Source organism: the organism of the source record quoted next, unplaced genomic scaffold, assembly GCF_019419815.1.
Source record: "Pyrus x bretschneideri cultivar Hongxiangsu unplaced genomic scaffold, Pyrus_bretschneideri_v1 Contig43, whole genome shotgun sequence".
In the NCBI taxonomy this organism is placed as follows: Eukaryota; Viridiplantae; Streptophyta; class Magnoliopsida; order Rosales; family Rosaceae; genus Pyrus; species Pyrus x bretschneideri.
This window is the reverse complement of record NW_025999757.1, coordinates 509,240-581,328: the sequence shown is the minus strand read 5'-3', so window position 1 is coordinate 581,328 and position 72,089 is coordinate 509,240. Positions and strand designations below refer to the sequence as shown.

The 72,089-nt window shown below is 37.7% G+C and overlaps 1 protein-coding gene and 1 pseudogene across 1 annotated transcript; both read left to right on the top strand.

The window, feature by feature from the left end:
- Positions 1–44,774: 44,774 nt before the first annotated feature.
- Positions 44,775–53,564, top strand: LOC103932848 (brefeldin A-inhibited guanine nucleotide-exchange protein 2). Its single transcript, XM_048566837.1, has 11 exons — positions 44,775–46,018; positions 47,025–47,342; positions 47,524–47,869; positions 47,950–48,372; positions 48,470–48,759; positions 49,058–49,331; positions 50,049–50,548; positions 50,637–50,958; positions 51,085–51,466; positions 51,587–52,272; positions 52,662–53,564. Exons 1-11 carry the CDS (start codon positions 44,850–44,852, stop codon positions 53,271–53,273), a joined length of 5,322 nt encoding a protein of 1,773 aa, XP_048422794.1. The 5' UTR covers positions 44,775–44,849; the 3' UTR covers positions 53,274–53,564.
- Positions 53,565–53,703: 139 nt separating this feature from the next.
- LOC103932847 lies at positions 53,704–55,488 on the top strand (annotated as a pseudogene).
- Positions 55,489–72,089: the final 16,601 nt, after the last annotated feature.

Below are 72,089 nucleotides of genomic sequence, written 5' to 3'. Positions count from 1 at the left end.
ACAATCATCTTGTAATACATTTGGTTATCAGTAATACAGTTTCCCTTTCTTCCATTTCTCAATTATGCAATTCTTTGATTCTTAAGCTTTATCTTTAGTAGTTAATATGGTATCGTCGCCAATGCTGGCTTGTCGCCATCTTTGATCCTGAAGAGGTTTTTCGCTATTGTGTTTGGAGCTTGGATACAGAAATTCGAGTTGGGTAATTTCGAAGCTCTGGAATCTCGAAGTTGATCTGGAATCTTGAAGGTGATTTGCATCATGAATCAGGTGAATTTGTCTCTGTGTTGTGATTATGTGATTCAGTATGTTGTTTGTTTTCTGCAGCTGTGATTTCTTGATTTGGTGTGTTAAAGATTTGTTTCATATGAATTAGGCCTGTCAATTCTTGACATGACCCGATAACCTGACATGAAATTAATAGGTGTTCGGGTCGACACGATAACGAATCGGATCATTATCGGATAACCCGATAAGCACCTGTTAAGATAACGGGTTGATTTGAGTATACATGTGGGTAACACGATACATGATAAGTAAAATATTAATTTTATAATCCTAAAAAAATACTATAATTATATATATATATATATATATATATATTAATTTAGCAATTTTATACCCCTAAAAACTATAATAATTATATATATATATATATTAAATTAAATTTAAAAAATTGGTGACCATTGGATCGGCTGAGATTTAATCTTAGCCGTCCATTGTGCATTAGGTTGGAGGCTAATATATTTTTATATGGTATAGTACTATTGTTTTATTTATTTTCATAATTATTTTGGTAAACTTCTCATAATTTGTATGGTTTTTAATGTTTGGTTTTTCTTGATGTGAAAATTAACTTGACACACAAATTAAACCCTATTGTTGACAATTGTAGTATATATGCAGGTAGGGATTGTTCTAGACCGGGGATTAACTAGGGACGCTAATCTACTTAAAACTGACTCAAAAACACAAAATTAGTCTTAAAAACACTTAACTAGACTCAAAGAACTCAAAAAAAGCTAAATAGACTCAAAACACACAAACCATGTTAAATTGACTCAAAACAGGTCCTAGAAAGTGATTTGGACGAAAATTGAACTAAAAAGACTCAAAAGACTCAATATGGACAGATTATGACAAATTAGAACTAAATTAACACAAATAAGAACTAAGGGGTTATTTGGACGAATTTTAACCATAACTTGACTCAAAACACTAATAGAACAAAACTTAAACATATTCTAACTAAGTTAAAACACTAAATATTAAAGGGGAATTGGTTTTAATGAAATTAAGACTTAAACAAACAGATTGCAAGAATAAACTAAAAGGTTACAAATTAAGGTGAATTGAAGGGTGAAAGGCTAGTTAGAGGGTCCTTCTCCACACATGATATATGCATACGAACCAATTTCCAGTTATTATTTCTTTAGACTATGAATGACAACGCTCCAAGTTAATTGCATCGCACAACCAACCATCAGATTTTCCTTATTTCATTGAATTGAATGAATACGCATTACAATCAAATTATCTTTCTCAAGTTCTCTATATGAAACGCATGATAGAGATACATATCAAAAGTCATTAAGTTTTATGAAAATCATAAGTATTGACAAGGCATTCATCACTATGAAATGCTTAAGATTCCTGCCAAGGATTCACTTAACACAATCATGACTAGCGACTTCCACTACTTGTGAATATAAGTGAATAACTATTACATGAAACTCCCTTATATTCTAGCATCAAATTCATGCATGCAAACGAAGTATCGATCCTCAATCAACATACATAAACAAGTTTTAATTACTTAGATAAGCAAATCACATTCAAGACTCAAGAAACACTAACTGGACGTAATCAATTCATACAAAACATATAAGCATGGCTTTGAATTCACCTCCAACTAAAAAGAATTAGTTCCACATGTCTCTTAAAACTGAAAACAATATTAAAACCAACATTGAAACAAATCTAAAGATAGAAAGAACCAAGCACGTCCTAGCAACTCCAATGGCAGATTTCGAACCTCCCTTGGAATGCAAAACACGGCCAAGAATCCTTTTTCTTCTTCCTTCCTTGCAAGCATGCACAAATTTCCAAGACTTCTCCAAGGTACCTGCGGCACTCACTCTCAATTTCTCTGAATATATGGTGTGTAACTTTGAAATTGGCGCATAAGGAGTATATATATAGGTTAGCACGACAAGGAAAGGGAGTAGGGAAAGGATTCTTCAAACAAAACCCAAGTGGAATGGGTTAAAACAATCGGAAACTAAAGGGAATTAAAATAGAAAGGTGTGGCCAGAAATCAAGCTTCTAGAAAGAATGTAAAGAATGTGTTTAGACAGATTTCTGAACCTAAAGGGACAACGACACACAACAAAGGAGTAGGACTGGTATTACAACTCCTAAACCACCAAGGGAAAGGCATATATGCGGCACATAAGGGATAAGGTCTTCTAGAAGGGAAAACATGCAGCACCCTTTTAGGAGAGGGATTAGGACTTCTGGAACCAGATATTTATGTATTTAAATGCTTAATTATCTTTTCTAAATAGCTGAAATTAAGGCACAAACTGATTTGGATAAGATAAAATAGGATAAGATAAGGTTTGTTTGGACAATGTTTTGGATAAGATATGATAAGGTTCCTTCTTTGTAGCTGATTCCTTATCTTCAATACTTCCAATTTTGCTTCTCCAACTCTTTAGCACATTCCTAGACACCTTTGGTCTTCAATTTTGTCCATCCATCTTGCTCCACTCATAAGCTATCCAATTAATGCCCAAAACTGCTCTAAAAGGCTCAAAATTGCCTTTTCTTGCCAACTTTATCATTAGGACTTACAAACACACGAAAATAACTTAAAACACTATAATAAGTAGTAATTAGCTAACTAAATGTAAGGAAACAACATAGCTAAGTAGCATAAATATGCTCCTATCAAATTCCCCCACACTTAGCTGTTGCTAGTCCTCAAGCAAAACAAAATAAACAAAACAAACAAAACACAACCTAAACCTTCCAACAATTGCCTCAGGGATTTCCAATGCAACACGACATATTAAAGATCACCACTCACATAGATTTTAGTCATCCTTACCCTCAAGCACATACTTAATCATAGTCACCACTCACTAGCTCACATTTAATCGATTAAAATATGATTTTGAATGTAGTAACATGTCTTAGAGAATTCCCTCAATTCCTCACCGGATACACTCTATTTTCACACAGATTTTCTGACTACACTCCCTGCACTAGGTATATGTGATAAGATTGATGTAAATATGTAGACTAGCACTCACATATGTATAATCAAAGAAGGCACTTTCTGAAATTATTAACATGTTTATGATCTCATGAATGGAATGCCACTACTTAGACGTAAGAACCAGGGATACCATATGCTCAAACCAACTTTAAACTCCACATATTGAAACACATAACAATCAAGATAGAAGTCAAAGGGTTGTAACGGGGCTAAGGTATTGACTAACAAAGAAAGGTTAAGGATAAACAAAAGTTCTTAAAGCAATAGTAAGCAAAGTAACGAAATAAACACTTAGAATTCCCTTTTGAATGCAGAAATCAACTTTGAACACAAAGGGAAACTTCACACAACACTTAGGGCCATATTCGAACTTTTGGACCCTTTTTTCAACAACCAATACTTGTGAGTTCATTCTCACTTATTTTCAACTATTTTTCTTTCTTTTCTTCAACTTTTTCTTCTTTTCTCTTTCTTTTTCACGGTTTTTTTTTTCTCTCTCTCGTGCCCTTTCTTTCTTTTGGCACACTAAACACAACTTCATAGATTTCAAAACGAAAAACCCTTTCCCCCACACTTGTTCTTCTGCATATTGTAGATCAAAAGGAATTCCCACTAAGTCATGCTCCACTATACTTTAAGAACAAGGGTATGGATAGTCCTAATCTAGGCTAGGTAAGCATAATGTGGCTAACAAAGAAAATAGGCTAAATAAGGCTCAAAGGGGTTAATCCTACAATACATATGCAAAGGGTAAGGCTTTTTGGCTCTGGGCTTAAACTAAACAACTTCATCTTGTTATTTGTTATGCTAATCAATTTCATGCTTTGAATGAAATGGGTATGAGTTCTAGTATTTGGAACTATAATGATGAAATGCATTTTAAGTAGCAACCAAGCAAAGAATAATGAGATCATGCTACGACTTTGGAAAGCAAGAATTCACAGATTAATAACTCTCCAAAGAACGTTTAGGCTCAAATCTCTTAGGGTTGTAGCGTTAGTTTGAGTTCCTTCCTTCAAGCATGTTACAAAAACTGATTTTTTTTCTTTTGTGATTACATGTGAATTCGTAAACGACAACTACAACTAAGCATAAACCAAAGAGCATATCAAACTTCCATCCATGTTTGTAACTTTCTTTAACAGTCATGCAATTAAAAACCAAATCCTCATCATTGTGTTGTAAGGTATCCTAAAACACAAACAAACAATAAAACAAAAATGACTCTAAAAACAACTCTTTTTGGGTTTTTCAAACAATCTTTTTCGAATTTTTTTTCTTTCAAATTTTCGGATTTTCTGTTTAAGACAAATAAAAACACCTCAAAACACATTAAAAACACTTAAAAACAATGAGAAACAACATTAGAAATGCTAGGTGAATAAATCCCACGAAAATCATGCAAAAACACCTTGTTTACCCCCCACACTTAAACCAAACATTGCCCTCAACGTTTCAAATATAGACTCACAGAAAAACAAGCAAACAAGACAACTAATAAACATGACAATCATGGCAAAGTAAAAGTAATAAAGAGTAGGGTTTAGGAACGCAAATCTGGTTATGATGCTGGAGCTTCCTAGTTCTTTTTTATTTGAATGCATGGGTTACCTCCCAAGAAGCGCTTGCTTTAACGTCTTCCAGCCGGATGATACTTTCACTTAAGCTTCATTGGAGCCCACGGCATGGAAGGTTGCACCATCCACGACATGCTCCTCAAAGTTCTCATAGTATGGCTTCAAACGATGTTCGTTCACTTTGAACTCTTGCCCGGTCTTTAAACTTTGAATTTGGACTGCACCATAAGGAAATACATTAGTAACAACAAACGGGCCAATCCATTTAGAACATAACTTACCTGGAAACAAGCGAAGGTGGGAATTGAAGAGTAGCACTTTATGCCCTAGAACAAACGTCTTGCTACGAATCATCTTGTCATGAACTGCCTTTGACTTCTCCTTGTAAATCAAAGCGTTTTCGTAAGCCTCGCTCCTAATCTCCTCAAGTTCATTCAATTGAAGCTTTCTATAAATCCAGAGGTATCAAGGTCTATATTGAGCGTTTTGACTGCCCAATGTGCTTTGTGCTTTAATTCAACCGGGAGATGGCATGGTTTCCCATAGATGAGCCGAAATGGGGACATCCCAATTGGTGTTTTGTAGGCCGTATGATATACCCACAATGCATCATTCAAACGCAAGTTCCAATCCTTCCGGTTTGGCCAATGGTCTTCTCCAAAATCTGTTTGATTTCCCAATTAGAAACCTCGGCTTGCCCATTTGTTTGAGGATGATAAGGTGTTGCCACCTTATGCATGACGTTATATTTCTTGAGCAACGCCTCAATGGTTCGATTGCAAAAATCGGAACCTCCATCACTTATTAGAACTCTTGGCATTCTAAATCTGGCAAATATGTTAGTTTTGACAAAATCTGTAACCACTTTGGAATCATTAGTACGGGTGGCTTTTGCTGCCACCCATTTCGAGACATAATCAACCGCAAGTAAAATATAAAGGAAACCATGAGATGAAGGAAAATGACCCATAAAATCAATGCCCCAAACATCAAAAATTTCGACACCATAGATAGGTTTCTGCGGCATTTGGTATTTTGGACCTATATTTCCGGTTCTTTGACAACGATCACATGTTATGCAAAAAGTTCTAGCATCCTTAAAGATAGTAGGTCAATAAAAACTACATTCAAATACTTTACGTGCAGTCCTTTGAGTGCCAAAGTGACCTCCACATCCATAAGTGTGACAAAAAGTTAAAATTGAATTAAACTCCGATTCATGCACACACCTATGAATGATTTGATCAGTGCAGTATTTCCACAAATAAGGATCATCCCACACATAAAAACGAGCCTCTTTTTTAAGTTTATCACGTTGGTTCTTATTTAGGTTACTTGGAACTTGTTTAGACACCAAATAATTCACTAAATCGGTATACCATGGCTCACTTACCTCAATGGACAACAGTTGCTCATCTGGGAATGTCTCTGGGATAGGCACGGCATCCTCTTCATGCACCATACGGTTCAAGTGGTCAGCCACCACATTTTCACTTCCTTTCTTATCCTGGATTTCGATATCGAACTTTTGAAGGAGAAGCATCCAGTAAATAAGCCTTGGTTTGGCCTCCTTCTTTGTGAGTAAGTACTTCAATACTGCATGATCAGTGTAAATTATAACTTTAGTGCCAAGTAAATAAGAACGAAACTTATCTAAAGCAAATACAACATCAAGAAGTTCTTTTTTAGTGGTAGAATAGTTCAATTGAGTATCATTCAAGGTCCGGGATGCATAATAGATGACATGTGGCTGCTTGTTCTTCCTTTGGCCTAAAACAGCTCCTAATGCATAATCTGAGGCATCGCACATAAGCTTAAAAGGAAGGCTCCAATCTGGTGGAACAATGATGGGGGCCGAAGTTAGCATATCTTTAAGGTGTTTGAAGGCCTTCTCACATTCCTCGTTGAACTTGAATGGGACATCTTTCTGAAGGAGACGGCAAAGGGGGTTGGAAATCTTTGAAAAGTCCTTGATGAATCGCCTATAGAATCCTGCATGTCCAAGAAAAGAGTGAACCTCTCTAACCGAAGTGGGAAAGGGTAAGTAGCGTACAAGATCTATTTTTGATTTATCAACCTCAATTCCCTTGGCCGAAACTATGTGGCCTAAAACTATGCTTTGTTTTACCATAAAATGACATTTTTCCCAATTTAAAAAAAGGTTAGTTTCAATGCTTCGTTTCAAGATTAATGTGAGATTATCTAAACAATCATCAAACGAATCACCAAATACGCTAAAATCATCCATGAAAACTTCAATAATCTTCACTACAAAATCTGAAAAGATACTTACCATGCATCTTTGAAAGGTGGCTGGTGGATTACATAAACCAAATGGCATTCGACAATAAACAAAAGTACCAAATGGACAAGTAAAAGTAGTCTTTTCTTGATCATCTAAAGTTATAACAATTTGATTATATCCCGAATAACCATCAAGAAAATAATAAAAAGAATGATCGGCTAACCTTTCAAGCATTTGATCAATAAATGGCAAGGGGAAGTGATCCTTCCTTGTGGTGGCGTTGAGCTTCCTATAATCAATGCAAACTTTCGAACCTATTTGGATATGGATTGGCACAAGCTCATTCTCGGCATTCTTCACCACAGTCACTCTGGATTTCTTTGGCACAACTTGAATCGGTGAAACCCAACGGCTATCTGAGATAGGATAAATCACTCCACAATCAAGTAACTTGATAATCTCTTTCTTCACAACTTCCATCATTGGAGGGTTGAGTTGGCGTTGAGCCTTTTGAGTTGGTTTAGCCCCCTCCTCTAGAAGTATGCGATGCATGCATGTTATGGGGCTAATTCCCTTAATGTCGGCCAAGGTCCATCCTATAACTGTTTTGTGCTTTTTCAATACCTGAATCAGTTTCTCCTCCTCTAGGGCCGTGAGAAGTGAAGAGACTATGACGAGCAACGTCTCTTTATCTCCCAAAAAGACGTACTTCAAATGACTCGGCAACGGTTTAAGTTCAAGAGTAAGGGCCTGAATCACTGAAGGTAACAACTTATTAGTAGAAACAGGAATTGAAATTTTGATTGGGGGCTTACCTTGATGTTGTGGCAATGCCTCAAGGGCAGCCACCATCTCGCCAACTTCATCATTAGGCACGGCCAGATTGGGTTTTAAGCCTAATCCTTCGACAATTGTTATTTCAAGGGGGTCTTTGTCCAATGAATCTAGATAATCTTGTGCCAAAGAATCAAATACATCAATAGAAAAACAAGAATGATCATCTTGAGGATATTTAACAACTTCAGAAATATTAAAATCAATAATCTCACAATCAAATTTCATCATTAAAGTCCCTTTGAACACATTGATCTTGGTGCGGGCTGTTTTCATGAAAGGTCTCCCAAGGAGGATCGGCAATGGGGTGGAATGGGCTGAATCTTCCATGTCTAGCACGTAAAAGTCCACTAGAAATATCAAGTTATTCACCTGCACCAAAACATCTTCCAAAACTCATTTCAGATATGCATTAAAACGATCGGCCAATTGAATAATCACACCATCGTTTTTAAGCTCTCCTAAGTTCATTGATGCATAAATTGAATAAGGAATGACATTAATTGAAGCTCCCAAGTCCAACATAGCATGTTCAAACTTAGTATTGCCAATAACATAAGGAATTGTAAAACTACCTGGATCTTTGCATTTAGGTGGCAGTTTTCTTTGCAAAACCGAAGAGACGTTCTCACTTACCTGGACCACTTCCTTGTTTGACATCCTTCTCTTTGTTGTACAAAGCTCTTTCAAAAAATTTGCATACTTAGGAACTTGTTTGATTGCATCTAGGAGCGGAATATTGACTTGTACCTTCCTAAATGTCTCTAGAATGTCTTTTTCAGTTTCTTCTTTCCTAGATTGTATAAACCTGCGAGGGAAGGGTAAATTTGCTGGAATAGGGTTAGAAATACTTGAAATTGGACCACCTTTACCTGATTTGCACGACATAGAGGCACTAGGGGGCTGCGACATGGGTGGTTGTACCCTTGCCGTGGCTTTTGAACTTTCCTCTTCCTCGAGCAGCAACTTGTCGTCCTCCTTTTGGCTTGGTTTGGACGGTTTTGGGGTGGCTCCAACCTCCTTACCACTTCTCAACATGATTGCCTTAGCGTTTTCAAAATCTCTCTTCGAATTGACAATTGTTGAACTAGGCAATTTACCTTCCTCTTTGAATTGACCCATGAATTCTGCCATTTGCCCCACTTGCTTCTTCAATTCTCCCATCTCTTTGGCTTGATTTTGAAAGCCCTGCGACAAAGTAGTTAGTAATTGAAGAACATTATCATTATTCATTGACAAACCTAAATTTGGTTAGGTAGGTTGTGGATTAGGTTGTATTGGTGTAAATGGCTTTGGAAACATCCTCGGGGGTGGCTGTCAAAATCCTCCTTGTTGATTTTGTTGAGGCTCCCTTCATTTAAAGTTTGGATGATCTCTCCAGCTCGGATTATATGTGTTTGAGTAGGTGTCATTCCTCAGTTGATTTCGGCCTTGAAAACCTATTGCATTGGCACTTTCCCATCCTCTATTCTCTATCAATTGCGGGCAGTGATCAGAAATGTGCCCTTGCATAGAGCACACGCCACAAACCTTTGGTCTTTACACCTTGTTTCCTTCAACAACCTGTGACACAAAGAGAGTAAGATTAGCCAATTGTGACTGAATTTCGGACATGGAACTTACCTCATTCACTTCGTGTTGCCGTGGAGGGTCCCTTTGTCCAACCCCTTCGTAGTGTTGTGCATTTAAGGCTCAATTTGCAATTAAAATCTCTGCAGCAACCGAGGTTTTGTCCACCAAAACTCCACCTGCTGAGGCATCTAGCATTTGTCTTTCAATTAGAAGTAGCCATTCGTAAAATTATTGAATTAGAAACTCTTCCTTCATTTGGTGTTGTGGGCAGGATGTAACAAGGGCTTTGAAATGCTCATAATATGCTGGAAAGGATTCTCCTTGGTTTTGTTGAATTCCGCTAATCTTCTTCCTCAAAAGAATTACTCTTGAAGTTGGGAAGAATTTCTCCAAGAACGTTCATTTCATATTTTCCCAAGACGTAACAGTTCCGGGCGCCAATTCGCAGAGCCAATCCTTAGCCTTTTCCAAAAGAGAGAATGGAAAGGCTTTCATCTTCAGACTATTACCATCTATATTGATGGGTTTCATACTCGAACAAACCACTTCGAATTTTTTAAGATACTTGTTTGGATCTTCCATGGACAGCCCATGGTATTTCGGAATGTGGTGCAACAAGCTAGACTTTAACTTGAATTCATCGATCTTTCCGTTAGCTGCCCTAGGATATTGAATGCATAAGGGCGCGACATTGTCTAATCCCAAGGTTGAAAGTTCTTTGATTGTTCGGACTCTGAACTTGAACTAGGTGAATTAGGCTCTGGTTGCTTCCTCTTTCTTCTCAAAGTTCGTTTAAATCATTGTCAAACTACAAGATGTTTGCACGAATAGGTTGAGAACTACGAGTCATAAACTAGTACCTGAAACAAAGAAACAAAATAAATCAGCAACCACTCTTAAAGGGCACGGCAAACACAAATAGAAAGACACAAAGAAACACACGACACACTTGACCTTAAGACACACCTTAACACGACACAAACAAAAGGGATTAGCAAGTTTGCTAATCCCCAGCAACGGCGCCAAAATTTGATGTGAAAGTTAACTTGACTCCCAAATTCAACCCTAGTGTTGACAATTGTAGTATATATGCAAGTAGGGATCGTTCTAAACCGGGGATTAACTAGGGATGCTAATCTACTTAAAACTGGCTCAAAAACACAAAACTAGTCTTAAAAACACTTAACTAGACTCAAAGAACTCAAGAAAAGCTAAATAGACTCAAAACACACAAACCAAGTTAAATTGACTCAAAACAGGTCCTAGAAATTGATTTGGATGAAAACTGAACTAAAAAGACTCAATATGGACAGATTATGACGAATTAGAACTAAACTAACACAAATAAGAACTAAGGGGTTATTTGGACGAATTTTAACCATAACTTGACTCAAAACACTAATAGAACCAAACTTAAACAGATTCTAACTAAGTTAAAACACTAAATATTAAAGGGGAATTGGTTTTGATGAAATTAAGACTTAAACAAACAGATTGCAAGAATAAACTAAAAGGTTACAAATTAAGGTAAATTGAAGGGTGAAAGGCTAGTTAGAGGGTCCTTCTCCACACATGATATATGCATACGAACCAATTTCCAGTTATTATTTCTTTAGACTATGAATGACAACGCTCCAAGTTAATTGCATTGCACAACCAACGATCAAATTTTCCTTATTTCATTGAATTGAATGAATACGCATTACAATCAAATTATCTTTCTCAAGTTCTCTATATGAAACGCATGATAGAGATACATATCAAAAGTCATTAAGTTTTATGAAAATCATAAACATTGACAAGGCATTCATCACTATGAAACGCATGAGATTCCTGCCAAGGATTCACTTAACACAATCATGACTAGTGACTTCCACTACTTGTGAATATAAGTGAATAACTATTACATGAAACTCCCTTATATTCTTGCATCAAATTCATGCATGCAAACCAAGTATTGATCCTCAATCAACATACATAAACAAGTTTTAATTACTTAGATAAGCAAATCAAAGAAACACTAACTGGACGTAATCAATTCATATAAAACATATAACCATGGCTTTGAATTCACCTCTAACTAAAAAGAATTAGTTCCACATGTCTCTTAAAACTGAAAACAATATTAACACCAACATTGAAACAAATCTAAAGATAGAAAGAACCAGGCATGTCCCAGCAACTCCAATGGCAGATTTCGAACCTCCCTTGGAATGCAAAACATGGCCAAGGATCCTTCTTCTTTCTCTTCCTTCCTTGCAAGCACACACAAATTTCCAAGACTTCTCCAAGGTACCCGCGGCACTCACTCTCAATTTCTCTGAATATATGGTGTGTAACTCTAAAATTGGTGCATAAGGAGTATATATATATAGGTTAGCATGGCAAGGAAAGGGAGTAAGGAAAGGATTCTTCAACCAAAACCTAAGTGGAATGGGATAAAACAATTAGAAACCAAAGGGAATTAAAATAGAAATGTGTGGCCAGAAATCAAGCTTCTAGAAAGAATGTGTTTAGATAGATTTCTGAACCTAAAGGGACAAGGACACACGGCAAAGGTGTAGGACTGGAATTACAACTCCTAAACCACCAAGGGAAAGGCATATATGCGGCACATAAGGGATAAGGTCTTCTAGAAGGGAAAACATGTGGCACCCTTTTAGGAGGGGGATTAGGACTTCTGGAACTAGATATTTATGTATTTAAATGCTTAATTATCCCTTCTAAATAGTTGAAATTAAGGCACAAACTGATTTGGATAAGATAAGGTGTGTTTGGATAATGTTTTGGATAAGATAAGATAAGGTTCCTTCTTTGTAGTTGATTCCTTATCTTCAATACTTCCAATTTTGCTTCTCCAACTCTTTAGCACATTCCTAGACACCTTTGGTCTTCAATTTCGTCCATCCATCTTGCTCCACTCATAAGCTATCCAATTAATGCCCAAAACTGATCTAAAAGGCTCAAAATTGCCTTTTCTTGCCAACTTTGTCATTAGGACTAACAAACACACAAAAATAGCTTAAAACACTACAATAAGTAGTAATTAGCTAACTAAATGCAGGGAAACGACATAACTAAGTAGCATAAATATGCTCCTATCATTTCTATACTTAGTTTATGTGGAAAAGAGTTCTGATGTGGAAAACTGTATTGAAAACATCATCAACATAACTCTTGAAGGCAATAAATCAAGCCAAAGTTCCAATACAATTTCCATTGGCATGGTTTAAACTTTTGAGAAAGGTTTCACAACCTTGAAAACAAAAACTCTTTCATTTTGCATATCCTTGCGCATTTAATATTTTGTAATAGACTAGTAGTGTATGGATGTTTTTTTATTAGGCTATTATTTTCGAGTGTAGATATAGTACTTAAACGACAAATGTGAGTAATATTTATGTGGCAATGTGTGGAATGTACAAATTTAAGAAATAAATATATTTTTCTTAATGGGTTGGTTCACTTTACCCGTAGGACTTAAGATAACAGTTGTGACAAGACAGGACCTGTTAAGATAGCAAGCGTTACACAAAAATGACACAAACACGACAGACACGACCCGTTTGCCAGGCCTAATATGAATTGAAGATTTGGGATTTTTGTTAGAATTTTGATGTCTTGTTCCAAGAAAGTGTCATTCTTCCTAAATTTATCTTGGAGTATCATTCTCTAGGATTTGTGATTCTGCTGAGATGAAGTTTCTACTTTGGAAAAAGAAAGTATCATTCTTTCTGTGAACCTTGGAGTGTTATTCTCTCAAGATTGTGAGTTGCAACTTAAAAGTGGAAAGTGTCGGTCTTTCTTTGAAGTAATATTGTCTCTTGGAGTATCAGTCTCCTTGATTATGTGTATTTTGCTGTGATCTGTATTGATTGAATTCAAATGGCATCTTCATCATTCAAAGTGGTGAATTTGTTGGGTATGCTTACTATAAAACTCAGAGATGATAATATTTTCAAATGGGCATTTCAATTCCAATCAGTTCTTAAATGGTACAAACTCTTTGGTCATTGTGATGGCACAATTGTGTGTCCACCAAAATTTGTAGTAAGCACAGAAGTTGGAATAACAAAGGAGGTTACTACAACTTTGCCTGAATGGGAGTCTACTGATATGGCCCTTATCAATCTGTTACTTGCTACATTAATAGATGAAGCAAAGTAATATGTTCTTGGTTGTAGGACTACTTTTGAAGTATGGTCAAATTTTATTGAAAGATATGCTTCTATTTCTCAATCTAGGGTCAATCATTTGAAGACTGAACTACATACAGTTCAAAAAGTCACATATTGATAAGTATTTGTTGAGATTGAAAAACATTAGAGAATAGCTAACTGCTGTAAGGGAAACAGTTTCTGAAAATGATGTTATGATTGCTGGCTTGGCTGGTCTACCGAAGGAATATGCTGTTATTCAAACTGTAATCTTGGAAAGCTAGTCCTTAATTACTCTGAGAGAGTTTTGAGCACAATTGCTTGGTGCCTAAAAGGAAATTGAAGGAGAAATGAATTTGTTATCTCAGAATATGTCAACTCTTTTTGTTCAAGGTTCTAATTCTGGTCAAAGTTATAGTTCTGGTCCTACAATGTATGGTCAAGGGTTTAGCTCTTCAAATGGTGCATCTTCCTCTAATCCTCAGGGCCATAATCACATTCCTGCTACCACATGGGGTACTATCATTCAACAACCACATGGTTCATCTACTCATCCTCCTCATGACTCTTTTGATTCTTAGCCATTCTATCCAAATACATCATTATCTTATCCGCCAGTCTGTCTCGAAATACATCATTAGCTTCTCCTCTAAGACATCTTGATGATCAATCTTATGGCTATGGTTTTGTGGGTCAATCTAATTTTGGAAATCAGCAAGCGTTCAGATCTTAGTTTTCCAATACAATTTACCGGTCATACAATGGTAATCAATATAAGAACAATAACAAAAATTATAGAAATAACAATGGCTTTAAAGGAAGAGGGTACAACAATGGTAACAATTACTACTCAAGAGGGTCAAGACAAGCACAAAATGGAATTGGATCATGGTCAGGCAACACTGAAACAAGAACAAATGTGGTAATTGAGTGCCAAATTTGTAATAAGAGAGGTCATACAGCTGCAATTTTCTTTCATAGGAACACAAATACATCTTTTGTTAGTTTTGTTATTGAATGCCAAATCTATGGCAAAAGAGGATACTCTGCACTCAATTGTTTCCATAGGGGAAATTATGCCTTTCAAGGTCAACGACCGCCATCATCCTTATCTGCTATGAATGCACAACAAACAACTCAGTCTATTCCTCAAAATTCATGGATTGTGGATTTAGGTGCTTCACACCATAGGACTGCGCAAATATTACTTCATTAAATCAAGTTGCTTCTTTTCAAGGTTATGAGAACATAACCATTGGTAATGGCTCAAGTTTACCAATTCAAAATATTGGTTCTGCTACAATTAAAACTAATGATCATTGATCATTCACTTATTCTCAGTAAAGTTCTTCATGCTCCAAATATTGCCAGAAGTTTTCTTTCAGTTAAGCAATTATGTGCTGATAATAAAAGTTGGTTTATGTGATGAATCTGAATTTTTTGTGCATGACAAGAAGACAATAGAGTAATGTATCACGGAAAGAGTAAACCAGATGGGCTATTTCAAATCCCTGTGTTTGACAATTCAAGAGGGTTACAAAGGATCTAGATGCTTACTTGGGAAAAATGGTGAAGTCAAGTGTTTGGCATCAAAGGTTGAGGCATCCAGCTCATGATACTATATTTGCTATGTTGAAACAGTTTCAGATTATACACAATTTAGATGATAAACATAGTACTTGTATTTCTTGTATTCAAGGGAAGATGTCTCGGATTCTATTTCCTATTAGAAAAGACAGATGTTTGGTTCCTTTTGAGAGAGTTCATACTGCCATTTGGGGTCCATCTCTTGTAAAATCCTTAGAAGGATATAGATATTAGAAGGATATAGATACTATGTACTTTTTGTAGATATATATATATATATATTCAAGATTTGTTTGAATATTTCCTATGTGTAATAAGTCAGATGTGTAAGCAATTTTTGTTAAATTCTACAACTTTATTCACACTCAATTTGGGATATCAATTAAGGGATTACAAACAGATGGTGGAGGTGAATACACTAGCAAGAGTTTTACTTATTTCTTGGCTGAAAAATGTATTATGCAGTTCATTTCTTGTCCTTACACTCCTCAACAGAGTGAAGTCTCTGAAAGGAAGCATAGACACATACTTGATACTGCACTCACTCTTTTAAATGCTACTGGCTTAGCAACTGAGTTTTGGTATTTTTCCTGTGCTCATGCAGGTTCTTTATCAACAAGATGCCATGTAAAACTTTGTCCTTTAGTTCTCCTAATCTACTGTTATACAACAAGGTACTGAGCTGCAATTTTTGAAAATTTTTGGGTCAACTGTATTTCCCTGGATAAGACCCTATAATGCAAACAAGTTACAATCTAGGTCAAAAATGTGTATTTTCTTAGGCTATGCAATGGGGTATAAGGGTGTTATATGCTATGATACACAGACTAAGAAATGTATTATATCAACGCATGTTGTGTTTGAAGAGTCAATATTTCTTGCAAAATTGGGTTTCTCTCAGACAAGTAGTCAATTTATGAGTACACCAGGTAATTCTCCATATGTGATTGTGCCATTTCCAATACCAATAAGACATTCAAGTATTCAATCTGGGAATGGTCATAATATAGTCTCACATACAAATGCAGCTCCTTTTGTTCCGTCTGGTACATCATGATGCGAAAATTAACTTAACACACAAATTAACCCTCTTTTGACAATTTAGCATATAAATAAGTAGGGATCGTGTTGGAAATGTGCCCTAAAACCAATCATATGATGATACTTTATGGACATTTCACATGTTAAACTAATCTAGTTTAATATTAAAGGCAAACATTATTGTTTGAGCCGTCTCATATAAATGTTATATGCTTAAACGATAAGTCCAAGGAATATGTGATTGGAAGAATGCGATCTAAAGAAGTTAGATTCATGAGACCATTCTTTCGTTGACACATCCTAAACGTTCCTGATCATAGGATTGTCAATTGGGCATTGACAGTCCGTTAAGATCAGTACGTGCTATGTCTTCTCTCAGGGAGAGTGACTAGTCTCGAGTCATTGGTGTGTGTGACATCAAGACAAGTACGTAGATGCTCAATAGAGAATGAGTTCACTGAACACGATCAACGAAGAGTTCTCATATTCATGTCACATGAGAACTCATGGTTGGGATAATGCAAATTAGTCTTTTGACCTGAGGCATCACAGTTGTCTTGTGGTTAGGTCCTTAATCTTTGATTATGTCAAAGTCACTCCATCAGGAGGGTGTCCATGGCATCGTTGGGGTTAAGCCACTTAGCCATGGAGGCAAGTGAATGCGCAACAAGGGATCTTTAACCTTCAAACTGTTTGAGGGAGAATACTCTATGATATGATTAAGAATCTTTGGCCAAAGTATGAATGAGATTTAGGAATGTGTTCCAAATCACATTCAAGGTAATCATATAAGCACAAGACTCACATTGGATAGTAGACATGAATAAACTATTAAACCAAACAATGTGGTCAAGAGTATTGTATTAGAGAAAGACCGTATTGCATTTGTAATCCTAAAACTGAATAGGTTCTCCACCTCTTCTGATTAGCTTGGGTAACCATGACATGCTGCTAGGCGTCAACCATGGTTTGTGGAAGCCCTAAAAGTGTATTATCACTAACGGGAGAATTGAAAGTAAGTTTCAATTCACAATCAATTAGAAAGAGTTTTAATCGCCCACTACCTCGCTAAAAGGAACCTAATGGATCGTTCACCGAGTAAGGTAGAGTTTGAAGAAACAACGGAGATGAGTAAGAATAATTAAATGGTTTAATTATTTATCTAAGGCTAGGATTAATTAATATGTTAATTAATCAAACGAATAAGTTCGTTAAAGACCTCGGGTTAGTTTTGGGCCGCAAGGCCCAATGGGATTTGAATGTCAAGCCCATTAACTCAAGTTGTATGACAACTTGAATAAACAAAGGGCTTGAAAGCCCAATAAACCTATAGGCCGGCCATGTGTAAAAGAATAGGGCTTTTGGTCCATTAGGTCACTTATTTGAAGGGACTATATAAAGGACTTTATAGCCTAAAATTTACTAAGGGTTGTTTTTGGGGAAAGGATAAGAACACAAGCTCTCCTTTCTCTCTAAAAATTTCGGCCACCTTGGAGGGATCATCTAGCAATCAAACTCCTCCAAGGTCACTCATTTCTTCTTCATTATGCCTTGGTGATGAATCATTAGAGGTTCTCAATTTTGGGAACTTGGAGAAACCTTTTCATCCATCCAAATCCATGGATCTAAGATGCAAGGAATGAAGGCCCTCTCTTTGGGTGATTAGCCTTTGCTTATACAAAGAGGAATCTACAAAGGTATTGATTTCTCAACTCACTTAAGTTTGAGTTGAGTCTTGGTTCACCTATCTACTAGGCTTTGAATTTCATGGGTAAACGTTTTGTTTTAAGTGCATACAAGCATGATTCCGCCTTTAATTGTTAATTGCATGCTATTGATGTTGCTTAAATGAACATGTTTTTCACAAATCTTCCTTCAGATCGTTCTTAAACCGGGGATTAGGAGGGATTGCTAACACCTTAAACTGACTCAAATAACTAAAATTAACCTTTAAAACACTTAACTCAACTTGAAAAGACTCAAACCAAGTTCACAAGACTCAAAATAGACTAAAAACACTCAAAACTGCCTAAAAAACACAAACTGGGCAAATTTGACTCTAAACACAAAATTGGACGAAATTTGGTTCTAACTTGACTCAAAACTCTTGGAAACACAATCTAAAACATATTCTAACTATTTAGACACTCTAACATAAAGGGGGATTAGGGTTTGGACGAAAATCAAACAAACAAATCAAGAAATTAACATATGCAGATTTGGACGAAATTGGTGGAATTAAGTGGATGGTGGGATAGCTAGGAGGTTTTTCTCCACACATGGCATACTTGCATACAAAACAATTTCCAGTTGCTTATTCAATGAATCATGAACCTCAACACCCTAAGTTAATTAGGTACGCTTAAATTAACTCTCAGATTTCCCTTAGGTCATTGAATTGAATGGAATTAGCGCATTGCAATCAAATTATTCCTCAAAAGTTCTCTATATGAAAGCGCATAATAGAAAAACAATCAAAGATCATTAGATTGTATGGAAATCATAAGTGTTGACGAGGCATTCGTAACTATGAAAGCGCATGATACTTATGCCAAGAATTTACTTAACATGATTGTGACCAACAATCTTAACTACTCATGAATATAAGTTCCCAACGATTAGGTGAAGTTTCCTTATACCCTAGCATCATATTTATGCATGCAAATTAAGTGTGCACTCTCAATTCATATACATAAACAAGGTTTAATTAAAACAGATAAGTAAATTGAATTCACCATTCATGAAATCACAACTGAAAGTAATCAAATCATAATGCAAATATAGCCATGGTTTCGAAATTCCCCCTAGTCAAAAAGGGGATTAGTTCCTCATACTCGCAAAACAAAGATTATTAAATTTAAACATTGAAATCATAAGAAAGATTACACCTAAAACGTCCAGCAACTCCAAGTCAAATGGCATGCACGTCTAAGGGCTTTCCTCCTTCTTCCTTGCTACGGCACTTGGTGTGGATGGTGGTTTTGGGGGTTGTGAATGGTGTGTTCTTGTTTAGAGGGATGAAGGATGGATGATTATGGTGGTAGGGTGCGGCAGGTGGTGTATGGAGGTGTATGAAGTGGATGGAGGATGAGAATGGAGGCTAGGGTGTTACGGCAAGGTGTTTTCTGTATAGTATGAGGGGTCATGCAAATTTGTGGCTGAAAATATGTTTATATAGTCCTAGGGTTAATTAGATTAGGGTTACACTTAGCAGATTTTATGGATTAGGGCCCTAGGGTTCAACATAAGCAAGTTAAATCCACTTAGGAGAGGGTTTGGCCCAATTCGTTTCAATAAAGGATTTATATAACCCAAATCCACAATGAATAAGGCCTAATAAATTAGAATCCAAAAGGAAAAAGGTTTAGGAAATTCGTCCAAAATTGGGCCTTCTAGAAACTAGGTGTTTTGTGGCTGATTTTGGGTTTTCTAGAAGAGATAAAAGGGGGAAGGGTGTGGCACCCTTTTAGGGTCAGATAAGGCTTATAGAAATTAGGTTTTTAGGTCCACTTGCAGCTAGGATTAAGGTGGAACAAGATTAGGTTAGGATAAGATAGGATAAGGTTGGATAAGGTTAGATAAGGTTTTGGATAATGTTTCCTCTTTTGAGCTGATTCCTTATCCACTTTGTCTTGAGTTTAATTTCTTCATCTTCTTATCATATTTCTAGCCTCTTGAACTCCAAATTCGTCCATCCATGTTGGCCCATATGCAAGTTATCCACATAGTGCCCAAAACTGCTCCAAAATGCATCAAAATGCACTTTCTTGGTACTTTAACCCTTTGGACCTACAAACACACGAAAATGAGTTATAATACGACATTAACTAGGAAATAATAGCACAAATGCATAAGAATAAGCTAGCTAAGTCGCCAAAATATGCTCTTATCACATCAGTGATTAGTACACCATCTTTCAATTCTAGGACTCATGTTAGTAATACGTCACAGTCTCAGAGTTTTGAATCTTCATCAACATCAGCAAATGATCTTACTCTTTCCACTCCCATTGATACACCTCATTTGCTTCTTGTCCTCAATCCAGCATAACTCCAAGTAAAACTACCTTTCTCTGAAACATCTCTTGGTACTAATTCATCTGTAACTCATGTTCAACAACATGGATTACATGGCATTCAAACAAGATTGCAAAAGGTGCAATTTCAAGAAAGTATTATGCAACTTATCTTGCTGCATTTCTTGAATTACGTTCATTATAACTCTTGGACTCTTGTTCTAGTGATTCTTATTCTGGTGAATTCTCTAGTGCATACTTTGGTGGATTTTCCTTTCTGGCTGATATAACAAAAGCTGAGGAACCAAAGATTTTCAAAGCTGCATGAAACAAAAGTGAGTGGCAATTAGCCATGCAAGAAGATTAAAATGCATTGAAGACACAAGGCATATGGATTTTGGTTCCACCTCTAATAGAACCATTATAGGAAACAAATGGGTATACAAAGTCAAGAAAAATCCTGATGGCACAATATGGATGGAACCTGAGACAATTGGATATTAAAAACGCATTCTTACATGGTGATCTTGAGGAGGAAACGTATATGAAGCAGCCTCAAGGATTTGTAGATCCCTCTTCTCTAGACTATGTGTGTAAACTCATAAAGTCTCTTTATGGGTTGAAACAAGCTCGAAGAGCTTGGAACTTAAAGTTTACAAGTTACCTTCCATCTTTGGGATTTAAAACTTCATTATCTGATAACAGTTTATTTGTCAAAGTGGATGAAGGTGATATCCTTCTCTTCTTACTCGATGTAGATGATATAATACTCATTGGTTCTAATCCCACAAAGATTCAAGCAATTATACATGATCTTGCAGAAGTCTTTGACCTCAAAGATATGGGAAAACTGTCATTCTTTTTGGGTTTGCACATTCAATACAAAAAAGATGGTTCATTGTTCATAAGTCAGTCAAAATACGCAAAAGAATTACTGAAAAAGGTCGCAATGGAGACATGTAATCAACTTCCACACCATCAAAGCCTTATACATAATTGCTTGAAAAAGAAGTCATTCATTTTCCTGATCCTAGCCATGACATAAGCTTAGTAGGGGCTCTCCAGTATCGAACCTTCACTAGGCCAGATATTACCTATGTTGTGAACATGATTCGCCAATTTATTACATCTCCAATTGATCTCTATATGCATCTTGTCAAAAGAATCTTAAGATACTTGAAAGGTACCTTAGACTGTGGTTTACACTACAAAAAGATTTCAATCTTATAGCCTACTCCGATTTAGATTGGGCTGTAGATATTAACACTCGAAGATCAATTACTGGTTTTGTGATTTACTTAGGAGTTAATCCTATCTCATGGCAGTCTAAAAAGCAACCTATAGTGTCTCAAAGTTCCACAAAAGCTGAGTACAAAGCACTAGCACATTGTGTAGCTGACTTGTTTTTGGTTCGATCTTTTTTTCTTTGTTTTCTGCCAATAATCCCTTCATCACAATTGGAAAGAAGGTATCTGTTTCTTTTATAGCCCCTGAAATCTCCTTCTTGTTACTAGTTAAAGTGAGGAAATTACCAATCTATACCTTCGGTGAATCGGAAGGCGAAACAAACGCCATTGCACTCTTTCGTTTGTTCCAAGTGAATAAAACCATGTTATCTCGACCTTTCAATGTTGAATCCACATCAAACTGCCTCAGCCTCCCTAACAATATATGGCAGGCATCCATATCAATAACATCAAAAACTACTTCATGTCAACAGTGTTTACCGATGGAAAGTAAGACACGACAAGTTTCTGTGACATGAACAGAAGGTCATTTCTTCACCCATCCAAGGGAATATAGGGGTGACATGAGGCTCCATTGGTAGGCAACAAAATTCTCACAACTTCCATTGTTTATAATCACTTTGCAAACTTTGCCGTTGATGGAGCAAAGAGAATGAAAAATGTAGTGTCGTTGCCCAGCCTCTTTTGGTGCTAAACTCGCTGCAACACCAAAGTGAGGCGATCAATTCCTTCCTCAATTGCAAACTCAACGTTTGCGTAGTCATCATCACCAATTTCTCCTCCCTCATACTCTTCTTCATTGTTTCTGACAACTTCTAGCAGATTCTCTTGTCTCCATTCAAGACAAATATTAGACTGATGCCCAGTTTTGTTGCACCCATAGAGGTTGGTTTCTATTATGCCCCTTGTTAAAAATTCTAAGACTATCTCTCCATTTGATGCTCGAGAAGGAAAACTTGAAGGTTTCAACCTTCCCGAACTTTGTGGCACGAATTTCCCTTTGTCCATAAATGAGACAATAGGGTTTTCAAAGTGTTGTACCATGTTCTTCCGGAAAGAGGCTTGTCGCCTCTCTTTCTTCATCATCTCTGCCTTCAAAGCCATGTTAATGGCCTCTTGCAAACTCCACATATTCTGCAGCCTAATCTTTTCTTGAGTGAAGGGCTTCAATCCATTCACGAACCTCGTTACCTTCTGATTTTCTATCTTCGTTAGATTGCTTCGCTTTGCAAGTCTCATGAAATCATCTATAAAATCAATCACATTTCCATTGCTTTGGATGCAATACGGTACAAAAGATGTTCATAATCCGCGGGTAAGAAACGATCCATAAAAGTTGCTTCATTTTTCTCCAAGTACGAATTCGATTCTTTCCTTGCCTCTGCTGGGTATTCTATAACTAATCCCACTAAACAACGACAATTACTTTGAAAGGCAAGGTAACCATCTTCAGCATCTTTGTCTCAAAAACCTCCATGACGTCAAAGAATCTCTCTAGTTCCACTAGCCAATCCAAGAAGTCTTCGATTTTCAAGTTTCCCGCAAAAGTTGGAATGTCGACCTTCATCCGAAAATCATCAAAGTTGTTGTGGTTTTGATGATTTGGATTGTTAGGCGAGGTTGGTTCCGTAATTTCTTCCTCAGACTTCGATTCGCTGTCTTGAACACAGCGCCTAGAACTCTCAGATTATTGACTCCGGTAGCTCTTTGGTTATTTGTACTGAGGGCTTGGAGCAACATCTCACGAAGCTCTCCAAATTGCGTAGTCAAATTTACAATGTGTTCAGCTTGAGCATCTAGGTCCTCTCAAGTGATAGGGGCAGGTTCACGACCACGATCACCCATGGATAGATAGGATAATCAATGATGCCAAGACGGGAGAAACCCGCTTTGGTACCAATTGATGCAACACAAAGTGACGAAAAGGTTACCAACGTAATCTTTTGTAGAACAAAGTCTGGAATCCACTAGAAAGTTGAGATATATCTCAAAGGGTTGTTGTTTAATTGATAATTTGATGATCAATACAATGCATAAGAACAACTTATGAAGACTTGCTCAAGAAAACTAAAAGACAAGGAATAAAACCTTTGCAAAACTAAATGACAAATAATAAAGCCCTTGAAATCCCAAAAGACAAACACTAAAGAGCTTCATTTATGAGTAGGTTGCAAGTTTGATGACCTTCTGCAAAAGATGGCTCAAATCACTTTTGTGGGAAATTGCCTTAACAGATTTTTGGAAAGATGGCTCAAGCCGTTTTTGTGGGACGCCAAATAGACAAATTTCCATTGTGTCCTTTGTCTTCCGACAGTCCATTTCCTCCTCTATCCATTCTACCATTTGTGCTACATCAGAACATCGCACCTACGTCAATGAAAGTTGTGGTACTGATTTCAATCTCCTCCAAGCTCCTACGTTGGGATGTCTTAAACAATGAAGTCGATCTAGAGTTGCAAATAAGCTCTCAAAATTGTTTCTGCAATGTATTAGTGTGACCAATTGGGATAGAACAGAATTAATATCCAGTAATTTCAACAATTTGCAGTCACTTAAATGAAGCCATCTCAGAAGTTTCTAGTATTCATGACCACTTATTAATGGTAGTGAAAGTAGGAATGGTGCCTTCATTTTCTTCAATCCATGAAATAATGTAGGCAAGTGCCTACTTGACATAAAGAATGGTTGATGCAAACCACTTCCCTTAACATCAATGTCCCTCAAGGAACCCACATTTCACCCTCAGGCAAGTGAGAAAGTCTTGAGCACCCAGAGACAGTGAGACGGATAAAGTATGCCAAATTACAGATACTATGCGGAAAACAGAAAATGCTTTTTGTAGTTTTTCAAATTTAATATCACAAGCCCCCGAAGCCGTTCAACTGATGGGAAAATGCATGTGATAGATGTTCCATCCAAGTGAAACCCCTATAATCCTTCCATATCTTCTTCAATTTCTGGAAACTCCTATGCCTTGGACAACCAGATAGAGTAAGATATCTAAGGGACTTGAGTTGACAAATGCTTCTTGGCACTTTTAGGTTCTCTACAACGATTTAGGTTCAAAGTAACAAGCCCCATAAGAATTCTAATCGATAAGGTAAGTTCTTCAATTGCAGTCCGATCTAGATAAAGCTCTGATAGCTCCTGCATACTTCCTGAAATCTCAGGAAACTTCACAAGATTTGAGCAGCCAGAAAGAACAAGGGTTTTAAGAGATTTCATGTGAATTCTGCTTGAAAGAAACTTAAGTTCTTTGCAGCATTTTAGACTAAAAAAAAAAAGCAAGGTGCTCAAGATCTGAAATCAATGGGTGAACTTCAGTTAAACTTGTACAACCTTCGAGGTTTCTGTTCCAGCCGAGTCACATTTTCGTCATCCGGGGTTATCCATCACAATGGTCTTCGCCCTCCTTCTTTGACTTTTCCATTCCATTTCCTCCTTCCAACTTTTTATTCCCTTTCCCTTTTGGAATTTCATTCCCTTTGTCCTCTACCTCGCGGATTGCAAATTCCAGGACCAATGACTTTCCGAGAAAATCCACTCCTTCGTTGTCTTTCTCCTCCAGGATAATCGCAACTTGCCTCCACAGTTTCGAGTCTGTAATTACAGACAGTTGACAAAGATGAAGAAAATATAGTTTTGTAATTATTTTAGTTAAGAATCGTATTGTAGTATTTTTACCTTAAGTTTTGATTAGAATTATGAAAATTATAATAGTTTTGTTTTATTTAAATATGTTCGCCCCTGACAACGACAACGGGGTCCTGGAATGGAGCTCGCAGACTCTGTGCCGCCGATGGTATTCCCAACTACGGTTGAGGTCTGCCCTGCAACCGTCGACCAAGCATATTACTTTCAGATGATCACTTCCATTATTATTACCATTAATCCTCCAATTTCTTGAAATCCAATCCCAGAGATTTAGTTGGTTTATTCTTCATCTGGGTTTGTGAGATGCTGGAACCCACCAAAGCAGCAAGGTCATCGTCCTTGAAGTCCCACTCCACTCTCATCTACTGGAAAAAACTAGGAATTAAATTCCAAGAAATTGGGTTGAGTTTTGAAGATAATTAACCCTATGAACTATGATAGTTTTGTTCCCTTCAAAACAAGGAGGGACAAAGGATTTGTTGAAAAGTGAAGAACCCAAGTTACCGCCCCGGGGGTGAAGAAGATGAACTGTTCTTTTTACTGAAAATATAACTTTATCCCCTACAATTTAATTTTCTCTACATAAAAAAAGACATAAGTTTCTTATTCGAATAAAACTTATTTACTGGATTCCAAATCAGTAAATTCATTAATTATGTTTGACTTAACACACTTAAAATTTTCTAAATGCCTAAAATACTCCTATTTGAATGTTTGTTTGATGTACATAATTAATGTCATGTGAATTATAAGGGAGAATTAATAATTTTACTAAAAAAAACATTTGTCATAAATTCATTGCCTAATATATAATAACAATAAAACTTGTCTAATATATTGACATGCTTAATTAAGCCACTAAAATTATATTTTACATATTAATGTAGGTAAATTATTTCACACACATATATAAAAAAATGACTAATATATATAAAATTTCATGCAAAATAATTTACCTAAAAAAATATTATTTGATTCAAATAGTGCACCTACTATTAAAATTCTAAAGTGTTAGATTGCTCAAAATAATTTACCCTATCTATGTAAAATACATGAAAAATAATTTACCTACATAATAAACAAACCCAATATATGCAAAATACATTTGGCCAAAAATTTATATATATGCAAAATACATGCTAAATAATTTACCTACATAATAAAGCAACATTATTTTATTTAATACTAATTTACCTAGAAAATATTATTAATTTACCTACAAAATATATTAATTGCTAATCATAGATTTACAAATAGGTAAACTAATTACATATAATAATTTTTTAACATATATGTTAGTATTGCGCATGCATATATTTGAATGTATAGTAGTGCTATATACATATAGGTAAATTATATGTATATTGAACTTTTAGTAGTATGATATACTTTTGAATGTATGTATGACACACCTCGACTGAGATCAGGGCATGCTGGCCGTCACATGGAAGTGACGTAACCATGTGCACAGTGTAGAAGCTAAAAAATGATAATAAAAGTACAAATAAATAAAAACCAAGCTATACGCTGCGTAAATAACATACATGTGCAAGCGTAAGTGTGAAAAACAATGTTCAAAGCACGGAAGACTTAGTGCAGTCCGGGAGAAACAACACTAAATAAGCACACCCAAAGGTGGTCCTACACTGGTGATAATCTGTCAGATATGCCGTGAATCCCTCAAGAGCCACCAATAGAGCTATCCAAGCTAGAACCTGGAGGGGCGCAAAACAGAAAGTGTGAGTGGGCAAAAACAAAGCTTTTCAAAATCATTTCAATATCAAAAGTACTAATCCCTCGCCGTAAAACCTGTATAGTTTCCCAGAAAATAGAATATGCACGCATATATAAAACATGCTGAGATATATGGCATATCGAATTCCTCAAAACAAAATGCAAGTACCCAGGTAATGTCAAATCAATGTCATATAATCTGTCAGCCGGAGTCACCTAACGTGACCTGTACGGCTGAATTTAGAGCTCAAATCCTCAACTCACTAACTATACCTGCACACGAGTCGGAACCACCTAAACTGGTTTGTACGACAAGACTGGGTGTAAATAAGTACGCTCAAGTGCTACGATCGCGTGAAGATTGGGCGAATAATCGTGGGTCGCCTACGAGTAGGAACTACCTATAGTGATCTGTATGACAGGACTATGCACCTAACTTGGATCCAAGATGAGCGTGTGGTGCGGGAGGTGAACATCATGTGAAGGACTGCGCCCTACTCTGGGCAGGAGCACTAACACCGGGGGTGCAGGTTGTGAACTCTCTATGCATCTCAAATCACTACTAAACATAAACATAAACCATAACTTACCTGGCACTTACCTGTGCGTCCGCAGCACCAAACATATATATATATATATATATATATATATCTATATGCAACTAATAATGCATAATTAAAAGGGCAAACATAATGCATGGCATATAAAACATATAAACGTTTAATTTCATTTTCTGGGAAAATCACAAGTATATAGGTATATACGGAAAACCAAAAGCCCACTCACTGGTATGTAGAAAGGTCGTAACCCCCTTGCCTCGAGTGATTGCTCTTGTCCTCGGGATAGGTCTCACCTATATGCGAAACAACTATAAAAACGTTAATTTTAAAGCACATAACCAACATTACGAAATAACTTCTCATACAATGCTCAAATGGGGTGTATGAATACACCAACGTGATTTACTCAACCTCACGAACATCCCCATATTTTTAAAATAATTTTCTGACACCGCACGTGCCCCCACGCGCAGGCATGTGCCTGGCACACTGACAGCGTCAGTTAACGCCGTCAGGAATATTCCATTAAGTCTGACAGATTCCGTTAACGCTGTTAGGAATATTCCGTCCAAACTGACGAAATATTTCGTCGTCTTCTCCGGCCAAACTCCGGCGCCGTCACCATCACCAGAAAACCAGGAAAATTTCCAAACTTCGTATCTTACTCATTTTTCACCCAAATTTCACGAAATTGGTAACAAAATGAAGCTTACAACTAAAGGAACAAATCCTTACCACTTTCAAGCACTAAAACCAACGGAATCTTGTCGGTAAAACTCCACCAAAATCGGCCAAACTTGCAACTCACGATCTTGACGTCCAAAACCTTCAAACGAACCACCCCGAGCCTCCTAAGGACCTCACCAAGCTTCCTACAAGCTTGAAATTCCCAAAAACACATGAATTTACATGTGCATGAACAGTACCCCGAATTGAGCATCTCGGGTTTGACATGAAAATGAAGGTTCCCTTACCTGAAGTGGGTATGGTTGGACTCCTAAGGACCTCACGAGCACAAATATGTAGTTTTCTTCCTCGATCCGTGAAGTTTTCGAGCACAATAGGTCTTGTCCGTACGTATGGTGAAGAAAAGAGAGAAAAAGAGAGAGACAGGGATACGGGACAAGGATACGAAACAGGGAAATGATAAGGGTGAGTGTGGGTGTATGTGTGTGTGGTCCAAAATAGCCAACCAAAACCCCCAAAATAACCACACAACGAAACAAAAATACTAGGGGCAAAACCATCATTTCACCCCTACGGTATGAAAAGTCCGAGATGGGCTATCACAACCTACCCACCTTAATAAAATTTCGTCCCAAAATTCATAACAACCACTCACAGCAACCACTAGCGATCAAAGAATAACCGAGGATACAAATCTCTCATTCGATCTTCAGTCTCCCAAGTATCCTCATCCGTTGAATGATTCCTCCACAAAACTTTCACCAAACTCACAGTCTTGTTCCTCAGAACTTTTTCCTTCCAATCCAGAATCGCCACTGGTTCCTCATCATAAGTCAAATCCGGATTAATTTCCAAGGGTTGAGGAGGTATCACTTGAGACGGATTCGCAACATAATGTCGAAGTATATACACGTAGAAAACATTATGCACCCTTGCCAGGTCAAATGGCAACTCAAGTCTGTACGCCACTTCACCAACTCGCTCAGTGATCGTGTATGGTTCGATATACCTGGGACTCAACTTACCTTTCTTTCCAAATCGTACCACACCTCTCCATGGTGAAAGCTTCAGAAATACCCAATCGCCAACCTCATACACTCTGTCTGTAGCTTACCGGTCCGCTAAACTCTTTTGTCGATCCTGGGCTGCCTTCAGGTTAGACTTGATTACTTGAACATTTTGAGTAGTCTCCTCAACAATCTCCGGGCCCACCAAAACTCTTTCTCCAACCTTTGACCAACACAAGGGTATGCGACAAGATCTACCATACAACGCCTCGAATGGTGCCATGCCGATACTCGAATGAAAGCTGTTGTTGTGGGCAAATTCCATTAAATCCAACCGCTTGTGCCAAGCATCGCCAAACTGTAACACCGAAGATCTCAACATATCCTCCAACATCTAAATGGTTCTCTTTGACTGTCCGTCTGTCTGAGGATGATATGTTGTACTATAAAGTAACCTCGTACCCAAAGTTTCCTGAAACGCCAGCCAAAATTTAGAAGTAAATCTTGGGTCATGATCCGAAACAATACTCACAGGAACACCATGGTACTTCACGATCTTCGAGATGAACAACTCCGCTAATCGGCCCAAAGAATACTTCTCCCTCACTGGAATGAAATGTGCTGACTTAGTAAGCCAATCAACAATCATCCAAATACCGTCAAAACCATTATGCGTACGCAAAAGCTTGTAAACAAAGTCCATAATAATGTTTTCCCATTTCCACTCTGGAATGGGAAGCGGCTGCAACAACCCAAACGACTTCTTCCTTTCAGCTTTAATTTGCTAGCAAACAACACATCTACTAACATACTCAGCTATCTCCCTCTTCATACCCGACCAATAATAAAATGGTCGAATGGTATGATACATTTTAGTAGCTCCTGGATGCATAGCATAAGCTGAGATATATGCTTCATCGAGAATTGCTTTCTTTAAATCCAAATTATTAGGCACAAACATCCTACCCTCCTGCATAAGCATGCCATCCGATTCACGAACTCTGAGGTCTTTCCTCTTCCCCTTATTCCTTGCTCGGATTATTTCTTGAGTTTCCTCATCAGCTACCTGAGCTTCAAGCACACGATCAACTAAAATTAGACTAACTTGAAAATTAGCAAGTAAAGGCACCTCTTGATCTTCTGCCTCTAACCTCACTCTCGTGGATCTTAAGTCTGCTAGAAGAGGAACGCGACTAGCGTACAATGCATTGATACGGCCCTGAGACTTCCTGCTAAGTGCATCAGCTACCACATTTGTACGACCAGGGTGATAATCAATTGTGCAATCATAATCACTAAGCAGTTCCAACCACCTCCGCTGACGAAGATTAGGATCCCTCTGCGTGAAAAGATACTGAAGACTCTTATGATCTGTAAAGATCTTGCATTTTTCTCCATAAAGATAATGTCTCCACAACTTCAACGCAAAGGTAATGGCTGCTAACTCCAAATCATGCGTAGGGTAATTCAACTCATGAGGTTTCAATTGTCGTGAAACATAAGCAATTACCCTACCATGCTGCATCAACACACATCCCAGACCATTGAAGGAAGTATCACTATAGACCTCGAAATCACCACTATCGTCCGGGAGTGCCAAAACAAGTGCATGAGTGAGACAATACTTTAACTGCTGAAAACTTTGCTCACAATTATCATCCCACTCAAATTTAACATCTTTCCTCGTTAACCTTGTCAGTGGTAAAGCAATCACAGAAAAATCCTTAACAAACCGTCGATAATAACCTGCTAAACCAAGGAAACTCCTCACCTCAGTGACGGTTCGTGGTTGCTCCCACTTCTCCACAACTGCCACCTTTTGAGGATCCATCAAGATACCTTGAGCAGAAATGACGTGCCTAAAAAATGCAACTTGGTTTAACCAAAACTAGCACTTGCTAAACTTAGCATACAGTTGGTGTTCCCTCAACCTTTTTAACACCAAAGTAAGATGTCGAACATGCTCCGATTTAGACTTGGAGTACACCAAAATATCGTCAATGAAGACAATAACAAACCTATCCAAATATGGTTGGAATACTCGGTTCATCAAATCCATAAAAGCAGCTGGTGCATTCGTCAATCCAAAAGGCATAACCAGAAACTCATAATGACCATAACGAGTCTTGAAAGCAGTCTTAGGGACATCCTCCCTACTAATCTTCAACTGATAATATCCAGACCTCAAGTCAATCTTGGAGAATACACAAACACCTTAAAGTTGATCAAACAAATCATTAATACGCGGCAATGGATAACGGTTTTTAATCGTTACCCGATGCAATTACTAGTAATCAATACATAGCCTCAAAGTTCTGTCTTTCTTTCTCACAAACAACACTGGAGCTCCCCAAGGTGAAGTACTAGGCTAAATAAAACCCTTATCCACTAATTCCTGCAATTGAACTTTTAATTCCCTCAACTCAGCAAGAGCCATATGATAAAGAGTCAAAGATAGAGGATTAGTACCTGGAAGCAAATCAATGGTGAACTCCATGTCTCGGTCTTGCGGTAAACTAGGTAAATCCTCAGGGAAAACATCAGGAAAATGCTTGACTACCCTTACATCCTCCACACGACTAAAAGTAGCATCATTCAACACCACATGAGCTAAGTATCCCTAGCAACCTTTCAATAACAACCTTTTCGCTCGCATAGCAGAAATAACGCCATGTCTCACCCCACTCTGCTTGCCCACAAAAGTAACCACAGGTAATTCAGGACGATGGAAGGTAACTATTTTCCCGTAACAATCAATATTGGCATGATTGAAATGCAACCAATCCGTGCCTAAAATCACATCAAAATCAACAATATCTAACGGGATAAGATCAGCTGGCATAATAACATCCTCCACCATCACTGGACATCCTGGATACACACAATCAACAATACATCTCTCCCCTCTAGGCATAGCAAACTCTAAATTATACCCTAGAGGTGTAGGGTGAAGTTGCGTCACTTGAGCAAATGTATGAGAAATCACAGAATGTGTAGCACCACAGTCAATTAATACTCTAGCAAAATAACCAAGGATATTTAACGTACCCATGATCAAGTCTGGATTATTTTGAGCATCTTACAGAGAGATATTGTGAATACGCCCCTGAGTCTGCTGCCGTCCACCACGACCTCTACTCGTCTGGCCATCACGACTTTGTGCACCACGCCCCTAACTAGGCTGACCAGACTGCCTCGAAGATCCCACACTACTCGCAGCAATCTCCCCTTGCTGAGGTTGTCCTCCTTGAAACCATTAAGACCTACCTGCTGGAACTGGAGGATACGGCATATAACCATTAGAATATTGGGGATAACCACCCTGAGAATATGGATCCTGGGGATATGGATACTATCATGGGGCATAAGAAACAACATCGCCTTGATAGTAATAGGCACCACCACGACCCGTCTGCCCGTAACTACCAGGACCAGGAACCTGCTAGATCGGTGCAGGTGGTGGTAAGAAAGTCTGTTGGGGCCTCTGCTGACTCTGGGGGCAATTTGCAGCCCGATGTCCCATCTGCACACAAGTGAAGCAACCACCGTTGCCTCGCCCGAACTCTCCAAAATGTCGATTATTACACCTGCGAAAAATTGGAGCCCTACCTCTACCAGCATCACCCTGCCTCTGGCCTCTAGCACCTCTAGCAAATCTACCACCGCGACCCTGACCAGTGGCACCAACACCACTACTAGAATAACTAGAACTGGTTCCACCCCGCTTAAAGCTCTGGGTCTTGCGAGGTCCGAGCGATGCCTGACCCTTGCCCTTATCATCTTTCCTCTGGTTACCATCTTTTTCTTCCTCCTCACTCTCACTGGGCATGTTCTCGGAATCCTCAATCCTCAACAGAATCTCATAGAACTCCTGGTATGTGTCACAATGGGTAGCGGTCGCCATCGAACGCCACTTCTTCTTAGTACCCAAACAGAAACGACGAAGCATCTCTGTCGGATTGCCAGCAACATCCGGATGATAGCAAGACAGATCAATAAACCTCTCGTAATACTCGTTCGCCGTCAACTTCCCTTGCCTCAACTCAGTGAATTCCTGCTTTTTGCGGTCTATATACTCAGGAGGCACAAACCTTTTCCTGAACAGCTCTCTGAATACCTCCCAATCAGTCTTTTCCTCTGGGGACAAACGACGAACCTTCTACTCCCACCAGGATGTAGAATCCTTACCCAAAAACCAAGATGTCATCTCAACCCACTTCTCAACAGGGAGATTCCCCTGATTATGCAGAACACGAAAGGTCTTCTCAATATGTTCTAGCCACCCCTCCGCTCCCTCAAAACCCTTGTGGCCCTCGAATTTATCTAGCTTCAGATTGTACATAGTCTCCAAAGGAGTCCTCTAGGGAGGGCGGAGCGCCGACTGAATAGCGGTGGTGATAGCTTCCCCTAGTTGAGCTACATCAGGGCAGCTAGGCTCAGCAGAGCGACGTGGTTCCCTACGAGGCGGTATAGTTCTGATAGAAGACACCAAAACCATTAGAATACTCACAAAAGTACAGGACTGCCAAACCTAGGCTCTGATACCAAACTGACACACCTTAACCGAGATCAGGGCATGTTGGCCGTCATGTGGAAGTGACGTAACCATGTGCACAGTGCGGAAGCTAAAAAATGATAATAAAAGTACAAATAAATAAAAACCAAGCTATACACTGCGTAAATAACATACATGTGCAAGCGTAAGTGTGAAAAACAATGTTCAAAGCACGGAGACCTAGTGCAGTCCGAGAGAAACAACACTAAATAAACACACCCAAAGGTGGTCCTACACTGGTGATAATCTGTCAAATATGCCATGAATCCCTCGAGAGCCACCAACAGAGCTATCCAAACTAGAACCTAGAAGGGCGTAAAACAGAAAGTGTGAGTGGGCAAAAACAAAGCTTTTCAAAATCATTTCAATATCAAAAGTACTAACCCCTCGCCGTAAAACCTGTATAGTTTCCCAGAAAATAGAATATGCACGCATATATAAAACATGCTCAGATATATGCCATATCGAATTCCTCAAAACAAAATGCAAGTACTCAGGTAATGTCAAATTAATGCCATATAATCTGTCAGCCGGAGTCACCTAACATGACCTGTACGGTTGAATCTAGAGCTCAAATCCTCAACTCACTAACTATACCTGCACACGAGTCGGAACCACCTAAAATAGTCTGTACGACAGGACTGGGTGTAAATAAGTACGCTCAAGTGCTACGATCACGTGAAAACTGGGCGAATAATTGCGGGTCACCTACGAGTCAGAACCACCTATAGTGGTCTGTACAACAGGACTGTGCACCTAACTTGGATCCAAGATGAGCGTGTGGTGCGGGAGGTGAACATTACGTGAAGGATTGTGCCCTACTCTGGGCCGGAACACTAACACCGGGGGTGCAAGTTATGACCTCTTTATGCATCTCAAATCACTACTAAACATAAACATAAACCATAACTTACCTGACACTTACCTGTGCGTCTGCATCACCAAACATATATATATATATATGCAACTAATAATGCATAATTAAAGGGGCAAACATAATGCATGGCATATAAAACATATAAACGTTTAATTTCATTTTCTGGGAAAATCACAAGTATATAGGTATATACGGAAAACCAAAAGCCCACTCACTGGTATGTAGAAGGGCCGTAACCCCCTTGCCTCGAGTGACTGCGCTCGTCCTCGGGATAGGTCTTACCTATATACGAAACAACTATAAAAACGTTAATTTTAAAGCACATAACCAACATTACGAAATAACTTCTCATACAATGCTCAAATAGGGTGTATGAATACACCAACGTGATCTACTCAACCTCACGAACATCCCCATATTTTTAAAATAATTTTCTGACACCGCACGCGCCCCCACGCGCCGCTCACTCGCAGACACGTGCCTGGCACACTAACGGCGTCAGTTAACACTGTCAGGAATATTCCATTAAGTCTAATAGATTCTGTTAACGCCGTTAGGAATATTCCGTCCAAATTGACGGAATATTCTGTCGTCTTCTCCTGCCAAACTCCGGCGCCGTCGCCGTCGCAGGAAAACCAGGAAAATTTCCAAACTTTGTATCTCACTCGTTTTTCACCTAAATTTCACGAAATTGGTACCAAAATGAAGCTTACAACTAGAGGAACAAATCCTTACCACCTTCAAGCACTAAAACCAACGGAATCTCGCCGGAAAAACTCCACCAAAATCGGCTAAACCTGCAACTCACGATCCCGACGTCCAAAACCTTCAAACGAACCACCCCGAGCTTCCTAAAGACCTCACCAAGCTTTCTACAAGCTTGAAATTCTTAAAAACACATGAATTTACGTGTGCATGAACAGTACCCCCGAATTGAGTATCTCGAGTTCGACGTGACAATGAAGGTTCCCTTACCTGAAGTGGGTATGGTTGAACTCCTAAGGACCTCACGAGCACAAATATGTAGTTTTCTTCCTCGATCCATGAAGTTTTCAAGCACAATAGATCTTGTCCGTACGTATGGTGAAGAAAAGAGAGAAAAAGAGAGAGAGACAGGGATAAGAGATAGGGATACGAGACAGGGAAATGATAAGGGTGAGTGTGGGTGTATGTGTGTGTGGTCCAAAACAGCCAACCAAAACCCCCAAAATAACCACACAATGAAACAAAAATACTAGGGGCAAAACCATCATTTCACCCCTACGGTATGAAAAGTCCGAGACAGGTTGTCACAATATGTGTGTGTGTGTATTTATATATGTTAGGGGTAATAGTATGTGCAATAATTATTTGTTCATTATAATTAAGGTAAGTAATAATATTTATTGATTTGATTTGAATATTGTGGCATAAGTTGTAAATATTTTGTAATAATAGGTCAATTACTTTTTCTTTTTCAAATTTGGATTTTATTTTGATGTTTAGATTTAGGTGGGTTTTTACCTAGGAAATAAGAGTTGCAATGATCTATATCTAAAGAACCTTTTTTTTTTTGGGAAATTTTATTTAAACCCATTTAACCTCTCATTACACCCAACTTACTCTTTACACCCATATTATTTTTAATTAAACTTTCAATATCTCTTTAAACCTAAATTTACTACATAAACTACCCTCACAAAACCAATTCAATATGTAAATTTATCTTTTACAGCCATATGAGAAATAAAAAACCAAAAAATCAAAGCATTATCTTCTCTGACGTTCTCTCCTTCCAACAGTTACTTTTGATGGAATCTCCATCACTCTCTACAGCATTGCTCTCTCAACTTAGTTCGTATTTGCCGAGACTTGATAGTATTGGTCAATTTTCTTATTAGATTTGTTGAGTGGAGTCCTTGAATTGCAACTTAATCATTTGTTTCACTGTAAGAGCCAGTTTCTAATATAATTAATTGCAGCACAATGCATGTTCTTATTTGACATATCATGGGTAGAATTTAAAGACTTAATTTGTTAAAGATGTTTTTGAAATTAGGCTCTCATGTGCATCATATGTGTTGCATACAAGTTTGTGTTCCCATGTTTACAATTTGAGCTTGCATGAAACTTTACTAAGATTTTTATTTGTTTCTTCTCTCAAATTTGTCTAACTTTTAAGGGATTGAATATGATGGGTCTGCATGCACGCCACACCCTTCTAATCTTCCTCTGTATAGAAAAGGAAGAAAAAACTCCTTCCCTTTTCCCGTCCACTCCATGCGTTTCCATTTCAGTTGGGTATAAGAGAAGGGGTAGTTGGCTTAGTATAGATTGTCAATAGTTCAAAATTACTATCCATCCGCACAAAAGGGCTTGTTTTTCACTATGAAAGTGTCTTATGATTTTTGTCATAATAGAACGTAGGAGAACGATACGTGATGGTGACGGTTAGGTTTGATTATTACGTGTACTAGGTTTAAAATCATTTTTATTATTAGTTTTATCTTGTACTTTATGATAATTATGCAATAAGATAATAAAGTAATTTACATTTACAGTTTAAGTTGGGTGTAGAGAGAGGTTACATGGGTTCAAATAAAATTTCCCATTTTTTTTTTTAGTTTTTAAGTTTTTAATTATATCAAACACAAAAATTATTTTTTATTATTTAAATATTCTTAATCCACTAACAATATTTAATTAGACTTGTGGGACCCAATTATGTGATACATCAACATGTAACATAGTTTTTGACAAAATTGTGACGGAATGATCACATTGGTTTGCGACACTCATTTTCAAGGACAACATTAATCAATTTTCAATTTAAGGGATTGTCTTGAAGGGGTGGGAAATTTTCTTAAGAATTAGCAACTGACCTTTGTAAATATACGAGGTTAGTTGTTACTTCTTCAAATTAGCAAATTGGGTCTCGCAACATATTTTATACAAGAATACTACTTAGTAAAGAGCTTAAAATAAAACTTATGCCCTACAAGATAGGATAAAGTTAAGATATTAATATTTTAAAGTGAAAGATAACTTTGAAGAAAGGGTTAATGTAATACCTTGAAAATTTAAATATATGAAATAGAATATTCATAATTGTAACATCCCACATCGCCCAGGGGAGTGATCCTTATATGTATATTCTCATCTCTACCTAGCACGAGGCCTTTTGGGAGCTCATTGGCTTCGGTTTTAGTTAGAACTCCGAAGTTAAGCGAGAAAGGGGCTAGAGCAATCCCATGATGGGTGACCCACTGGGAAGTTGCTCATGAGTTCCCAAAAACAAAACCGTGAAGGAATGGTAAGCCCAAAGCGGACAATATCGTGCTACGGTGGTGGAGCGAGCTTGGGAAGTGATCCGCCCCGGGCCGGGATGTGACAAATTGGTATCAGAGCCTAACCCTGGCCACGTGTGTGCTGACGAGGAAGTCGGGCCCCTAAAGTGGGGTGGATTGTAACATCCCACATCGCCCAGGGGAGTGATCCTTATATGTATATTCCCATCTCTACCTAGCACGAGGCCTTTTGGGAGCTCACTGGCTTCAGGTTCCGTAGGAACTCCGAAGTTAAGCGAGAAAGAGGCTAGAGCAATCCCATGATGGGTGACCCACTGGGAAGTTGCTCGTGAGTTCCCAAAAAGAAAACCGTGAGGGAATGGTAAGCCCAAAGCTGACAATATCGTGCTACGGTGGTGGAGCGGGCCCGGGATGTGACAAATTGTAACATCCCACATTGCCCAGGGGAGTGATCCTTATATGTATATTCCCATCTCTACCTAGCATGAGGCCTTTTGGGAGTTCACTGGCTTCGGGTTCCATAGGAACTCTGAAGTTAAGCGAGAAAGAGGCTAGAGCAATCCCATGATGGGTGACCCATTGGGAAGTTGCTCGTGAGTTCCCAAAAACAAAACCGTGAGGGAATGGTAAGCCCAAAGCAGACAATATTGTGCTATAGTGGTGGAACGGGCCCGGGAAGTGATCCGCCCCGGGCGGGGATGTGACAATAATTATGAATATGTGGAGGAAATCGAAAATAAATCGACTTATGGTTATGAAAATTTAATTGAGGAATTTTAAAATTTTGTTACTGGAAATTATTATAATTTATGTAATTGTATTATTGAGATTTTAGAATTTATATTAATTTATTTGAATCTAGTTTTAAATTAAATTAGTTACAAAGTTTGAAGTTTGAAAATTAATTATCTAAAATCCATAGACCTTTCGAGGTCACAATTTATATTTTTGAATAGAGCTTGATCTCACGAATACGTAGGCGTAAACCGTTCGTGAAACGGAGTTATAATGAAGAAGTTATTAACGTTTAAAGTCAAGGATATTTTGATAATTTTAACTTTCTTTAGAAGGCTCCAGATTTTCTGGAGCCATGTGATATGCCACATGTGTGGCTGGGATGAAAGGAAAAGAAAAGAAGAGTGAAAGATGGACGGCTGAGATGAGAAAGATAGAAGAGAAAGGAGAGAAAGGAGGAAGGGGATCGGCCAATCAGGAGAAAAGGAAATGAGGGGAAATGAAAGAGAAGAGAAAGAGGGAACCGGATCCCTCTTCGACCCGCCAACCCGACCTAGCCATATCTCTCGATTTCGGCCACCGTTGACAATGGGATTGGTGCCAAAATGATCCTTACCTCGAACCCAGTCGTTCCCTCTACCCACTTCACCCAAAAATATAGGAAAATTGGCCTTGAATTTGGGAGAAACCGCACAGTGGGTGAGGGGTTCTTGCCATCGATCCTCCTATTTCTGAAACAAATTTCTTTAATCACCACCACCTATAACATCCTCTTGAGCGCAGGAACAAAACCCAAACAAGTTTGGGGGCAATAAAGCTGTTTTGGAGTCGAATTAACAGCACCTAAATCAAGGGTTTCCCGCGGTTCGAGGGCGATTTGAGGTGTTCCCAACTGAATTGGACTTTGGCCTAGGTATGAAAGTTGTTCCTCTCATTGAACTCTACTTATCGTAAAATTTGGTAATTTTTAGAGTTAGTCGGAAAATTGGGTTTCCGTTCCCCAAAAACCGCCACCCATGGCGGCGGCGCATGGCCAGTGGGCCGATATTGTTATTTTGTACAAATTTGGATATTCTAAATAAGAATTTGGTACCCATTGGATGTGTTTAAATCATTAGAAATAATGTTGGATATTTCGTTTATTTGGAATATAATTGGAAATGGATTAAGATTGAATGGTGAACTACGAAAGGCTTGATTCCATTCAATGGTATGTAGGCAGTCTAACAGGGGTTAGATGCAGCCTTAAATAATCAAGACAAATCTTTTGTTGATAAATTGAACTAAGAAAAGGAATTTGGTGAATAATTTGAGATTTAACCTTATGTTTTGGTAAATAAATGTTGATCATAAATTTTGTGAGGGAAAAAAAATTGAGGTAGAGAATTGTGATTAATGGTAGTTAACTAAACAACATTTTAGTTTGAACCTATCACCCATATTATTCTCCGAAATAAATATTTCAGGACGGGACTTTACAGTTAAATTAATAAATTTTTAAAACCGCATAAAAGTGTTAAATGGGCTAGCAAATAACACCTTTTAAAAAAAATGTTGCTAACTCGTTTTAAGATGCTCTTACACTTTGTTGATGCTTTTTAGCTATAAAAGGTCAATGATTTTTCATTTATTTTTTTTTTTTTGGGGACAAAAGGCATAAAGCTAGAGAAAAAAATTATAATAAAATGTCATGAGATCAAACGAGCTTAGTTATTTCAGCAAGTAGAAGACATCGACAGAATGAAAAAGCTTACTAAAACAATACGCCCAAATAAACTGAAATTTTCAAAACAAAGCAAGTCCAAATCAACATTTTATTAGATGGAAAAGGATTATCGCCGGATCCTCTTTGTGAGCATTTGGGGATCTTGTAATCATGTTCGTTCATCGCACATTGTGCGGTCATAAATTATTTAAAATTTAAAATTGAATATAAATAATACCTAACGAAAACTGACCGCACGATGTATGATGAATGTACATGATTACAAAATTCCCCAGATCCCCACAAAGAGGATTCAACGAGATTGAACATGGAACCTGAGGGGATCTGGTTCCTTTGGGTTTAGAGGGGATCCGGTTCCATTGAAATTCAAAAAGGTTCCGCATACCATCATTGAAAACAACATCAAATCTTTTGTACTAATTTTGTGTGTGACCTCTCTCTATAACCTCTATTATTGATTGACACATGTTAAGTTCATGACAATGAAATTAAGGAGGGTTAAGCTTACTAACACATGTCAATCAATAATATAGGCCACAAAAAGGTTACACACAAAATGAATGCATAATATGAATACTACAAAGTACTCACTAGTGAGTACTTCATATACTCACTTTTTTATTTTAATCAAATCATATTTTAACACATGTTTTATTGTTTAGGAAAAAGTAATATTGGGTAGACTAACTTTTAAAATCAAATTTGTAAATCATGTGAGGCGGCACCAATTGTAAATAAAGACTAACTTTTAAAATCAAATTTGTAAATCATGTGAGGCGGCACCAATTGTAAATAAATATGTTAATTAACACTTTAATAATCCAATGATTAATAACCACGTCATATAATTTGCAAAATTTGGTCTAAATAGTTTGGCTTCTTAGCATTATCCTTTAAAAATAATAGATATGTTAATTAATTTTTCTTGAACTTTAAAAATTAACGCTACTTAATACTACGGTCTAGTAGTATTCCTCTTCACTTGTAAGTGAGCGGTTTTAGGTTCAATTTTTATTAAAGTCGAATTTGAACCACAATTTTACTAATCTATTGTGAGACTAATCCCACCCTATCGTTCTTAATGTAAATAATATCATTAAAAAAAAAAATACACGACATATTTTGATTGGATCAAATAAAAAAGTGAGTAAATTTTTCAAGGCTTGTTATATTAAAACTCCACATATTGTTGCCTTTTTAGTTAAAAATTATGTTAATACATCCTACATATTTCTCCATAGTACCTTTCCACCCCACACTCTTAACATACACTTTACATTTTTTATATACACTCCACATTTTTTACATACACTCCATTCTCTTTACATCTTATGTGTAAATACATAATATCATCCAGGGCACCTTCGGTGTGAAGCTGAAGGCTTGTGGGATACGAAGGTTTTTCTAATTGCAGATGGAAATCTTGGAGGATTGAGACCCCAAGCTACTCCGTTTACAGCATTGCTCTTCTACTCTCCTTGATTCTGTCCGTTGACTAATTTAACCTATCGATCGTCAACAATAATGATTTTTCGATATCTGTCACATAACCAAAACTTCATGTAAACAAAACCTCACATGAACAAGATATCTTGAAGCTTTTCGAAACATCGATCTTGTGTTCCATTCGTCAAAAATAATTGTTCTCAATATTAATGTGTTTGTAGTTTCATTGCTTAAGGTTTTGTTCTACAATGGAGGGCGAGACGGGTTATGAGAGTTGAAGAAGATAAATAATACGTTGAAATGATTTAGGGTGTATTTAGATATTTCTTTGTTTTTTTTTTTTTTACATAATAGAGTACATAAATCATTTAATATTAAATTTTAATATAGGATGTATACAACATTTATGTAGGATGCTAATAAAAAAGGACAAGGATTCTCTCCCCTTCTAATTTCTTTCTCCTTCTATTTGAATGGTTACGGTTAAACCACGTCAACATCTTATATTAACCTTTTTATAGAAATACTAAGACAAAAAATAATGTGTAAAATGAGAAGAAAGTAGGGAATGAGAATATGAGGGAAGATAATCCAACTCCAATAAAAAAAGCCATTTTTCAACGTTAGACTATCTCCAACAATGACTTAAAACCTAAAATTTCCCTTTTTTTTCCCCCCAAAATCTACTCCAACCAATGACCTAAAATTAACCTAAAACCTAAAACTTATTTTGAGGCCAAATACCAGCCCAATTTTAGGCCACAAAGCAAAATGGTCCCACCAACTGAGATTGAAACAAGGGCTGTGAAGCCCACTGCCCAGCTCCCACGCGCCAGACAGCCTACAATTCATCTGAGACTGACACAAGCTGGCCCACCCACGTGGGGTTGTCCCCCGGGTGTCAGCCCACTGTGTAGCCCAACGGTTACTTTTGCAACAATCCAACGGCTGGATTTAATGGACCGTTGGTTAATCCAACGGTCCAGGTTCAATTTTTGTTTTTTTAGTTTTATATTTATGTATTTATTGAATCCAACGGCTTAGATCAAATATAATTAAATATAACGGTAAAAAAAAAGATCTAACTGTCCAAATTTAAATCCAACGGCTAAAATAATTTTAAAAAATTATTTAACTTAAAATTCAACCAAAAACTCTATAAATACCTATGTATTTGTTCAAACATCCACACAAAACTCACTTTTCTCCTACAATTCTTCCAATTTTTCTTTATACCATTTATTCTCATTTCTAGAATTTTCAAGATGGCAAAAGAGCATGTTAGAGGTCGTAATTGGACCTTTGACGAAGATATTGCTTTATGTTTGGCATGGATTTCAATTAGCGAAGATGGTGCCGTCGGCACCAATCAAAATAGAAAGGTTTTATGGGGTAAAATCGTTGATAAGTTCCATGAAAACTCCAACGCCGGTCGAAGGGAAGTTGGTGGTGTTTATGATCGGTGGAAGATTATCAACAAAGCGTGCACTTTATGGAAAGGAAGCTTGGAGAGAGCCATGGTTGACATGCCTAGTGGAAGGGGCGCCTCAGAAATTGTGAGTTTATTTGTTGATATTTTAGTTGTCATGTACATAATAGTATTTTGCAACTAATTGTTTTTATGTATTTGTTGCATAGGGTGACAAAGCAATGGCAATTTACAAGACAAGAACTACACCAAAAAATCAAGCTTTTAAGTTGCATCATGCTTGGAACATCCTTAAGGATTGTCCGAGGTGGGGAACCGATGCGAACCAACAATGTGGAAGATTATTTCATAATGAAGCCCCACCCCCAAATGATGTCAATGAAGGTGTGAATTTTGCCGACAATGAAGGTGTCGAACAAATGACCCCAACTTCTTCTTTTGCAAGGCCCCCGGGTAGAGATAAGCAAAAGGAAGCAAAGAGAAAAGGGAAGTCCCAAGATCCGACACGTGCACAATTTGCTAGCGAAATGGCAATAATGAACGAAATCCAGTGCCGTCGACAAGAAGAATCGGCCCAAATGCTTTTGGCCATGAAGGAACAAGGGGATAGGGAGCAAGAAAGGTACGAAACAAATTTGATAATGGAGGACCTCGACAAATACACTCCAGAGAGGAAGAGATACTTACGTGGTAAGCAAAAGGAAATTTTACGAAGGAATGCCACAAGGAGTATATTTCAAGATGATGATTCATCTCAAGACTATCACCCAAGTCCATCACCAAGTCAAGATGGTGAATATCATTATTAAGTTTATGTAGTCTATGAGTTTTCGATTGTATTAAGTTTATGTAGTTTATTAATTTTTATTTTTATTTTTTAAGTTTATGTGGTTTATTAATTGTCTTTTTTATTTTTTAAGTTTATGTGGTTTATGAAATGTCGTTGGTATTAAGTTTATGTGGTTTATCTTGATTTTCATGTATTGATTTAGTGATTTTTCAAAATTTATCGGAATTTAAATATTTTTAGGTTAAAATGTTCATAAAATTAATTTATGATAGTCTACATAATTTTTTTTTTTAAAAAGTTAATTTAAAAAAAAATAGCCTTAATTCATTCTTTGATAATCTGGGGCTAAAATTTTAAGTCAGAATGGTTGGAGTAGAAAAGCTGTTTCTGGGCTAAAACCTAAATTTTCTGGGCTAAATATTTTTAGGTTTTAGGTCACCATTGGAGATGGTCTTAGAGATTTTAACTCTTAACCACACTCGATTCCCAAATGTGGCGAAATACCAAAAACACCCATCGAATCCAAACAGCCTTCACCCAGTTCCCCAGCAGCACAGGGCCATTTAGGTCGTTAAAAATCCCACCATTGGACCTCCCCGTCCAAGAAAAAACGCGATCCAAATCTCAACTTCTCCTTCCCCTCTCTCACCTCTGTAATTTCTCGCTGAAGCTCTCTATGCCACTGAGTCAACCCGCTCACCGAGTCACGAACCCTCCCCGCCCGCCTCCGCAGTCCACAGCCGCAAGACGCTAGCCATTTCTCCAGATCCGGCTCACTGAACCACACTCGCAGCAAGCTCGGGAATGGCTTCTTCGGAAGCCGATTCCCGTCTGAGGCAGGTGGTGTCCCCAGCCCTCGATAAGATCATCAAGAACGCCTCGTGGCGGAAGCACGCCAAGCTCGCCAGCGAATGCAAAGCCGTGCTCGAGCGGCTCAGCAAGTCAAAACCCGACTCGAATTCTGACCCGGACAACTCTGAGCCGGGCCCTCTCCATGATGGAGGCTCCGAAGAGTACTCTCTTGCCGACTCCGAGTCCATTCTCAGCCCCGTGATCAACGCCGCCGGCTCCGGCGTATTGAAGATCGCCGATCCGGCTGTCGATTGCATCCAGAAGCTCATCGCCCATGGCTACTTGCGCGGCGAGGCTGACGCATCCGGTGGCGCCGCGGAAGCGAAGTTGCTCACGAGATTGATCGGGTCTGTGTGCAAATGCCACGATTTGGGGGACGATCAGATGGAGCTTCTGGTGTTGAAAACGCTGTTATCGGCAGTGACATCGATATCGCTGCGAATTCACGGCGATTGCTTGCTGCAGATAGTGAGGACTTGCTACGACATCTACTTGGGGAGTAAGAATGTCGTTAATCAGACTACGGCGAAGGCGTCGCTGATCCAGATGCTGGTGATCGTGTTCAGAAGAATGGAGGCTGACTCGTCGACGGTTCCGATTCACCCAATCGTGGTGGCTGAGCTGATGGATCCGGTTGAGAAAGCCGATGCTGATGGCTCGATGACAATGTTCGTGCAGGGGTTTATCACCAAGATTATGTCCGACATTGATGGAGTTTTGAACCCTTCGACACCTACTAAGGTGTCATTGCGGCATGACGGGGCGTTTGAGACCACCACAGTGGAGACCACGAACCCTGCCGATTTGCTGGATTCGACTGATAAGGACATGTTGGATGCCAAATACTGGGAGATTAGTATGTACAAGACGGCATTGGAGGGCCGAAAAGGCGAATTGGCAGACGGAGAATTGGAGAGAGATGAGGATTTGGAGGTTCAGATTGGGAATAAGTTGAGAAGAGATGCGTTTTTGGTGTTTAGAGCTCTGTGTAAGCTGTCTATGAAGACTCCACCAAAAGAGGCATTGGCGGATCCGGAGTTGATGAAGGGAAAGATTGTTGCTTTGGAGCTTTTGAAGATTTTGTTGGAGAATGCCGGTGCTGTCTTTAGGACCAGCGAAAGGTACATCACTGCTTCTCATGTTATAATGCTTGTGCTTGGATGTTGCCATTTCATATCGAGTGTTTAATTGTCTTGATTATCTGTTCGGATTTAGCTGATTAGTGATAACATTCAGTTTACTTGCTCTAGATTCAGCTTTAGCTTCATTATGCTTGTTGAGTATGCTGTTTATGTCTCTATGTTTGAGATTTTGTGTCGGAAGAGGGTTTATAAATAACAGATGGTGCAAGAGACTTTGGTTTCATTATTTAAATGATGGTTGGCATGATAATAGAACACAGGGCTAGGTGTGGTCCGAGAGGAGTAGGAGAATCGCTAATATGTCAATTTGTAATTGCCTAGCTTGTAAGGCTGGTGGATAGATATGGTGGCTTCTTAGTTTATACTTCTTAGTTGTAGAACTGTAGTTTTACCTCTTCCATATGATCATGGGTAATATAGTACATGTGATGCCCTTAGAAATGGGTGACCGGAAATTCATGCTATTGTGAGTGTCTGGTAGCTCCTTATCAATTAATTTATTAAAGGACTTTGCTTAGATCTGAAACACGATTCAATTTGGGACAAGCATATCTCCAGGCTCATAATGCAGATATGTCACTCCCTATTCTGAGCAAAACTAATTGGTATATCTCTTGAGGTATTTGAGTGGATCCCCAGATTCGACACATCTGTGCAATATAATACATGGTTTATCCCTGGATGTTGCTATTTTTTAGATCTTGGTTTAGTTTTCTGGCAATGCAATTTACATGCTGGTCTCTTCTGCGATTTTGATTTCTGGTGTGCGCACGTCTGTGCATGAGCACAAGACAGCATCGTAATGATGTTCACGAAGTCTCCTCTTGTAGTTTTTTATTTTTCTGTTCAACAAAATATGCACTTCTCAGATCTTTTAATTCAGGAAATAAAACTTGCTTTCACTTTATTCGTCTTCTAGATATGTTCAGTTTAGCTAGGTTTTTTCTCCTACCTCAAAATCTCTAATGATAAATTTTGTGAACAGGTTTTTAGGCGCGATTAAGCAATATTTATGTCTGTCACTGTTAAAGAACAGTGCTTCAACTCTTATGATAGTTTTTCAGCTATCTTGCTCCATCTTCATTAGTCTGGTGTCAAGATTTAGAGCTGGATTGAAAGCAGAGATTGGAGTATTTTTTCCTATGATTGTTCTCAGAGTTTTGGAAAATGTCGCACAACCCAATTTTCAGCAGAAGATGATAGTACTTCGGTTTCTTGAGAAGCTCTGTGTTGATTCACAGATCTTGGTTGACATATTTATCAACTATGATTGTGATGTCAATTCATCGAACATATTTGAGAGGTATGCTATGTTCTTTCCTGTAGAATCCACTTTAAATACTTTCAAATTTTAAAATCATTGAACAATAATATTGATTATCAAATTCAATAGAAGATGTCCTGCACTGTATGTAGGATTGTGAGTTATTGGTCTTGCATTAACAATGCCTTCTTTCTCCTTATTTTTTTTGCCATATTGTCAGGATGGTAAATGGCCTTCTTAAAACTGCGCAAGGTGTCCCTCCTGGTGTTGCCACCACATTATTACCACCTCAGGAGGCAACTATGAAACTTGAAGCTATGAAGTGCTTAGTTGGTGTTTTGAGGTCGATCGGAGATTGGATGAATAAACAATTGCGTATTCCAGATCCTCATTCTAACAAGAGATTTGAGCCAACTGAGAATAATCCTGAACCAGGAGGTCTTCCCATGGCAAATGGGAACAGCGAGGAGCCTGTTGAAGGGTCAGACACTCATTCTGAAGCCTCCAGTGAGGCCTCTGATGCTTTGACCATTGAACAACGCCGGGCTTACAAGCTGGAACTTCAGGTAAGGGCAAATGGTCTGGAATTCCATTAGATTCATCTGTGGGCTGTTGCACTTGGAATCTAATGTATATTTTGTGGCAGGAAGGTATATCTCTTTTCAATCGGAAACCTAAAAAAGGAATTGAGTTTCTCATTAATGCAAACAAGGTGGGTAGTTCACCTGAGGAGATAGCTGCTTTTCTCAAAAATGGATCTGGTTTGAACAAGACTTTGATTGGGGATTACCTTGGAGAAAGAGAAGACTTATCGCTAAAAGTAATGCATGCTTATGTGGATTCCTTTGAATTTCAAGGCTTGGAGTTTGATGAGGCCATCAGGGCCTTTCTTCAAGGCTTTAGGTTGCCTGGTGAGGCACAGAAGATCGACAGAATAATGGAAAAGTTTGCGGAACGCTATTGCAAATGTAATCCGAAGGCTTTTACTAGTGCTGACACAGCCTATGTCCTTGCTTACTCCGTGATAATGCTCAACACTGATGCACATAACCCTATGGTGAAGAACAAGGTGAGTTCACGATTTCACATATACCTTGATTTAATTGGATGACTGAAACAGATAGCTGATTGATGTCCCTCTCTTTCTGGCCATTTAAATTATGCAGATGTCAGCTGATGATTTTATAAGAAACAATCGCGGCATAGATGATGGAAAAGATCTACCTGAGGAGTACTTGAGGTCATTGTTTGAGCGAATATCAAGAAATGAGATTAAAATGAAAGAATATGAATTGGCTCCTCAAATACAGTCGGTGAATCCAAATCGGCTTTTGGGCTTGGACAGTATCTTGAATATTGTGATCCGTAAACGGGGGGAAGGAAATCAATTGGAAACCAGTGATGATCTTATCAAGCATATGCAAGAACAATTTAAAGAAAAAGCTCGCAAATCTGAGTAAGACTAACTGAACTTCTCTGATATCAAATGTTTGGCTTCTTATTCGCCATTCCATTTTTATCAGGCCATAATTTCTTCGGAGTCCATAGATTTTACTTTCTAGGAGTTGTCTTATTGACTGAGGATTGTTATTTCTTGCTCGGCATAGTGGAAGTTTGACTATACTAAGATATTGTGCATTTATATTTAGGAATTTGTAATATTTCATATCTTTAGAATGTGGGTTATCTTGTAATCCAGATTAGATATTGATTAGAATTTATTCTTAAAATATACTTGTATGGCCATTTTGTAGGTCAGTTTATTATGCTGCAACAGATGTGATAATTCTTAGATTCATGGTTGAGGTATGCTGGGCCCCTATGTTGGCTGCCTTCAGTGTTCCCCTTGATCAAAGTGATGACGAAGTAGTTATTTCACTGTGTCTGGAAGGCTTTCGTCAGGCCATTCATGTTACTGCTGTAATGTCCATGAAGACCCATAGAGATGCTTTTGTCACTTCACTAGCAAAGTTTACTTCCCTCCACTCTCCTGCTGACATCAAGCAGAAGAATATTGATGCAATTAAGGTTAGCATATTGTTGTACTCTACCATAGTTTATCAGGATGTGAATATGCATAAAGATTGTACTAGTTAGTTGTCCTTAATTTTCATGATGCTTTGAAGTAGTCTTATAGGAGAAATCATGTTACTTTGCTAATCATATCATAGTTTTGAACAATTTGGATGCGAATTTATTTTACTTCTGTTTTCTCATGCTTAACCTGTCATCTTGGCAGATATGTAATGCAGCATAATAAGTATAAAGGTTTGCATGCAAATAATATGTTCACTTGAACAATTGTGCAGAAACCTTACATAAAATTGATTTCTGAAGTGAAATTGATATCTTAAGTTGGCAAAAATATAAAGATTTGAGTTACTGGTCTTAACTAGAATAATAATGTGCTGTCCCAAGAATGAACCAGGAAAAGAAAGCGAAGAAATTTTCAATTTAGAGCTAAAACTGCATAGTTAAACACTTTGCACAGACGGCAGAAGAGTGTTTAGGAGAAGAGTCGTGCATGTGCTTGTATCGTTATCTGTGAAATAAATATGAACATAGTGTATAATTGATGTTGTGTAAGTTACAGCATCTGTTGCGATTTTGTGCTCCTAGGACTTGCTGACGGTCTCTCATAATGTTACTTATGCACTATCATGTGACAGGTTCGGCACAGTAATATGCTCAAGTGCTTGTGCTTTGAGACGAATCTAACATTTTGTTTGGTCATATTTTTCATAGGCAATAGTGACAATTGCAGATGAAGATGGGAACTACCTCCAAGAAGCTTGGGAGCATATTTTGACATGTGTTTCCCGGTTTGAACATCTACATCTCTTGGGAGAGGGTGCTCCTCCAGATGCCACGTTCTTTGCTTTTCCTCAGAATGAGTCAGAAAAATCAAAACAGGCTAAGTCAACTATCCTTCCTGTTTTGAAAAAGAAGGGGCAAGGAAGGATGCAGTATGCAGCAGCTGCTGTGTTGCGAGGTTCATATGATAGTGCTGGTATTGGTGGGAATGCTTCTGGGGCGGTCACATCAGAACAGATGAACAATTTGGTTTCTAATTTAAACATGCTAGAACAAGTTGGTGAAATGAGCCGCATATTCACACGGAGTCAGAAGTTAAACAGTGAGGCAATTGTAGATTTTGTTAAGGCACTTTGCAAGGTCTCTATGGAAGAATTGCGATCGGCATCTGATCCTCGAGTTTTCAGCCTTACAAAGATTGTTGAGATTGCGTATGGATCACCCTACTTCATTCTTATTTATGTGCTTTGTAAAACAAAAAAACTGTAGAATTTGACCTGAATTGTTTTCTTGTAACAGGCATTATAACATGAATCGCATCAGGCTTGTGTGGTCAAGCATCTGGAATGTGCTTTCTAATTTCTTCGTGACAATTGGCTGTTCTGAAAACCTGTCAATTGCCATTTTTGCTATGGATTCTCTACGCCAGTTGTCAATGAAATTTTTGGACCGAGAAGAGTTGGCTAATTATAATTTTCAGAATGAGTTTATGAAACCTTTTGTCATTGTTATGCGTAAAAGCAGTGCAGTTGAAATACGTGAATTGATCATCAGATGTGTTTCACAAATGGTATTTTCTCGTGTCAACAATGTCAAATCTGGATGGAAGAGCATGTTCATGGTACTAGAATATTCCCAGTCCTTATTTCTTTGTGATACGCTTAATTCTACAGGTGATAAAAATTAATTTGATTTTATGAATTATTCTTGTTGGATACTGATAGTTCTCCATTGCTATGTTATTCAGGTCTTCACTACGGCAGCTTATGACGACCACAAAAACATTGTACTCTTGGCCTTTGAAATAATTGAGAAGATTATTCGAGACTATTTTCCGTACATTACTGAGACTGAAACCACTACCTTTACTGACTGCGTGAATTGCCTAATTGCATTTACCAATAGTAGATTCAACAGAGACATTAGCCTCAATGCTATTGCTTTTCTTCGATTTTGTGCTACAAAACTTGCAGATGGAGGTCTTGGTTCCACATCAAAAAATAAGGACAAGGAGGCTTCTGTAAAAATCTCTCCATCTTCACCTCAAGCCTGGAAAGATGGAAAACAAGAAAATGGTGAAATAGCAGATAAGGACGACCATATCTATTGCTGGTTCCCTTTATTGGCTGGTAAGGATACTGCTAAATTGGTACTAATAAACATAATGTTCCAGAGCGTTTGTGTTAAATTTTTGAGCTTTTTAATTTATCACACGGGGAAAGAGTTATTTATTTATCTTCACTCTGCAGGTTTATCCGAGCTTAGCTTTGATCCTAGGCCTGAAATCAGGAGGAGTGCCTTACAAGTACTGTTTGAAACTTTACGTAACCATGGTCACCTTTTCTCACTACCTTTGTGGGAAAGGGTGTTTGAATCAGTGCTATTTCCAATATTTGATTATGTGCGGCATGCTATTGATCCTTCTGGGGAAGGTTCACCAGGGCAAGGGACAGATGGTGATGTGGGCGACCTTGACCAAGATGCCTGGCTCTATGAGACATGCACATTGGCACTTCAATTAGTTGTTGATCTCTTTGTCAAATTTTATACCACAGTCAATCCACTATTGAAGAAAGTTTTGGTGCTTTTAGTCAGTTTTATTGGACGACCACACCAAAGCTTAGCTGGTATAGGTATAGCTGCATTTGTGCGGTTGATGAGCAATGCAGGGGATCTCTTTTCTGATGAAAAGTGGCTAGAAGTGGTTTCATCATTAAAAGAAGCAGCCAATTCAACGCTTCCTGATTTCTCTTTCATTGTTAGTGGAGATAGTATCATTAGAAGCCACGAACATGCTTTGAGCAGAGAAGAGAATGGAGAGGCCACTGTGTCTGGCAGGAGTGATGAGGATTCAGAGAGATTGAGGACAAACCACCTGTATGCTGGAATATCTGACGTCAAGTGCCGAGCTGCTGTTCAACTTTTACTGATTCAGGTAATTTCTACTCCAATTACAGGTGTTGGATAGGTTAGACAAGCCACCCTTGCATTGTTATAGGATGCAGCTTGGATGGCATGAACTCTAGTCTTTTTCGTAGGGACCCAATTGAAAAACAACCCAATCTACAGGGACCAAATTTGAAGTCTTGGAAGTCTATCACAATAACCATTTCTTTTGAATTTTATTGTTTTGCTATCCAGTTACAGTTTTTGAAAATAGAAAATGCTGGAGTGACAATCAATTTGAAGATAGGGCAAACCTTTGAATGCCTATATGCATGTGTGCATTGTGCGAGAGTGTGTGATATATACATGTTTTAAGATATTTACATGTTATCATGTCTTTATGGTTTCGTGAGGTTTGTCTTTCAATATATTTGGCAGGCGGTGATGGAGATTTACACCATGTACCGGTCTCACCTTTCTGCGAGGAACACGTTAGTCCTTTTTGATGCTTTGCATGATGTTGCATCTCACGCTCACAAGATTAACACTGATACCACTTTACGAGCAAGGTTACAAGAATTTGGCTCCGTGACCCAAATGCAAGACCCTCCACTGTTGCGCATTGAGAACGAATCTTACCAAATATGCCTTACGTTGTTACAGAACCTTATAGAGGATACACCGACAGGTTACAATGAGGCGGAGGTGGAGTCCTACATCGTGGACCTCTGTAGAGAGGTTTTACAGTTCTATATTGAAGCTGCTAGCTCTGGAAAGGTATCTGAATCATCCAAGGGGCAGCAACACCATTGGCTAATTCCTCTAGGTTCTGGGAGACGAAGAGAATTGGCTCAACGTGCCCCACTTATTGTGGCAACTCTCCAGACTATCTGTAGTTTGGGAGAGACCTCATTTGAAAACAACCTGCCTCAGTTCTTCCCCCTTCTTTCCAGCTTGATAAGTTGTGAACATGGTTCAAATGAGGTCCAGATTGCCCTCGGTGACATGCTCAGCTCATCTGTGGGGCCTGTGTTGCTTCGGTCATGTTGAACAGGTGAGATAGGGCCCTGCATTTGAAATGTATGATAATTTTACCCCAAGTCTTTGTAGTTTTCATTTTCGTATTTTTTATTCGTTATCGGAAATATAGTTTGATAGTGTGTATGAAGAGTTAGTAGCAATGTTCTGGATTTGATTGACTAGTGCTTCTGAACCTTCTGTAGTCTTATCTGAGAGTAGCTCCATTTAGAGTTTATATATCTCTTCAGGAGTTTTGATGTTGTATGCTAGTCACATTTTTTGTTTTACGGTAATCAGACGTGGACTCAGTTCGTCTTCCCAGTTTGAGTGTACCTTTTTTTGTTAATGTTATGTGAGGACTTGCATGAAACATGTTTACCGTCATTGTGGCGTCTTGATTTGACAATACAATGTCGTGTGAACATATTTAGCAGTCGCTTTTCATTGTGTCGTAAAACCCAACAGAAATGCTTGTTCGTACACAAGAAGACGGGTGATGGGAAATATTAGAATTATGATGGATGAGCTTGGTAATGCATCTCATAAATCATCAAGCATGAGATACTTGATGATTTGTATCGCGTAGGTGAGATTTGAGCACATTATTTCGGATATGAGGTAAATATTCTTAACTGCTTGAATTATGAGTCTCAAGCTCTGCAAATCGGTGATGTGGAACTTAGATTTAGGGTGAAATAAATAAGTGAACGTAATATTTGACAATTTTCCAGAAAACACCTACCAAAAGTCAATTAGAGACCTCAATTTGCGGAAGCCACAAGTGATCGACAGTGAAGTCTCACCAAGCAAGATCTAATCAAATCAATTCCCCCAGCTTATAATTCAAAGACTTGGCCCGACTCTCTCTCTCTCTCTCTCTCTCTCTCTCTCTCATTTGTATACATATAGTGCAGTTGGGCTTCTAGGGTTTGTAGTCGTAGAGAAATTACAAGGTCACAAAAGCTACGTCGAAAGAGCCATGCAAACCTCAACTTGTTGCTAGTCAAGTTAGCTCGAGCAATCTGCTCTTTTTTATGCTTTCAAGTTTGAATTTTCTTCTGTAATATACAACTCAACACTACTCTTCTACTGTATTTTGCAAGAGCCAATAACTCTACCCTCACTTATCACACAATTTGTCAGCTACAATGAGTTGTATCTGAATTTTCTTGGAATCAACCATCCAGAGGATGACAAGTGGATGCAAGAAAAGAAAGCCACCAAAACTTTCTTCCATCTTCGACGCGCCAGCGGCTACAACCTCATCTTTTGCAGCCATGGAAGTCTCCAACCAGTTCAAGCAAGTGTTTGAAGTCATGGAGCAAACGGGGACGGGAAAATCTCCCCTCTCGAGCTGAGTGTCATGCTCTTGTGCCTCGGATACAAGAAGTCGATCGCCACAAAGGAAGCTGAAGGGATTGTGAGGGAAATGGATTTTAATGGAGACGGATTCATAGACTTGGATGAATTCATGACTGCAGTGAATGTTGATAGATCAAGAAATAATAGTAAAATGTTGGGTTTGGGTTTGGGAATGAGGAAGAAGAGTGAACTCATGGATGCTTTTCATATTTTCGACGCGGATAAGAACGGGAAAATTTCAGCCGAGGAGTTGCAGAAGGTTTTGGTGAGCCTTGGATGCCAAAAATGTAGTCTGAAAGAGTGTAGGAAGATGATTAAAGGGGTTGATAGGAATGGAGATGGAGCTGTGTATTTTGAAGAATTTAGGTTGATGATGACAAGAAATTATGTGAGTTGATTGAAGATCAATTGGAGTCCACTACATGAATCGGATTTAAGTTAGGCTGAGGCTAAATCATGTATAAATTAAATGGAAAGAAGCTTAGTTTTGATTACGAAGATTTTAGAATGCATACTTTTGTCTAAATTGTTGAGTCTTTTTCCAAAGAAAAAGGGTTCATCACTTGATTGTGTGTAGAGATTATAGCTCTTAGGAGCAAGTGGTGGATTGCTGGTGGATATAATGAAAAATAAATATTTTTGAAAAGGTTGTGTCTAAAAGTTTATAAGAAGGCAGAATATGCTCCCCACCACAATTCCCTCCCTTTCTCCCTCTTTTTTTTTCATTTTTTTTTTATATTTAGAAAGGGAACCAGCTAGTGGCCGTCACGGCAATCCACCTTTTCAATGGCTAGGAAGACTTACAGGGGCATTTAAGCCTCACTTGGTCACCATTGTGCGATTCACCAAACCCAAGACGTAACGTATAAAATATGGACTTGAAATTCACCCTTAACACTGGACCACCCTACAATGGTTTCACTTGCTCCCTCTTTGATTGCACTTCTAGTTTCTTGGAATAGAAAGTCCACTTGGACCATGAATCGAGCTATGTTGGCTGACACCTCAAAGGTGACGAAGCCATAAAATGTGATAGAGTGTAGAAAAATGTGAATAAATTTGAACCTAAAAATTTTAAATATCAGAGTGCGTTGTGAGCGGGAGTGAACCCATTTCACACACAACGTCAGAGCATAAGTAAGGTACAGAAGTGTGGGTAAGAATCATACCCTCAAAAGTATCCATCAATACTAAGATTCGCCACAGATCCTTGTCGATACAAACTCAGCAGCTAAAACCTGGAGGGCACCAAACAAAAAGTGTGAGTGAGCAATAAAACCAAGCTTCCCAAAGTTATTACCTCTCTAAAAGTAATGCCCCTCAATGTAAAACCCGTATCGTTTTCCATAAGACAATACAACATATATACATATATCCAAACCATACTCAAAAATGGCCAAAACCACGGTTTGTCATGTCCATTAACTCCACCATGTGTTAATAAGTAGGCCAAATGAACTTAATCAATACAAAATGATATATTAGTCGAAGTCATCTAATGTGACATGTATGACTGCACCCATATCTCATCACATATCTCATCAATCATGGCTAGCATATAAGTTGGAGTCACCTCTTGTGACCTGTACGGCTTATCCATATCTCATCAATCATGACTAGCATATAAGTCGGAGTCACCTATAGTGACCTGTACGACTTATCCATATCTCATCACATATCTTATCAATCATGCTAGCCAATAACTCAATAACATGCTAGCCAAGAGCTCAATAAGTATACCTACACACGAGTCGGAACCACCTAAAGTGGTCTGTACGACAAGACTGAGTATAAATAAATACGCTCAAGTGCTACGATCACATGAAGACTGTGTGAATAATCGCGGGTCACCTACGAGTCGGAACCACCTAAAGTGGTCTGTACGACAGGACTGTGCACCTACCTTGGATTCAAGGTGAGTGTGAGGTGCGGGAGGTTGAACAGCATGTGAAGGACTGTGCCCTGGCCACGGGCTGGAGCACTAACACCGGGGTGCAAGTTTATGAGCTATAATATATCTCAACACAATCATACTCACTACCATCACTATCATCAACATGTACTCACCTGAAGCTTACCTGGGCGTCCACGGCGTCATTTAGCACTTCAAAGCATTCACAATAGTTAGGTTCAGGTAATATCCATATGAACATGCCATGATGCAATCTAAACCCAAGCATTTCATGATATTCCCAAAATATATAATACGGCGTAACATGTACAATCAATAACACCCTACTCCCAAACTATTTACTTTTAAGAGTAATCATCAGTGATAAGCCCAATTAGACACTAGTTAAATTAACTATCATTACTTACCTTTCCTTACTTCAATTTCTTGATTCTTCATGCATTGATTTATGATCAACATTTAATCACCAAATTATAAAGCTAAAGCTCACACTTCCCACCAATGTCCCTCACATTTCTCAATTCACTAAACAAGGCTATTGCTATTGTCTTAATTATTTAATCTCATTTATTATATGGCTGCATCTAACGTCTTGTTAGACCGCCTACGTACCTTAAACAGGGATCAAGCCATTTGTAGTTCGCAATGATTAATTGTAGGTAACAAGCATAGATCACTTTAGAAGTGTTTGCGGAACTATCAATTATATGCCTATGAAAGAAAAAGACCCACTCACCTGGAGTCCATGCTATGATTATCTTGCACGCACATCGAGACATCACGATCTATCGTCGCCTGTGACCAATTATCAAATCATGTCTCAAAGTTCTTACTGATAGAATACATAATTTACATAAAACATATCCTCAAGGACCTTCAAGAATAATTTGAGACCCATTGACCAAAAGTCAACCGTCGATCAAATCTACAACCCTGTATAACTCGATTCGAAAGATCCACATATTAGATTTCCAATCCATAACTTTCAAAGATCCACATTATGCTTCTAAAATAACGTACTAAAATTTTATTACGATCCAACGGTTGGATCCTCGCCAATTCTCAAAACTGATTAGCGGTTAATGTTTTATTTTATGAACTTACAAATCCAATTCGGAAAGATCTGTAGGTCATATTCCCAATCTGTAAGTTCCTACATTCTTCAAATATTATGTACTACAATGTAACAAAGTTTGGTGATGATCCAACGGTTTGATCATCGATTCACATAAATACCTATTAACGTATTGTAGAGAATTTAGGTTCCAACGATCAACCTACATCAATCAAATATTAAGACTAAATTCAAGACATTTAACATAGCCTAAAAATAACATTGACGGCCTATTGGCCACGTGCCGCCGTGGGTGGCGGTCGGCGGCCCCGACTCGCCGGAAAATCTAACTATTTTCAAAAATTACCAAAATTTACAAAAATGAAGATCTCAAAGAGAGGAACAACTTTAATACCTGCCACAAAGTCAAAAAGTGGACGGAAGATGGTCAATTTTTCCCATGAAGCCAACGGGTGCCTAAAGCTTCCCGGTATCGATTTGTCGTCTATGGTGGTCCAACGGGGTCAAGGTTGGTTGGGTTTTTCTCCTGGGAGGATGGGCTACAAAGCCCAAGTGGTGGCATCGGCCATCGCTTTGCCGATTTGCCGGAAAATCAAAAAGGGTGGCCGGAGCACCGTGAGAACCGTCAACTTCCGTGGCCTCAAACCGCCACATATCGTGGTTAATCAAGGTGTTTCTTGGGTGGGTTTTGTAGAGGGGAATGGGAGCTTCAAGATGGTGGTGGTGGCGTCAAAAAACTCCACCGGAGTTGGCCGGAATTGGCCTTGGAAAATGGGTGGTTGCGAGTGGAAAAACCCACAGGAAAGCTGGGAGTTATTTTTTTTTTATTTTTTATTTTTATTTTATTTTTTCTGATTTCTCATTGGTCCTCCATCCCTTTTAATTTAATTGGTCCTTTTTTCTCTTTATTTAAGGCTGATTAGTTAGTCTTCCCACAAGGTGGGAGTTCAAATAATTTAACTACCTTTAAATAACCAACTTCAAACGTCTGTAATTATACCGTTATAATTCGGACTCGCAAACGGCTTTCGCCTATGCATTCATAGTTGCAAGTACTATGAGGATATGCTAAAAGAATAAGTCATGCGTGACTCTAACTGATGATCAACGGAAGTCAAAGTCCTTGCCTCTAGGGCATTTTCGTAAATTCACGCTTCTAAAATTAATAAAAACGTAAAATTTGGGACGGGTTGTCACACTCTCTCTTGTTGGACAGTATTGTCCATAACATGGGTTCTCTATCATTTGTTCAACTATGAGAGATTATTCATTAGTGCCTATCAATCGAGTTGCGTGAATCAAACAAACAAACAAAACAATACATTGTTAGATGCAGTTTTCCTGAGTTGACAAGACAAAACATTGTTTGGACTCGTCAATTACGAACCAAAGTCACCCTGTCACAATAAAATATTTGTGAAAAAAACCACTCTTACAAGTTTATTGACATTGGGATACAGGAATTCAGATGCACAATTTAATGGCAAGAGTTTTCAGTTTACATGAAATACACCGATGCATATTGAAACATCACAACGGTTAAATATGATTTTTGGTTCTGAGATTTTTTTTTTTTTTTTTAATCCTTGATTTTGTCTATGTTGACGGTTGCAGGACATTTGTAAATTGACATTAAAAGACTAACATAAAAGGTAAAAGACAAGGATAAAATTGACGTATTATAATAAAATGCATGCACTAATGAATTACTTGTTTTTATGCATGTGAAATATTCTAGTGGATATTGTTGGGTTTTCACTCATGTGTCTCGGATTCGAAATTCATCATCTTTTAAATTATTATAACAATAATAATTTTTTAAAAAGTACTTGTTTTTTTTATATCATGTTAAAATATCTAATGCTTGTTTTTTGTATCATGTTAAAATTTTGAAGTATCCAACTCAAATTGGGCTCCTTAACATGTGCATGGAATCATTTGAGATTTTATCAAAGAGCAAATTCCTAGGGCATAGAAGCCCATATATAATTGGTCATTAGGTTTTGTTCCCCATAGTGAAAGGTTGGTTCACGGATCTCAAGTACTTCATACCTAACTTAGGCCCACTGGTAAGGATATTTTCTATTTCCAATGTGATGAATTGCGATATATGTATCAATTACCAAGGTTCTATTATATCTCCTTTTTTTTTATTTTTTATTTTTTATTTTTTATTTTTTATTTTTTTTTATGGAAACCTATTATATCTTCCTTGATGGGTGTTTGGTTGTTTGATATTTGGCTTTGGTTTTTTTTTTTTTTGGTAATGCTAGAAAGACTATCTTTTCAAATCATATTTTGTAAATCACATGACATAGTTGTTGACGGTTGGTCTTCTTTTTGAAATTCTTTAAAATCATGGAGTCTTACTTTATTGGCACATTATGTGGTTTACAAAATGTGGTTAAAAAGATGGTTTAGTTGTAAGCCTATTTAATTGAAGAATTATAGAGAGATTGAGAGAGAGGGTGCGGCAAGCATTATGAGAATTGGGTGAATTCTTAGGTGTGTTTTCTCACCTCCATTGTGTCTTTATTTACAGAAGTAGGGAAAGTTAATTCCTTACCCCATTAAGATTTATTTATAGTAGTAGGGAAAGTTAATTCCTTACCTCATTAAGATTACAACTCTAATAGGATAATATTTAAAGATAAGATATGATAGAAACCATAAGTATATTCCAAGATATAATATGATTTACACGATCACATTCCTAAACCATTAGGACTGCAACATTCCCCTTTAAGTGTGTAAATACTCTAGGAAATGGCGCATTACATTATCAACGATGAAGTAAGTATAGTTGATGAAGTCGTCAACACAATGAGCGAATGTCAGTCTCAAATCAATGGAAGAATGCATAAAAGGTAAAATTCACAAAACCTCGCTATGCTAAATCCCATAGACTAAGGAGAAACATGAGAAGTTGTATTAAGTCAAAATTATATATCTTTTGGAAACAAGTAGCAAGCTCAAAAGGGTATGGCCAGCCCAAGATGGGTGCCTCATTAAAACCTAGTTAGGTAGAAAAAAAATCTAGTGGGAAAAATGCTCCTAATCATAGGGAAAAAAAGCAAATTAAGGTAGGGAAAAAAAGCACATTAAGACCAAGTGAGTATACTTCTGGATACTCCTCTTGAGTTTGACAAAACTTCTAAATGAGAACTACAAGCATTGCATAGTTAGCATACCAATTCCTCGGACAAGTTTCTAGAAGGTAGACTTTGGCAGTGACGTCATGAAGAGGTTGACAAGGTTGTCTGGGATCAGATTGCATGACTTCAATGTTTTGATGCTTTACCAATGTGATGTAGACACAATATGCTCAACAAGAGCTCTCAACCAAGTCTCACATGTGGCGCAGTGAAGTGAGGTGAGTCTTGATATGATTTAACTAAGGTCTATATTGTGGACCTCCAAGATACAACAGTATCCCTAACGCTAAAGGCATAACCATTTGGGGATCATGCCTTGTGCGGGTTTGATAAGTAACATACGTTAGCATAATAAACAAGGCAAGCATCATTCCTAAGATCAAGGGGGTTGGATCCACTTGGGGTGCATGGGAATAAGCCCAAATTCATAGTACTTTCAGGGTAGGGGAAAACGTCTTGATACCAATTGAGTGGTTGCATGTAGGTGCAGTGCTGCATATTTACTAACATATCACTAGCGAATGAGATCCTGTCTAACACAATGGGTTAAGTACAACAAAGCACAAAGTTGAAATTAGATATGGAACTTTGGATTCTAGAACCTCTTCAAGGGTCTCATTTGCATATAGCATATGGAAGATCATAGGTATACTCAAAGGTAACACCTTCGGGTGTAATTTGACTAGTGGACCAAAATACTGTCAGAACAACTCTTGAACTTTAGGTCAAGGCATTAACTAGTTTTCTCAAGATCATTCATCTCAAATTCTGTCATCAAGTGCGATGCAGTTTTCTTAAGCTCTTCTAGAGTTTGAGTTATATTCATGTCATGGACATAAACTGCAACTCTAGCAATTTGGAATATGGCTTTATAGTTTAACATGCAAAGGCACTTATTTATATCCCTGACTGATCAAGTGATCACTTAGACAGGTATACCACATCCGTCGGATTGCTTCAATCCTTAAAGCGAATGCCTTAAACGAGTTGAGAGAGTATTCCGTGGTCTACAACTATTTGAACCAGTCCATGTACTTCTTCGGGAACTTACATGTAAATTTCCACATCAATTTTTCATGGAAAAACATTAACCACATTCATGTGCTGCTGTTAATCACATGGCATTTTGAGAGAAACCATGCATTGTAAGGCGTACGTCATATCACACTATTTCATTTATCTAATTACGCTTCCTTTTCCACTAGTAACACAACAAGGTTACCTTAGACAATATAGGAATTACAGGTTTAAACACACTTTGGTGCAGAATTAAACCTGGATTGTGATTTTGGTTGTCCAATCAGCTCTATGACTAATCCATGGAACACGGTTTGATATCGTCATTTTTCATTCTCGAGAGTAATCTGGATTAATCTTATGAGATGGATATGATTGAGACAGCGATCAAGTATGGATTCATCTTGTGCCGTGTACTTCCTTTTCTAGGGAAGTGATCATCCGAACAGAGTGATCTGTCATGCTTCATGCCAAGACAAATTGTATAATAAGTGACATCATTATTCTATCTAAATGTTCCAAATGATTATACCAAAGCAAGTAAACTACTTGAATCACCCATCTCTAGGTTGGCCATATGTGGCACGTCCCAGTTAAGAAGTAGCCCATTGGCCCCAAAACAAAGTTTCGGACTTTATATTTTGGAGGTGGTGCAAAGATATATCACTTTCTTTTCTTTAGTATGATCATTATCATCTTAAATATCCTTAAAACTCAACGATGTTCTTCCAAAATAGGGAGAATATAAAGTCTCTTAAATGGTAATCAATACTACTTGTACAACGATGAGCGTGCCAATGCTTTTAGTTAGGTTGGATATGCTTGAAGTCATTGCTAGAGAGGTGATTTAGGCATAAGTTAGTGTGCGTAGTATCGCATTCATCCAGACAACTAACTTTCCCACATTCATATCTAATCACGTGTTAACTGAACTCGGTCACATGTATAAGAAACATGATTCAATTAACTCATATTTAAGGACAATGTCCATAAACTAAAATAAACACCAAACTTGAATCCAATAACATAGAAAATTGTTCATAAAGTAAACCAAAGTTACTAAGGTGATTCGGCCAACATGGCCATCCATTTCAAAATTCTGTTTTTCCAAATGTGTCAAGTGGAGCAAAATTAGTCTTAGATATTGACTACAAAAATGGTACTCTTCAACAGCTTTGGTAGGGGCATGAACTAGTGCATAACCAATGATCTCTTCCATCAAAACGGAAGTTGATTTTGCAGGGTTGAGGTTCGTGAACACTGTCCCTTATCCTTGAAGTTTTAGGTCTTAGGTGCCAAGATCACTCTTTTGGCTATGATACGACCCTTCGGTAGGCCCTGACTTTATCATATGTTCTGAAAACAAACCTTAGAGTGGGTGAGAGAGAGACAGACTTGGGTTCGAAAGTTTCAACCTAACCATGCAAGTCTGTTTCGTGCATCCGTGCCAAAGCAAAGCATGTCATTTGGTAGGCTCCAATTGGAACTGGGTTAGGCCATTTAGTGTACTCCAGCCGAACTGGGTTTCTACCGTTCAGTACCTCATAGCTGAATCACTAGGGTACCTATCTCTCACATTTGTGGTAGTAATCTGATTCAAGAATTTAGTAAACTTTCGCTCTCCACACGGCTACTTCAGGAGCAAGTTAGAGACATGGAAGAACGAGAAAAGTCTTCTCCAGTAAAAAATCGATTCAATATTATAAACTTAAGAATCGTACTCATTCATGGATGATAAAGGTTATGATCATGGTTTGCTTCAGGCAATATCATCTTTCATGATTAAACGGTCCATAGGAGTGAGCCAAAGAGGCTTGGAATCCTTGTAAGGGAGGTACTTTTATTTGTAATGTTTTAGGCATAAGTCATCGAATGAAGATCATGGCCGAGCCTGTTTCTTAAATTCTTAATAGTCAAGTGGAGTTTCACATCTTGTGCCCACATAAAGTAGTTTTGTCATAAATTCCTAATTAGCGAAATCGAACTCGTGATGGTTCATCAATCCATTGACTGGGGGGACAAGATTGTGGCTGGTGCTATAGGAAAATAAAACCTCCATAAACATCAAAGTTAGTACATTTCAAGTTCTAAGACATGGTATACATGAAATACTTCGGGTTTTAATGGGTGTATTGTTTTATGAAAATTTTTGGTTTCAAAGGCACTAAATTCAGAACTACCTATTCGAGTTTAGTATGAACTTCTGGTTCATAAAAGGAGGTACTTGAAAGAACATAGAATACAAAATACAACTAAAGTGTAGTGAATTGGGGTTGCTCCAGGAACTTAAGTTTGAGTTGCTTCGAGACTACGAAATGGTTCAAAGAAAAATAATAAAATATTGAATCGTTAACTTCCAACAAGTGGGCTTTGGGCTGTTAATTTGGGATTTTTGTCGAATTAATGGGCTGCTGGACACTAAATTAATTCAATAAATTGAATCATATGGGGTTGATCATAGAAGCAAAATAATGACGTTCGGGCTCATATTCACTTTAGATGGCTTCAGACCTTGCGATTAGAAATAATAGCCTAAATTTGGCTTCAGGCTAGGACACCCTAACATAAGTGGGTGTGACTACAATGCAATGGGCCAAAAATTGGCATTTGGGTCGAGAGAACAGTGGCAGCCCAGCAAGTTTATGCTGGTTGCTGTCCAAAATGACGCCATGCTTTCTGTAAGCTTCAGCCTACAACAGAGGCTCGGGCCGAGAGGATAAAGGAAACCCAGCAAGCTTCAGGCGTTGGAGGCGGGCCGAAGGCAATCAAGCCCAGCAGAGAGAGAACCTAGCCATGCAAGCCAGGTCCACCATGAGCCCAACAAGCCTTAATTGGGTTTGGTTGCATGCCGATTTTTCCTTTGTTTTTTTTTTTTTTCGTTTTAGGGTTTACAAAACCCTAGTTCTTGCTTCTATTTTCTTTGGTTTCTTTGACTCACAAACCGTTTATTTTGTAAGTCTTGATTCATAGATCATCCTTGCAAAAATTCAATTCAATCTGAAACCATTTGCCTATTTAATTATCAAGATAAAATTTAATTGTTTCTTATATAACAAAGTATTTGTTTATTTCTTTGAACCCAATTAGATATCTTAAATATTTCCATTTGGCTAATATAGGGAGGTAAATATAAATGCAGGGGCTTCATGCATCATGAGGAGTGTTTCATGCATCATAGTCGTTGAAATTATCAAACTTGGATTTTAGGAGAACTTGATTGGTTGAAAACAAGTTGAGCCTTTGAATTTGTAGAAGATTTGTCTCGGAAATCCGAAATTCCATCTCCAATGCATTGTATGACGTACAACACAGAAAAATTAAATCGAATCAATAGTAGTATATTAATTTAATAAATAAATAGTTAATCATAAAAAGAATGAGTAGAACGTAATACTCCCCCGAAGATGAACAAACTCTTTTTAGCGCAGCGTTAAGAGCGTGCTGATAATGTGTTATAGGCCTATTTGATTGAAGAATTATATAGAGATTGAGAAAGAGGGTGAGGCAAGCACAGAGAGAATTGGGTGAATTCTAAGGTGAGTTTTCTCACCCCCATTATGCCTTTATTTATAGTAGCAGGGGAAGTTAATTCCTTACCTCAATAGATTACAACTCTAATAGAATAATATCTAAAGATAAGATATGGTAAAATCGCACAAGGATATCCCAAGATATTATATGATTTACACGATCACATTCCTACCATAAGATTGCAATAGGTTTCGCTAATATTTTCTTTTTTTGTTGATAAACAAGCAATATTGGGGGAGGGACGAATTGAGCTTGCTTACGACCTCAAATGCAGGAATAAATACTTTTAACCACTTGAATTACAAGACTCTTGCATAAATTTGCTGGTAAGCGAGACTAAAACTTGGTTGTCATTCATTCATAGATATAGTTGAAAGCCAGTTGAAATTGAATAGCTACAATTTAGCTTTTTTAGATTATCCCCATTTTGCATTTATAATTGGAACATGATGCCAGCCATGCTAGAGCTTGAAAATTAGCGCACGTTCATAGTTTGATGAACACATAATGCTAATATATATACACACACGGAGTCATTATTGACATGTCAAAAAGTCACGATGCACTTTCTAAAACAATATGATTGTTAATTAGAATGTCTTCTAAAATGTTTCATAACTCCATAGGATGTAGTTGGAAAGAAAGACAAATCTTAATCAAGTTAAGATTTGGGGTTGTCTTGCATATGTCAATTGACTTAGTGCATGTTTGCCAAAGGGGCAATGTTTGTATGAGCATTATCTTGTTGAATATCACTTCTATAAACCAACTAACAAATGTGTTTGTTGGATAGTACATTGTAATCCTACAATAGGATTTGCCTAAGATAGGGCAAATAAGCGAGAGCTTGAACTCAAAGAATGGGTTCTTTGAGAGACAAGATGCTACTCAACAAACGTAACAACCAAGTTCCTACACCATGAGCTCCAAGATAGTCAAGAAGAATCTATAAACCATCTCAGTTGAATGGTTTGAACTTTATGACTATGTCATAGAGTTACACCCCTTAATTCAAAAGAAATAAGAATGAAGATCCTTATGACTACATTGAGTGTGTGTACGACAAACACTCAAGGAAATGGTATAATACCATTTGACCTGAAAAGTGAAACCTTCAAAGCTAATTGGTAGCTTAAGGTGACTACAATCAAAGAGATTGGTTGACTTGGAAGAAACCATCTTTGACGTAGTCTTGGTTTCAATTAATTCGAAGATTGCTTGCTACAACTAAACGGTGATTCAATGCTTGGACATAGTATGGGTATCCGAAACTATTATCAAGATAGTCTTGATAATATATGTCTAAGACTAGGAATCACAAGATGTGTAAGTTGCAGAGATCCATCCATCATGAATCTTAGCAAGCTAGTGGGAGCTATAAGCGTCCCATGAGAAAAGTTCAAATCATTTGATTTCTCGTAAAGATGTAAATGAATCTTTTGTTTACTAGGTTTACAAAGGATTAAATGGAGTTAATCATATTCCTAAATTTAAACATATAGATAATATATTAGTTTTGGAAGTAAAAGGAATTCTTCTTCGATAAAGTTATGACTTTAAAAGTTCTATAATGATAGAATGTATATGGGAAACATAGTCTATATACTTGGGATAGAAATCTATAATGATAGATTTCAAGATATAATTGGATTATCTCAATCCCTATTGATAGACGATAAAAAAGGAAGTTTCTCAAATGATAAACTTCAAATGGAAGGACAATTCCAGTCAGATTGGGAAGTTACTTTTCTAAAAGTACCATTTAACTCCAAAATAAACATAATCTGTAAATAGAATCCTTTATCCATACGCAGAAGGGTGATTTATGTATTTCATATTGTATGAAAAACGTTGATATGAGTTGTACCAAGATCGGTATAAGATGATATCAGTGCAATCCCAGGATCAAAACCATGACAACTATCAAGTGAGTCCTTACATACTTAAGAAATACTAAAGGATAGATTCCTTAAGAATGAGGAAGTATTAGAGCAATGAATGGAAGCATAAACGTATTATATTATGAATCTAATATTGTATCCATAATTGGATATCTCTTCATTATGACTAAGGAGATAATTAGATATCTCTTTATTATGACTAAAGAGATATTTGGGTGGAAACACTAAAAGTATAGTGTGTTCCATCATGCATTCAAAATATATTGCCATATAGAAAGCTTACAACAATGTTGTTTGGATGGGAAAGTTCATTTATGAACTCTCTATTTGGTTCCAACTAGAAAGCGTTACTAGTGTACACACACTATGACACTAATAGAGGAACAGCTCAAGCCAGGGATCAAGGTTTCATCAAGATCTAAACATAGTTGAAAGATTGAACCACATGATTAAGAATCAGGTATAATGGCGACGTTATTAATCTTAAGGTTGCTTCTATGAATAACAATAGATACCACTGTCTAGGCCTATTACTCAGCTATTTATGAAATGACTTCAGAAGAGGTATCATCATTGATGACAAGCTGATTGGCTCTAGTGCAAGTGGGAGATTGTTGGAAATGTGCCATAAAGGCAATCATATGATGATACTTTACAGACATTTCACATGTTATCTTTTAATATATATGCAGGCAAAGATCATTGTTTAGAGTCGTCTCATATAAACATCATATGCTTGAACAATAAGTCCAAGGAATATGTAATTGAGAGAATGTGATCTAATGAAGTTAGATTCATGAGACCATTCTTTTTTGTACATATATCCTAAACATTCCTGATCATAGGATTGCCAATTGGGCATTGACAGTCTGTTAAGATCAGAATATGCTATGCCTTTTCTTAGGGAGAGTGACTAGTCTCGAGTCATTGGTGTGATTGACACCAAAACAAGTATGCAGGTACTCAATAGAGAATGAGTCCATAGAATGTGATCAACAAAGAGTTCTCATACTTATGTCACATGAGAACTCAAGGTTGGGATAATGCAAAGTAGTCTTTTGACCTAAAGCATCATAGTTATCTTGTGGTTAAGTCCTTGACTTTGGACTGTGTCAAAGGCACTTCATCAGAGAGTGTCCACGGTATAGTTGAGGTTAAGCCACTTAACTATAGAGGCATGTGAATGCACAACAAGGGATCTCTAACATTCAAACAGTTTAGGGAGAATACTTTACGATATAATTAAGAATCTCTGGCCAGAGTATGAATGAGATTTAGAAAGTCGTTCCAAATCACATTCAAGGTAATCATATAAGTAAGAGAATCACATTGGATAACAAACATGAATAAACTATCAAACCAAACAATGTGATTAAGAGTATTGTATTAGAGAAAGACCCTATTGCATTGTAATCCCAAACCGAATAGGTTTTCCAACCTTTTCTGATTAGCTTGGGTAGCCATGACATACTGATAGGTGTCATTCATGGCTTGTGGAAATTCTATAGGTGTATAATCACTAAATGGAGAATTGAAAGTATATTTCTATTCAAACGAGTAAGTTAATTGTTTATGGCAGGATTAATTAGTATGTTAATTAATCAAACAAATAAGTTCGTTTTAAACCTTGAGTTAGTGTTGGGCCTTAAAGCACAGCGGGCTTTGAATCGTCAAGCCCATTAACTTAAGTTGTATGACAACTTAACAACCAAAATTCAAGAAGCCCAAAACAGCCCATAAAGCTTGGGAAAACCGACCATAGAGAAAGGAGGGCTATTTTGGTCCAATATGCACACAAAAGTTGAAAGCATAGAAGGGGTATCTTGGCTCCATCCTCATTAGAGCATTCTAAGGTAGAAAAGAAAGAACAACTCTCTTTTTTCTCTCTAGAGAGGCCGGCCATCATAAGAGAACATTGCTAGCAGTTTGCTCTTCAATGGTCACTCATCTTCTTCCTCAACCATCCTTGGTGTTGGAACTTAGACGTCTCCAACTTTGGGGACTTTTAGAGATCCCATTCCTCCATTCATATCCAAGAACTCATAGAGCCATGAAGTAAAGTTCCTCCATCCATATCCATGGAGCCAAGGAGCAAGGAGACAAAGGAAAGAAGGCCCTCACATGGGTAAATATCCTTTGCTAAACAAAGAGGTGCTTCAAAGGCATAAAAGTTTCTCAACTCTTTTCTTTAAGATTTGAGTTGAGCCTTGGGTCACCACAACTACTAGGCTTTCATTTAAGTTTTGTTTTAAAGTGCATAGAAACATGCTTCCACCATTTAATTGTTAAATGCATGTATTATGTTGCTTAATCAACTTAGTTTTTCACAAATTTTCCTTCACTTATCAAAAGCTCATCTTGTCTTACAATGTTTGCTGATAAATTTTGTATTGTTCAGGATCGATGTTCGAGGAAGATGAATGGGACGGGAGCCGAGCGGGAATGACTGTACTACCTTGATACTGTTAAGATAGCCAGATGCAATTCAGTTTCAGCTATCACTCCTACATCTTCTCAACTTTGGCATCAACACCTTGGTCATCTTTCAAATAAAAGTTTGCATGCTGTTTCTCTTTCTATTAAGATTGATAGGATTAAAAGCACACCACAAAGTAGCACACAAATATCCTATTGATTTTCCTTATTAACACTAATATTTGTCAATTGTAGCATATGAAAATAAGGGTCTTTCCCGCAGAAGATTGTTTTATCTAACTACTTTAAATGTCACAAAAACTGGGCTGCTTTCCCTACTGACCAGCCACCGAAAAATAATTATTAGACCAACTTACACTTATCTAAAGTCTACGAAATTTTATATGTAGATACTAGACACACAGAGCTACACTCACACAAATTTTTGGGATTTTTGGAGTTGATTTGATATTTAAATTAAATCGAACAAAAACAGGACAAAAACAGATTTTAAGTAGTTTGCAAATTAAGAAAAACGAGTTAGGGGAATTGCTATCTACCACCAAATAATCATGCAAAAATGTTATGTTTCATTCAAATTCCTTCTATTTCCGGATGAAGATGCTCAAGTTGTCTCAATGTTAGAACTCAACCTATTACTCTTTCTTACGTAGTATGTTAAGAGAATGGCGTTTTCAACTTAACTTAGTCCCTAACATGCAATCCAGAATGGCGTGTTCATAGATTTAACAAGTAGAAATCATTAAGAACAAAAAGAGTTTGAGTCATCACAAGGCATCGTAAGTACTGGCGTTGTCTTACTTATCCTAGAAATTGGTTCACATGTTAATCGTAATTAACAAGTACTACTCTAGAACATATGTAGGTCCTCATTTGACAAGGGCAGGCACACACATATTCATAGCATTAGAATCCTAGATATGCTTACTAAGTATGCATCCATAGAAAACACATAAAGAATTCATCAATGAGACAAGTAGTGAATCAATTTTCATCCATTATAAAAGTAATTCAAACGAAATGTCATAACAAATTTGCAATCATATTAGGGGCTTCAAACAGCCCCTAACTACTAAAAATTTGGTTACACAATCCTTAAGTTCAAACAAAAGATAGACATGAGTTTGAGAAGATAAAACCAAGAGAAATCAAGTAAGGCTCTCCCCTCCTTTCCTTCCTTCCCCAATGCTACTTTTAAACCAATTCTTGCTGCATCATTTTCTTCTCCTTAACTCACCCACTAATAGTCATTTAGTGATGACAATAAGTGAGAGGAAATGTAAAACAATTGTAACTCCTTGGGTATCATTTATGCCAATTACTCCCTCTTAATCTTCATCTTTAATTCCATTTCCTCTTATATTTGAATAGGTGTCAGCTGGTTTGTTCTTGATTGCATCAGTTTTGGCTGCTAGATTTATTGGATTTATTGCTTTCAATGCTTTCTTGTCAGTTACAAACTGCTCAGCCTCTTGGGAACCTTTCAGTGTTAAAACGGCCATAACTTCTTCTAGAAAACTGCTATTAACAATCCGCGAAATGCTCCAGAAAATAGACATCCGTAGCTTTCCAAGCATGTAAGGCTCATTCTCTAATTCATTCTGAGCTGTCCGCAACTTGCTTCCAAAGTCAGCTGACCTGCACAGGCAGTTTTGACGAATTTGTTACTTAAAATTTCACTTGTGTTATTTTTCTTTTCTTTGCTTGACAAATCCTAGAAAACACAAAAACAAAGTAAATAACTCAAAAAATATAAGGAACTAACTAAGAAAAGGCAAGTGAATTTGATATAAAATATATATAAATATAAGCTTATCAAAGACCATGAAATTTTGTGACATTAATGATTGTTTGGTTTGCCCATTGGCTAAGCAAACTCATACTCATTTTCCCATGAGCTCTATTACTTCACATAAACCTTTGAATTACTTCATGTTGACATATGGGGAGGCTATCTTGTTCCTTCCATCACTAAAGCACAATATTTTTTAACCATTGTAGATGATTTCTCTAGATGTACATGGGTTTGTCTCATGCACCACAAATCATATACCCATCAATACCTCATCATCTACATTAATCTCGTTGAGACCTAATTCTCATCCAAAGTTAAGATTATACGTAGTGAGAATAGGCCTGAGTTTATGATGACCCAATTCTTTTCTGATAAAGGAATTTTACATCAAACCAGTTGTGTCTCCACTCGTCAACGAAATAATGTATCTGAAAGAAAACATCGACATCTTCTCAATGTTGCGCAAGCTTTACTCTTTCAAGCCAACCTTCCTAAGAAATTTTTAGGGGATGCCATACTCACTACCACATATCTTGTCAATCAAACTCCAACACCAGTTCTAAAAGGAAAAACACCATTTGAGACACTTTTTCACAAACCACCTACTTATGATCATTTACGTATTTTTGGTTGTTTATGCTTTGCTTCTACTCATCATCATC

Coding starts and splice junctions, on each gene's coding strand:
- LOC103932848 (XM_048566837.1), top strand. CDS start 44,850: ATGGCTTCTTCGGAAGCCGATTCCCGTCTGAGGCAGGTGGTGTCCCCA. Junction 47,870..47,949: donor CTTACAAGCTGGAACTTCAG/GTAAGGGCAAAT, acceptor ATTTTGTGGCAG/GAAGGTATATCTCTTTTCAA. Junction 48,373..48,469: donor ACCCTATGGTGAAGAACAAG/GTGAGTTCACGA, acceptor TAAATTATGCAG/ATGTCAGCTGATGATTTTAT.